At 43.1% G+C, this 72,089-nt stretch overlaps 1 protein-coding gene across 1 annotated transcript; it reads left to right on the top strand.

Annotated features, from left to right (window-relative positions):
• Window positions 1–39,894: 39,894 nt before the first annotated feature.
• On the top strand, window positions 39,895–63,478 carry LOC144716494 (MADS-box transcription factor 22-like). The gene is made up of 8 exons (XM_078591623.1): window positions 39,895–40,092; window positions 40,276–40,482; window positions 61,829–61,907; window positions 62,083–62,126; window positions 62,283–62,367; window positions 62,451–62,492; window positions 63,099–63,140; window positions 63,209–63,478. Exons 2-8 carry the CDS (start codon window positions 40,301–40,303, stop codon window positions 63,314–63,316), a joined length of 582 nt encoding a protein of 193 aa, XP_078447749.1. The 5' UTR covers window positions 39,895–40,092; window positions 40,276–40,300; the 3' UTR covers window positions 63,317–63,478.
• The last annotated feature ends 8,611 nt before the right edge of the window (window positions 63,479–72,089 follow it).

Below are 72,089 nucleotides of genomic sequence, written 5' to 3'. Positions count from 1 at the left end.
GGATCATTCCTGTCTGGACCATTCCTGTTCCACCCTCAGTGTCTATCATCAGGCGGATAGGGATCATTCTGAGGGGGATGATTCCTATCACGCTCTGGGATCCTCTCCTCCGGTAGATGGTAATCGTCTCGTGGCAGACGATTTCCATCGTGTACCGGGTCTCTATCCGCAGGAGGGTAGGGATTGTTCTGCGAGGGACGATTCCTATCTTGGCCTGGGGTTCTAGGATCAGGCGGATAGTAATTGTCTCAATGATTCCTATCACGGACTGGAGTTCAAACCTCTGGAGGAATTAGATCGTCTCGTTTGGGACGATTCTGAATTTGAGTCCCGGATCTATTCTCGGGTCGTATAGGATCATCAAAGTCATGATGATTCCTATCACGATCTCGAGGTCTGGGTTCAGGAGGGTAGTGGTCTTCGCGATCACGACGATTTTGATCACGACCTCGATTCTCGAGTTGATAAATTTGTTCACTAACCGCAATGATCGAACTGGTTAAATGGTTGTCCATGTTGGTAATTCATGTTTTCACATCACGAAAACCGTTCTGGACAGTGTCTAACCCGTGATTAATGCCCCCATGTGAGGAAGTTGGTGGGACAGATGAGGACAACTCGTGGACGGGGACGGACACCACACGACCATCTTGGGTTAGGTCAGTCCTTGGGGCGGAGACTCGTTTGCCTGAACACAGATGCATGCAATGGAAATGATGAATGAAGACGTCTACGATGGCGGAAGCGACTAGGCTGACACAGGTTAGGCTCTGATACCAACTTGACGTAGGACGACTACAGAAATGGACGACTGGGATAAGGGTATGACAACGACGGGAGGGATGCAGGATGGGTTTAGGGTAGAAGGATAAAATAAACCGCAAATCCACACGATCGAATTCGAAAACTCGAAGCCGATGAAATAATGGTGGTACAGCCCCGTTCCTTGTCGAGGGCGGGAGTAGTGTCTTCAACCACCGCGACAATGCCGAAGCACCAAATCCAATACTCCCCTTCACGTTTGCGGGGAAAACTCACGAGAGAAAGAATTTTAGGAAGTTCCAAAATCAAATCAAATCTGTCAGTGGTGGATGAGCTCCCGCAGAACACTGGACGATGAACACTTCAACACCAAAGAGTTCAGGCGCACCTCGGCACTGTAGTGCATGAAGAGGTTGCGGGAAACTCAGGTCGAGTTGTGACTGGATGATCCGAGCGTTGTATGGTCCACTAGATGAAATATATGGGCGTTCCGGGCATTGAGCGGCCCTAGCGAGGAGCGTGACGGATGAGTGCAGAAGGCAGATGGTGGGCGAACTGAGGCTGATGAGTGGGTGCGATCAAGCGCGGGCGCGGGTGGAGCCAGCGTGCGCGGGCGCGGGTGGAGCCAGCGTGCGCGGGCGCTGGCGCCTTAGCGCAGGGTGGCCTGGCGCCTGGGCATAGGGTTGCCTTGCGCCTAGGCATGGGGTGGCCTCGCGCACGGGCGCGGGGTGGCCTAGCACTTGGGCGTGGGGTTGCCTTGCGCCTTGGCGCAGGGTGTCCTCGCGCGCGGGCCCAGAGAGGCCTGGCGCTTGGGCGCAGGGTTATCTTGCACCGTGGCGCAGGGCGGCCTGGCGCCTGGGCGTGGGTTGCCTTGCGCCTTGGCACAGGGTGGCCTCGCATGCGGGTGCAGAGCGGCTTGACGCCCGAACGCTGAGCGGCCAGGCACCGGGGCGCTGAGCGGCCCGGCACCGGGGCGCTGGGCGGCCTGGTGATTTGGGCGTCGGGTAGTCTGGAAGAGAGAAGAGAAAGGGTGAGAAAGAGAGAGAGAAGGAGACGATGATGGTCAACGATGCGAGGCGGCGATGGCGGCAGCGGCGGCGATGATCAGAGGAAGAGAGAAGGAGGCTAGGGCAAGTCCTCCAAGAAGAGTTAAAGAAAACTCAATTCCTGAATGATGACTTCCCTAACTGTTTCTTGAAACATTTGCCTATACATATAGGCCTTGAAGGAAAGATAAATTACAGTTAAAAGAAATAAAAATAAAGACAAGCAATGTGACGAACAACGTGGTTTCGTGTCACGTCAGGGGGCAGTTCTGAATCTGCCTTTGGCGACATGTCAGGACGCGTGAAGGGGCGTGCGTGGATGAAGATGTGCCTAATGCTGGCGCGTTGACTTGATCCAGTTACGATGTCAGCATGTCTTCAGCGGTCGTGTTGACTTCAGATGACGGTGGTGACGCGTCCAGTGACGATGGCGGCATGTCTTCAATAATCGTGTTGACTTCAGATGATGGTGGTGACGCGTCTGGTGTCGATGCATTGACGTTGTCGCCACCAAATTGAATGTGGAGTTGTCTTGATCTATTAACTCAATGAAAGGTCAAATTTTTGAAGTCAATGGGAAGTTACTCAAGCCATATGTAGAAGCTAAGATGGTACATATTTGATATCATACAAATGTATAATTTTAGATAATGTGTGGTTGATTCTCAAATGGTAAGGGTATCTCATAGTGCTAGGCCCTTAACTAGACGACATTCCTTTTTAGAGGCCTGCGTGCTTATTGCGAAGACGTTTTCGCGTGTAGACTAACGATCTTTAATGATTGAGTCCTATCTAGTGTGATTCTAAAACGCAATAAGGGTGGTGATACCCAACCCTGATCTTTCATGCCACCACCCCCATGGTGGTAACACACTACGGTTGGTGCCCCTGCCTGTCGACCGTTAGATGCAACGGATCAGGGTAAGCCCATGTGTGCTGGGTGCATAGGCTGATGAGAGCGCGCGTGCGGGTGCCAAGCATCGTGCGCGAGTGTGAAACGGCAAGTTGGACAGTAGTGCCACAGTGCGGCATTGCGCACATGCCACGTGCATCACGTGTGTGGGTTGCCGGGCAGGAGACATTTCGCCAGGCGACTAAGGGATTGGCGCACAGTAAGTGCCGAGATGATTGGGGGCGTGTGGCACTCTCACGGATAGCACTGCGCGTTGCGCCCAGCTTAAGGCGCCAAATGCGATGGCGTCACACGGTCTGCACGCGATCAATGTTATTGTGGGTGTTTGCGTGTGATCGCAAAGGCTGGGTTGGCGTGTGTGATCGACACGCCCACAGGCGCGCGGCGTCCAGCCTGGGAGCACTCGTGTAGCGGCAGACCTAAAGGCGTATGAGTGACGCTACCAAGGTGCACAGCGCCTCGTCTCGTTACTTCACTATCATCCCTCATCTTCCCCCATGTAATGTTCACAACTACGATGTAACCTCTTGTTCAAGATATTAATGCAATGAGCCTATTCCCGACGGGGTTGCATCCCCACCATCTCCTCTAACCCCTTATAAGCAAACTTAAGCTACTGCGAAGACTTCCGCTGCAACATATTAAGGCTTCTCATTGTTCTGCTCTAGGCATTGAGGCTGGTGGTGCGTCAGATTCAAGCATTTTTCCTAGCTTGGGATTTTACTGCGTGACAATTGGTATCAAAGCCAGGTTAGGCTTCTTCAACCTGTGTTAATGAATCTGTTAAAGGAGATATGGAGGTCGGAAGGCAAAACTATAGAAGGAAGAACTCCGCTTGTTACAGAAAAACTTTTTGGGTCTGAAGACCTATGTGGACCACAACAGAGATGTGGTGAGTTTGATGTTTGAAGACTAGAGAATGAAATCCAAACAGAGACACGAACACCTGCAAGATACGATAAATCAATTGACGAACATGGTGATGTCCCTGAAACTTGAAAGAGCAGAGACGCAACAAGCTGAAAGCTCCAAGACCTAATCCAACAGCGGTGGGAAGGGAATCTCAATGGCACCCCCGAAGTTCAACGGTGCCCGCAAGGAGGAGGATGTGTCTAACTTCTTGTATGACTATGAGAGGTACATTGAGATCAACAACACTCCGTAGGAGAAGAAGGTCATACAGGATAGTTGTTTCCTCTCAGATGACGCCAAGCTATGGTGGCGCCAGCATACAAATGAGAAAAAGATTAGCCACCGGTGACATTTGAGGAATTTGTGAGGGAGGTAAAAGAGAACTTCATGCTGTACGACACCATGTGGAGGGTGAGACAAGAGCTCGATAACCTTCGGATATCCAGTACTCTAAGGAAGTATGTGAACCAGCGTTTTTCTATGATCAGGAAGATTACTAACATGTCTGGAAGGGACAAACTCTACCACTTCATTGAAGGACTCCCTCGTTGGGCCCAGACAAAGCTAGAGAGGTGACACTGTCAACACCTCAAACATGCTTACCAAGTTGTGGAAGGTCTAGTGGACCTCTGCGCCTACAAAGTGGCAAGACCAGAGAAGAAACTTAAGATGGGGAACAGACCCCGACTAGCACATACCGAAGCACCTTAAGCCCCAACCAACTAGGGCCTGAAGAGAAAGTTGAAATCAGGATACGGTAGAGGCCGCGACAAGGGCAAGAACCCAAGGTTGGGAAAGGTGACTCCAGGCAGTGGGGGCAACAAGTTTGCATGTTTTGTGTCTGGAGGCCCCTGCTACATGAAGGATTTCCCAAGGGGTATGGGTGTGGCCACCAACGTTAATGCGATGGTCGTGCCTCTTGCCCAGGCGGACATTCCTGGGGGTAGCAGCATCGTAACACTAAACCCGCTACAGTGCCTTGCGGCATTGCAAGGGCGCGCACCGGTCCAGTCTGAAGGCCTGGGCCTCTTACACGTACCATTGTTGATCAACGCTAAACCTGCCACGGCCATGGTTGACATGGGAGCGACGTACAATGTCCTCGCAGAAAAGGAGGCAATGCGCCTTGGCTTGAAGATCTCCCCAAGTACGAGGAAGATTAAGGTTGTGAACTTGGAGGCGCGTGACATCATTGGCCTAGCTAAGGGACTGCTGCTTCAAGTAGGATAATGGGAGGGTCGGACCAACTTCATGGTCTCCCCCATGGATTACTTCACAGTCATCCTAGGTATCGACCTCCTGATGGGAGCCCCGGCAGTGGTATTTCTTCAATACTGTGGCATATTGTTCCCTGATGGATCTCACCGTTGTTTTGTGAGGGACCAAGGGGTCTAGAAACCACGGAACACCGCTCTCTTGTCTGTGATGCAAATCAAGGATGGCTTAAGGAAGGGGGAAGAGACTTTCCTCATCACCATACAAGGGCTAGCACCTTGGAAAAAGGGTGGAAGGCAAGGGTGCACACCAGCCCGTTTTGTTGTGCTTAATTGAGGTGATGAGGACAATAACCCAGGTGCTGCTACTGGTGGACTACCAGGGCCGATAGTGGATGTGCTGCGGGAGTTTATCAGGGTGATTCCCGTGGAACTCCCAACAAGACTGCCGCCCAAGCGGGACGTGGACCATGAGATTGAACTACTCCATGGTACTCATCCGCCTATAGGGGCACTATATAAGATGCCGCCCACCTATCTGGAGGAACTGAAGAGACAGCTGCTAGAACTGCTAGAGAACAAACTGATAAGACTGTCCAAGGCACCTTTTGCTGCACCAGTTCTCTTCCAAAAGAAGAAGGATGGATCACTCCAACTGTGTGTGGACTACCGATCGCTGAACAAGGTAACAATTAAAAACAAGTACCGAATGCTGAAGAATTTGTTTGATAGGCTCGAGTATGCTCGCTTCTTCTTGCGGATGGACTTGAAGAGCCGGTATCACCAAATGCAGATCAAGGATGGGGAATGAGCGGAAGAATGCTTGCGTGACACCTATGGATCATTTGAATTCCGTGTTATGCCCTTCGGATTTACGAACGCTTCTGCGACACTTTGTTCCTTGATGAATTTTATTTTTCGGGACTATATCGATGATTTTGTGGTAGTGTACTTGGATGATATTCTCATTTACAGCCGAAGCTTGGATGACCATGTGCGACACTTGAGGAAGGTGATGACCAAGCTGAAGGAGCATGAGCTCTACCTAAACTCAAAGAAATGTGAATTTGCACTTGAGGAGATTGAATTCCTCGGGCACCTAGTTGGGTGGGGTGTGGTGCGCATGGACCCGTCCAAGGTGCAGGCTATTTGGGATAAGGTAGCGCCAAAAGGGGGTACCAGAGTTGAGGTCCTTCCTCGGGCTAGCTAACTATTATTGGAAGTTTATTAAATCTTTCTCCCAGCTAGGTGCACCGTTGACAGACTTGTTGAAGAAAGATGTGAGGTGGTAGTGGACAGACTGTTGCCAGAAAGCATTCGATGAGTTAAAGAAGGCAATCTAGAGTGAAACATTACTCCGACTACCAAAGTTTGACAAGCCATATGAGGTACATACAGATACTTCTGACTTTTCACTCGGGGGTGTCTTGATGCAGGATGGACACCTAGTTGCGTACGAGAGCCAGAAGCTAAACAACATGAAAAAAAGGTATTATGTGCACGAGAAGGACATGACGACCATGGTACATTGTTTAAGAGTATGGAGCCATTATCTCCTTGGGAGTAAATTTGTGGTCTACATGGATAATGTGGCATTGAGTTGTTTCGAGTCTTAGAAAAAGCTGACCCTGAACCAAGCAAGATGGCAAGACTTCTTGGCAAAGTTTGACTTAGACTTAAAGTATAAGCCGGGACGTGCAAATCAAGTAGTCGACGCCCTGAGCCGCAAAGAAATAGATATTTTTGTGGCGTCACTTTTAGCAGTCCATGGAAGCCTATTAGTTGATATCAAGCACGTGATGAAAGATGATCCAAAAGTTTTTCGCTTATGAAGTGCATTGGTGTGGGCGAGACGAGGCGACTTTCGATCAATGAGGACATTATTTATACAAATGGAAATTGGCCATATGTGCCGCATGCGGGTGAGATGTGCTATAAACTCCTCTATAAAACACACGACGCACCCCACGCCCGACACCCAGGGCAAGCAAGAATGCTTGCGCTCCTGTCCAGAAACTATCACTGGCCAGTAATGGAAAGAGATGTGGAAGCATATGTCGGCTCATGCCTGGTGTGTCAACAAGATAAAACTAAGAAGGCTAAAGTTGCAAGAACACTGGAACCTCTCCCAAAGGTGAGCACACCTTAGGAGTCCATCTCGATGGATTTCTTCACTTGTCTTTCATGCGTGGATGGGCACGATGCTATTTTGGTTGTCGTGGATCATTTTTCAAAAAATGCAACATTCATCCCTACCACATTGGAAGTCCACGTGGATTGCGTGGCTCATCTCTTCATGTCCAATGTGGTGAAGTACTGGGGTCAACCATTGGACATCATCAGTGATCGTGATACAAGATTCACGGGACGTTTCTAGGAGCCATTGTTTAAGTATATGGGCTCCAAGCTCAGGTTTTCAACAAGCTTCCATCCTCAGACATATGGGTAGACGGAGCATGTGAATGGTATGCTTGACGCGTATTTAGGACACTACATTTCAGCCAACCAAGAGAATTGGGTGGAGCTGCTAGATGCAACACAATTTGTACACAACGTCAATCGGAGCTCGGCTACGAGGCATTCGCCGCTCGAGATTGCAACACAAAGGCAGTCGCTAACCCCTCTGGAAGTGGTAAAGAGAAAAGGGAATAAGGATTTCCCCGCGGCATTCAGATTTGCACACGATTGTCATGCCCGCATTGAGGAAGCGCGAGGCACTTGAGCGTGCCGCCAAGAGAATGAAGAAAAGTGCTGATCAACACAGATGGGATCTGGTATTCCAAGTGGGCGATCTAGTTTTGTTGAAGACGAACGCCAGATGCTAAATATAAAATGGGCAAAGCAAAGGCATAAGGGGCTTGTTCATTGCTATGATGGTCCTTTCGATGTGGTAAAGTGGATCGGGTGGGTTGCCTACTGGCTGAACATACCCCAACGGCTGGCTGTCCATCTGGTTTTCCATGTATCGGTGCTGAAAAATTATATATATCAGACCTAGAAGACACGGAAAGCAACCAAGCGTGGCGTGCACTGCCAAATGTGTAGGCACATTTCGATCAGGAAGCAGAGGATGTCATGGCAAAAAGGGAGACTGACGGGGGAGGACGTCACAGGTGCTACCACAATATTGGGTATCTCATCAAATGGAAGAACAAGCTGGTGGAAAGTGCGACTTGGGAGCACAACTCGGATTTTATGGTGATTCGAGGACCTACTGCGACAAGATGAAGCTTCATAGTTGGCGCCGATGAGGGCATCGACAAGTTCAGGTGGTGGGGGCCTTTTAGTCCCCTAACTAGGCGATATTCATTTCCAGAGGCCTACGTGCTTAATGGGAAGATGTGGTCGCGTGTAGACTCATGATCTTTAATGACTAAGTCCTATCTAGTGCAATTCTGCAATGCACTAAGGCTGGTGACACCCAAGCCTGATCTTTTAGGCCATTGCCCCCGTGGTGGTAACACACCGCGGTTGGTGCGCCTGCCCGTTGGCCCTTAGGCGCGGCGGATCAGGGTAAGCCAATGCGTTCTAGGTGCACGGGCTGATGAGAGAGCACGTATGGACGCCAAGCATCGTGCGTGTGCGTGGGACGCGCAAGCTGGACGGCATTGCCACGGTGTGGTGTTCAGGGTTGTGCGGGTGAACCGTGCGGCTGCGCATGTGCCACGTGCATCACGTGTGTGGGGCGCAAGGCGGGCAACATTCCACTAGGAGACTAAGGAATTGGCGCATAGTGAGCGCCGAGACAATATGGGGCATGTGGCACTCCCGAGGGTAGCGATAGGCGCGCTGCGCCCAGCTTGAGGCGCCGAATACGGCGGTGTCACGTAGTCCACACGTGATCAATGTCATTGTGGGTGCTCGCGTGTGTGATTGCTAAGGCAGGCCTCAAGGCGTATGAGTGATGCTGCCAACCTCTTGTTCACGATAGTAATGCAATGACCCTATTCCCCGATGGGGCTGCATCCGCACCATCTCCTCTAACCCCTTCTATGCAAACTTAAGCTGTTGCGAAGACTTCTGATGCAAGAGATTAAGGCTGCTCAGTATTCTACTCCAAGCATTGAGGCCGATTGCGCAAATCAGATTCAAGCATTATTCCTAGCTTGGGATTTGAACACCTGACACATAGGGTGACAGAATATACATCCAAATTAACAATGTGCAACTTTAGGAGCAACGAACAAAAAGTCTATGACATGGGGCCAAAATGTAATATTAGGTCAGGAAAGAATGCCAAACTACAATAAGGTGACAAAGTCGCCGTTTTTTTAGTTACTCTACTTGTTCAAATTTAGGTCATGAATTTAAGAGATGCTACTTAAGTCTTCCCTTTCATTCATAGGTCTTATGCCTTAGAATTAAGCAAAACAAGTGATCTATACAAGAATGAAGAAGATATTTCCAATAATAAACTTCCAGTTTAAAAAGTATGTCAAAAAAAGGACCAAGGTCGCTAGGTTTTGAAATAATTGACTTCATAAATTTCATTCAGAAAACAAAAAATATCCCTGAACCTTCATTCAGTTAAAAACCAATGACTCTATCACTAAGATACTGAGGAACTACAGGTGATTTAATCTTATAAAATGGTACTCCCATTCTCGACCAATGAACAGAGTCCAAATGCATTTATTTCATAACCTTTTTAACTCTATACTTTCTTCATAGTGGCTTCATTCCATGCTTATGAGGTTTCACATAAATAGCTCTATTTAATTCTATCCAATCTATAACCCCCTTTATTTATGCAAACATAATATTTGCTATCATTGAAAATTAGTTTATGTTATTTTATTTATATATAATAGTAATGTTAAGAACGAATCATATTGTTAAAACTAAAAATGGGTTAATTCTATTTTTTAATCGTTGCTTAATATTATTTTGACATTTCTTTGTTTCAGAACACTCTTTTAGAATGTATTTTTTACATTCCTCCATCACTTCTGCTCATTCCCACATTCCTAAGCACCTGATCATAAACACTCCTAAGTTTGTGCATGAATCTTCATCGTAACCTCAGTGTGCAGTTTAATAAAAAGTGAAATATGAAATTTCCTAAGGAATGATGATGCAGTGCTAACCATTACTACAAGGAATCCTTATTTAAATCTGAACTGGCAGTATGCAAGGACGTTGTATTTATAGGATTAGGTGAAGAATTCAGGGATTACAACATAACATAACTATTTCATCTGGTCTTTGTTGCCCAGTTAGGAGGAATCAATAGAGAGAGATTTGGATTGAATGGAATCTCATCTCAAGAGGATGTATCTATATCTATTTTTGTGTACTCCATGCGAATAAATTTGGCTCTGAAATCACTTTTTATTTCTTTCCACAGTTAAATTCACCAAAACTTGTACCTAAGCTATAAAAATGTCTCTGTTTTGTCGGTATCAATATGACATGTATAACGGTGATAATAAATTGATTGTATCAATATCACTCATTCTCTAAAAATATTCCTTCATCCTAGAATGGTTTTTTCTCAATTCAAGAGTAGTCAATTCATGTATTTAAACTCTAACACAGTTTATAAATACCATAATATTTAAAGTAGTAATGACTTAATCTTAACTGGGATAAAAGAAAAAGTCGTAAATATAAAATGAATTCAAAGCAGTGATGACTTAAGAGGTGAATCCCTCCTTTAGTTGTTGTTCTTGACCCAGAAAAATTTGAGAAATAAGTCATCAAAATAATACAATACTTTTCCTCATTATCACCTCCTTCAATGGAACAACGATAGTCAATAGACCCAAGTTTAAGTACAATATGTCATTTAAGAAACTGATTTGTGAAACAATAGAAATAAAAGTTTCCTTAATGTATAGAATGAAGAATCCAAAGTAATGACAGAGTACATTTCAGTTTAAAATATACTTTAAAATATTAATAGGGATCCTTTTAATCTTTTTTCAGATTTTAAATATATTTTAATGAAATGCAATAAGATTACCAAAAAATTATTTAAATGAAATGATAAAAAATTTTGAATCAGGTGGTTGAGAAGAAAAAGAATTATAGTAAATAAAAATACCCTTCCTTGATGCTATAGTATCACCAAGAAGCAGTTGTGTGTTGCATGAACTGAGATATGGTTAGGGGACATGCATAAACTATTGAGGGCATGCTTCTCTGGTCCATAGTTGTCTCTCTCAACAGAATAATGGGGGTGATAACTGGTTGTTCTAATTTATGGGATTTGACTCCTCATCAGCTGAATTGTCCTGGATAGATTTGACACTATGCAGATTGGGGCTGGTGGAAATGGCCAGAAACTAAGTCCATAAGCACTAGTGAGCTTCACGGGAAATGAAAAATAGGTAGGAAATGGTCAGCAGTAGAGTTGTGCAGCCTGTTAGAATGGACTAGAAATGAAGTTTTTGGAGATGAATGATAGCATTGGAAACTGTGTTACAAGGAATATTCTCTATATTCTTTACACGAGAAAAATGTGAGAAAATTCAAAGAAAAAATATTAGATATCACAAAAACTTGTCCTCACTCCTTGAGGAGGAGGACGGCCTTTTATTGCAACATTGATCAAAGTTTAACTCACTTTTACACACTCATGTAGAAAAAATATTGAATCAAGTTAATATGATTCAATAGGCCAGCTACAACCTTTTGGGAGCATTAAAAATATAAGATACAAAGAGAGGGGGAAATAGTTGAAATACAAGTGTCCTATTTTTTCTCCCTCTTCGATTTAACTTTGAGGGTTTGACGGGATGGGAATTTCTTTATTTACAGCCTTGATCCTTTTTCTTGATGTTAAAAATAAAATATATAAAAACGTTATGGTGTAGTTCTGAAGTTAAAACCTTTATTTGACCATGTGCATAAAAGGGCCTATATGGGCCTAAAGAATGAACTTATTGTGTATCAAGTATCTTCTTCCGATACAGGTCATATATTTGATTTCATTTTATAATGCAGGAATTTTTGAAGGATTTTATTTTTAAAGTCCACGAAGATATGATGAAAATCAAGTTCACTCTAAAGATCAAGTTGCTAAGCTTGATAAATTTATAAAATAAATAAAATTTAAATTAATAAATATCTTAGAATTTTATATGTAAAATATCAACTGGTTGTGTAAAAACCTCAAAATAAGCTTCAAACGTATAATATAAAAACATGTTTTCATTTTGTTGGTTTGATGTTATCAATTTCAACATTTTGGTCAAATTGGAGTCTTGTGTCGATGGGACTAAAAATAAAAACCAATTAATTAATCATTTAATCTAGGACTACCATAATGAATAGTGAAACCCTAACTATACTATTTCCCCCTTTTTTGCAAGATGTTTTTTTGCCTCATGTATATCGGTGTGTTAGGACTGTGGTGGCATTGAAGTCTACATAAATATTTACCTTTTTTCATCGGCCCACATGTATGATTATGGGGCTATGGCTTTCATGCATGAATTCAAAACTGATCTCTAAAGTTATTTGTGATGGATATTATGTGGCCGTCAAGCAAAATTGCACCACATGTTTTATATTAGGTTCATTATTATTCCATTGTGAAGTTTTAATTAAGTAGATGAATGTGTAATGACCTAGTAAAATATGATGAGATCATAACATAGTGATCACTAGTCTCTAAACATGTATTCTAAATATTCTTATTCTTTAGATATTCAAGATGGCATCGATTTATTCAGATAGAATAACACTAACTGATCCTATGGCTCTTCATGCGGCGACACTATGGACAGATAATGGGTGATCTTTGGAGAAATAGTTCACTGAATTGATCAGAAAAATCCTTGAATGGTATTATATCTAAATGACAATCAGGTTGATTCATGTCACAGCTGTATAAATGATCCATTGACATGAGACACAAAGAACATCTTGTGTATGGATGTCTACATTTTGACTATGACTTACGAGCCTCTAATCATGGGATTCAAACAAGTCATTGATCGGATGTAGTGTTCGCCCATCCCGATACCGGTACCAGATGACGGTATCAGGACGGATGTTGTATCAGATAGCGGAAAGGGAATTTCTGGTATCCATTTTTTCCGATATCCAGATATCAGATATCGGTATGCTATATCGGTTGCTACTGTGCCGATATCCGATATCGATATCCGTCTCGATGTCATCATCCGCCTCCGTCTCAGGGGGGAGGATAACGATATTGGATATCGGTGTTGGATATCGAATTCCGATATCCAACAAAGAGGGGTTTTATAAAAATATATTTTATTCATTAGTAATGAGCGATTGACGAATCAACTTGCGGAAGCGGGTATTTAGAGCTTTTTAATTTAATTAGTGGCACATTTAACATATACAATTCGAACTTCCTTTTTCCTTCCATATTGGATAACAGCACGATCCTGAGTTTAACAAACTCCAAATACTTTATCCCATATGGAAGAAAAAATAAATTTCGGGCTGTATTTATTAAATGAAGTACTAATATAATAAATATTATATAAATAACCGGCTTACAATATAATAAATATTTATTATAATATTGTTTTTTCATTTAATAAATATTATACCTTGTTTAATACAACGCACGATTTCGAACATCTTCCATATGGAATAACAGGATTCAAATTTTAATGTGAACTGTGAATCCTGTTATCCCATACGGAAGAAAATAAAAATATTACACTGTATATGTTATCTAAGGTTGATAACATATTAAAATGTAAGTTGTTGGATGTAAATAAATCATTGAATGAGATGGATTGCATAATTTTTTTCAGCCGATACCGGATATCGGCATCAAGATACCGGTTTTGATATCCGGATATCAAAATCCGATATCCGGTATCTGATATCCAGATCATCCTTACCCCTCTGATATCCATCATTGATATCCGTCTACACCTAACGGATGGACATCATCCGATATCCGATATCCGATATCAGACACCATCCCAGTTTTTTCCGGATATCCGATATCGGTTGTCCGATACCCGATATCGAATGGATATCGGTTTGGACAAACACTACTCGGATGTAGTAAGAAGCTCACGGATGTAATTGAGTGGTCAAGATGAGACCAACCGCCCTCGGTATAAGAGGAGATTGACTTAAAAATGAAAACAGGGTAAATTTCTGTCCATGGTAGGGGAGTATATGATAACACCATAAACTGACTCTTTATTTCAAGCAATTGGCATACTGTTATGCATTCAAAGAGTTTAAATGGGGTTGTTATCATATGTTACATGTTAATTAACTTTTCCAAGGAATTCTGATCTGTTAATTTATGAATTATAGAAAATTTATTTAAGCTTGTAAAATTTCAGTTTAAATGAAAATGTCGGATTGAAAAACTAATTTTATTTTTAATTAATGTGGGGACAAATTACTGAATTATCTAGATTTTTCTCGAATTTTATTGGATTTTTGGGAATTTATTAGAGGAAGAAATAAATTTTTAAATGAAAACAAATATTTATAAGGAAAATAAGAGTTTTTTAAGCAATTTCTAAAGTCAAAGGGGTTTTCCTTAAATTTTCATTACAATTATGCCCTTACAATTGCTCTCGGTCGCCGCCCAGAGTGCCCCAGGTCGCCGGTCATCGTCGACGCCGTCCGACGCTTCAAGCCGCACACGCTACACGCGCTCCGGGTGCGCTGCGCGCCCTCCGCGCACACCACGCACTCAGCGCCCGCGCGCGCTGCTCCATGCACTCCGCGCACCCTACGCGCGCTTCGCAAGTGCGGGTAGTCGCCTACGCCTGACTCTGCGACAATGACATCTACTCACAACCAGTGCCGTTCAACGCCCGGAATGCCCAGAATCTTCCTCGTCCGGTGGGCCACTCAACACCCGGATTTGCCTAGCCTCGTCACGATCTGAATTCCCCACAACCTCTTCACGCACTATGGTGCCAAGGTACGCCTGAACTCTTTTGGTGTCAAAAGTGTTCTCCGTCTAGTGTTTTCTCGAGAAGTTTCCACTGCCGTCAGAATTAGATTTGGTTTGGATTCTGATCGTGACGGAGCTGGGCGAATCCGGGCGTTGAGCGGCCCACTAGACGAGGACGATGCTGGGCGTTCCAGACGTTGAACGGCCCTGGTTGAGTGCAGATGTCGTGGTCGCAGAGTCAAGCGTGGGCGGAGTGTGCGGAGCGCGTGGAGCACGCAGAGCGCCGGCGCGCACACGGCCCGAAACGTCGGACAGCATTGACGACGACCGTCGGCCTGGGACGCTCTGGGCGACGGCTTAGGACGTGGATTGGGCGGCCCTGGTAGGGGCGGCCCTGGCAGGGGCGGCCCTAGGCGGACCTGATCGGCCTGGCTGGGGCGGCCTTGGCGGGGCGGGCCTGGCGGTCTGGCTAGGGCAGCCCCTGGGCGGTCTGTGAGAGCGGCCAAGGGGGCGGCCTAGGGCGCCCTTGGGTGGCCTGAGAAGGCGGCCCTTAGGCGACCTGGATGGGCGACCCCTGGTCGGCCTGGGAGTGCGGCCAAGGGGTGGTCACGGAGGCGGCCTTGAGCGGCCAAGGACGGCGGCCTGGTAGGGCGACCACAGGGGAGGTCTGGGGCGACCCTTGAGGGCAAGAACGAGAGAGAGAGGGAAATGGAAGAGAGGGAAGAGGGAGAAAGAAATGGAAGAGAGGGAAGAGGCGGTGACCGGCGACGCGACGGCGGCGGCGGCGATGGTGGCGGCGGCGGCGGCGACGACGGCGGAGGATGGGGTTTGAAGGTAGAGGATAAGGAAGGCTGGGCAATCCTCCAAGAAGAGTTAAACAAAAACTCGATTCTTGAATTATGATTGCCTAAGAGTTTCTTGAAAACAATGGCCTTTATATAGGCCTTGGAGGAAAGAGAAATTGACGAGAAAGTAAAGACGTGCGTCGTGTCACGCCAAAGGGCAGTTGTGGATCTGCCTTTGGCGTCGTGTCATGACGCGCGTAGAGACGTGCGCGGGTGTAGAAGTGCTAGTTGGCAGTTGTGGCATGTCAGCTACAGTGTTGACTCCGGTTGACCGTGGCGGGTTGACTTTGGTTGACTCCGGTTGACCGTGGTCCATAGCAGGCGTGTTGACTCCAGTTGACCATGGTGACGCGTTCGTCGATGATATGTTGGCATCCTCGCCATCAGCATCTCTACAATTGTGAGACCTAGAATGCCTCACACTAGTCAGTGTTTACCATGTGCAACCTTAGAATTGAGATAGTGGAGCTTTTGTCTTAGTTATCTTCTTGATATTTCGTCATATGACTTCAGTATTCTCATGAAATTTCTCTATCACAGAGTTACACTATTGACAAATATGATGGTATCATCAGAAAAAAACTAAAAAATCCTTGCACTGCTGCTTTAGATCTATTCCTTCTTAAGACATTGTGAGCAAGAATGAATAACCATGCTGATATGGGATCACCCTGCCTTAGTCCCCTTGATTAGTTCAAAAAAATGTTAGCTTTACCATCTTTAATAATAGAGAAATTGTTTATGTGACACACATGTTAATCATTGTTATCCATGTCGTACATAACTCATAACCCATAAGTTGATACCATTTTGAATCACAATTACCAGTTGAGGTGGTCATAGGCTTTTCTATACCTAACTTTAGTATCGAATTATTTCATCTTGTCTTTATATTCGTGCATTGAATTAACTACTTCCCCAGTGCAACAGTACAATGGATAGATCTTCCTATAACAAAACAATACTGTTCATTTTAGATTAATTTGGGAAGTAACGAGCTCGGATTTTGAGAAAGGACCTTGGCAGTAATTTTGTTAGTATTGTGTAAGCTTATCTGTGTCACATCACAAAAGGACTAATGGTTTTGTATTTTTGGAATAGTGGAAACGAAATTCAAATTTTCTTCCATAATAGCGAATTGCATTTGGGTTCATGTTCCATTTTGTGCAAACCAGACCCAACTTATTCCCTTGAAAAGGAGGTGATCCTTGGTTTGAATTTTTGGATCTCTAAAACTGCAAACACATTTTGGTGTGAGTGATCTTGAAAAGGAGGTGATCCTTGGTTTGAATTTTTGGATCTCTAAAACAGCAAACACATTTTGGTGTGAGTGATATCCAACTTGATGTCCATAGAGATTAGCAGGGTTAATTCATCAGTAGTTCCACATGAACAATTAGATTTTGGTTGACATTCTGATTTCCATATCGCTCTAGCTCTTGTATGTGGAGCATTACATCTGCTCCATTCCCAAGACATCTTCGTAGATAAATTTACATCTTTAATCAGTCTCAAAATCATTGTCTGACATTTGTCCTTTTTCCTTAAAGGCTAATACTAGTCCAATTTGTGTACATATGAGAGGAGACCTTTGGAACATTAGCTACAATATTTAATTTAAAAATCTCACTCTATGGAGACGTCACCATAATAAAGTTTTGGTGTGAAAAGACCATGCATTTTTCATTTGAAGCAGTTCCATTACTTCCCCTTGTTTCTGAATTCCCAATCCAAGTTCTACCATAGAGTAACAAGCTTTTTTAAAATATATCCAATGATGAATCATCCTGAACTATTGTTTCCCAATATGAAAAGTGTCATCACTGATTTCATAAAAGCTAAAGTGATATCTGGTATAACATAAATAGCGAGTATGTGTATTGAATATTATTTATTACATTATTTATCAAAAAGATGCGGCCTGCGGAAATAAACCTTTTCCTTTTAATGCTTCTAGTTACTTCTAATTTTATCCAGGAATTTTCAAAGTATCTTACCTTTTTTGGCCTAAAAAAATAACACAACTGAAGTGTATAAAATGAATCTTTCTTGCATTATACGCAATAAAATGTTTTAGTTGATTCTTCAAGGCGAAAGAGATTATGTTAGAAACATACAATAAACTTTGGCTTTGTTAATCCTATGCCTGAATAAGTGCTCATATTTTTCTAGCAACCATGTATGCACAGTTCCTCATCTTCTTGTTGCTCCTAGGATGCCTTAGGTATTGTCCGCTGTCCAGCCCCATCCATTCATCTAAGTTAATGCTGGCACATTCAAAATCTTCAGACAACCCTTCTCCAATTTTACACTATATGTTGAGTTCTAGGACCTTGATCTAGATGAAATATTGTCCATTCCTGGAATAGAATACTTATAACAGAATCAAAAATCCAGGCATCGATTGCATCTGTGATTTCTTGGATCCTTGAGTGAGACGTGTTGACCTTCTCAAATGTGAAGCCTCTAAACATATCCACACAGTGGCTCGCATGTCAATGTTTCTCCTTCCTCTCAAAAAACTTTGTTCATCCTCCATCATTATCATTACGTCATCTCGATTACAACGAAAATGAAGAGGAACTATGGGGTGGCGGGAGAAGAAGGATAAGATCCTTGAAAAAATCAGGCATATGTGAATTTCATTTTGGGCCTTCCCCTATTTATACTTATAGGGTGTTTTACATAAAATATCCCAAAATATTGAGTATATCTTCTAATGCCCAAAACCTTATATGTGTGTGACCCTCTAGACCCATGTATCAGTCTAGTTAACGACTCCAATGGTCCATTGACCTTTATTATCCTTCAAAATTAATTAACTAAATCATCACATGAAATTAATTAATGACATATCAGTTTAAACTAATCGACAGGTCGAGTCTCTAGGTCGTGGGGTGCCAAGCTACACCTCGTGCTCTAGAACATACAAAGGAGTGTGTAATGACTCACTCATGGAACCTGTCTGTTATTGATTACCATGTACCTAAAGCCCCTTATCCACTTAACACTCCTAAGATGACTTAGGGTATGTTCAACACCAAACCTTAACCCTAATTAAGCATGTGTTGGAAAATCATTGGAGAACCCTTCTCCCATATTCGAATGCCTTGGCCAAGGACTTGATTGCATCATCTTCCTTGAGTTTTTTCCTCTTATATAAATGGCAAACAGTCCCATCATGGCCATTGAACCATCTTCGTGAACACCGTAATTCACCCAAACTAAGAGTAGTTGAAATTCCATCACAAGGAACTCATAGATCATAATCAAAGTACAACAATAAATCCAAAAAATGTCTTTGGTATCTTAGGTATAAGGGCCACATATACAATTATGATGTCAATCAACCTGATTGACATTTTGGGTATGACCATTTAGGGGTTCTTATGGATCACTTCAGTGAACTATTTCTGCTAAAGAGCAACCACTATCTATCCCTAGTTACTCCACAATAACGGCTATGGGACAGGCCATATCATATGATTGAGACTCGATAGTGCAATTCTATCTGGATAGTTGTATGTCCTCAAGAATCCTTCAAATAAAAAATAGATCACATCCTTAAAGACTAGTAATCTTTGGATTATGTTCTTTTTACAATTCACTAAGCATCACACACACTATAATGAATACATTGTCTCAATGACATGGAACAAAATACAGAATGTGTGATTAACTTACTGTTCATATATATTTACATCATTACCTTCGCCAAGGACTTCATTACAACTCATTCCTTTAGATGTTCCCTCTTACACCGAATGTAGACAATCGGATCTTAACGACTCAATCATTTTCACAAACTTCTTGTTTCACCAAAACTAAAAATATTTGGAATTCCATGATTAGGAACTTGTAGGTTAAATCAAAAAATAACTTCCCACTCACCTCAGGTCTTTGGTGATCTCTATATTATAATAGCATCATACTTCACTAAGTTAAATCATGTATACATAGACTTCATTAGAAGCATCACATGTGCATTATAATGGACACATTGTACTAATGAACAGTGAAAATTTTGAATGTGTGATTGGCTTACCAGGCCTCAATATTTCCATGACCTTCTTTTCAGATGATCAGACGACCAGGGGTAAAGCAATCCATATTTACCCACAAGTGTGTTCCCATTAGCCAATTAGTGGATTCTAGAGAGCAAAAGTTGTTGGAAGATCAAACGACCTTCTAGAGACAATCCTGGGTTGTTCCATGAAATCCATAGTGGAAAGTGTCCTCTCCTTGACTCTTAAAGTTCATCATCACCCTACTTTCATCATCTTTTAATGTATAAAAATATAATTGTGCAAGACCCTTGTTAAGGCGAAGAGAAGCACCCTCGGGGTGGTGACAGCAAGATAAAATTTCAATAATACGAGGGTTTCGGAGGAGCCTCAAGAAAGTATGGATTTGCACAAGAATAGAAGGGTAAGAGGGCATGCCCAAGGGAGGGGGAAATGATCTGTCCACATACCATTTTCTCATCAGAATTAGGCAATCTCTGCTTATGTTCTGATTTTTTTTGGTACATCCTAACCTTTAAAAGGAATATTGGTGCATATATTTCAAATACATTTAAGTTTCAGATATGATTTTGATTTGAGCTTTTCAAATATCATAAATAACATCCACATTATATTTTTAAAACATCCACATGATATTTTTTCTCTTTTTTCCGTGAGATTCTTTTATACAAATATCATAAATAACTCCTTAAATATATTAATATCTATATATTTATGATTTATCCAACTCCTCTCATCTTCCATTCATATATAGTTACCTATTAATACTTTATCATTACTCCTTTTATCACCAACATCTTCCTCTGTATCCAATTTCTCTTACATCCTCATAAAAATTGAAATATAATTGTCCATTTATCTCTCCCTATATTTTTATTCGTATAAATTAATCTAATGAATGGAATTCATCCTTATCTACAACTTAAAATAAATAATATTTCTAATGAATCCTCTTCTGTAACAATTAGTTATTTTGAAATCTCCTCTACTTTATGAGTAAATAATAATAGTAATATATCCGTAACGAAAGTATTAGGTATATCGAAATCTCCATCAATAATCCTTTTCTGTTATATATATTAGAAACTATACATATCATTCTACAATGTACCAAAATTCCTATCCATATTAAATAACCCAAAAATCTTTTTTTTCTTCTTAAATATCTACTACCTCTTATCTAATGACAATGATTCATAATATAATAACATAAAATATCTCATAGCCTGTATTACTATTATTTTCTCTTAGTTCTATATTTTTCATTCTTAATCATTAAATCACCTTAAACCTTACCTAGACCCAGCCGCTTTTAGGGTAATCCTCACCATCTCCTTATTACCCTCTTAATAGCACATTATCATATCAACATCTAACTACCTATTCCTAACTCAATCATTGCATCTAACTCTATATAACAGTACTTATAGATATGACCTCACCCACCACTACAAATTCTAAGTAATTTAGATCAGTGTAAAATTTATTTGATCAAAGAAAATAAAATTACAACGACAACATAAACCTGATTTGCTTCCATCATATTTGCTTTATTTGTTGGGGATAACGTGCTATCATGCCATGGATTAATGCCATTAACAACCAATTTAACCTCCTAATTCATACCAATTCGATGAATGTTATCATATATTTAGATCCTTTCAGCATTCATCGTGTTTCATCACTTTTTGGCTCTTTTTGATGAATTTAGTTTTACTATGAAGTTGAAGGCACAATTTTGAGACCACAGTGCCTATTTAATGCTCTAACCTCTCTTATTTGAACTTCAGGATGAATGAATTCAAAGCCCTCTGAAGATATAAGACTTGAGTGAAGATTTCATCCAGTTCAGAGAAGCTGATAGGGAGATATGCCCATGCGAAGCGACATGGCTGCATCATGGATGTCCATTGCATAAAGTGAGGAAAATTGTCGGACCGGGTCCACTGATCACAGAAGTTGGGTGGGGGGGGGGGGGTGATGTGTCGAGAGGGGATGGCATTTTGGCGCTTGATCGGGGTAGCGGCCAGCGTGCGAGGATCATGTTTGTTACACCCGTCTCTTCCTCTCTCTGTCTTTACAAGAGATCTTGATCATTGCTGCAGTGTACTGCCACTATATGGCTGATCCCATGGGCCATATATTCTCTCTTCTCTCCCTTTCACACATGGCAACATAGCCCCACCCTGACCAATTGCCCCGGTTAAGGGAAACCGGACAGCTAGGAGGGGCCCCGATGCCCTTAAATTGTTCTTCAGAAGAACAGAAAGGGACCGGCCTGTTTTTTTGAATGAAATCATGTTTTAAGTGCATTTTGTTGGAGATTTCTTGAGCGTGGGTTGATTTCTGGTGTGATCTAGTTCTCTTGGGAATGAAAAACCTCCCCATGAAGGCTTCATCCACACCAAGAGCAAGGATTCTGACTACGAGAGAGAAACTTCAACCAGGAAGGAGGAAGGATGAAGACCACTGATTCAAGACCCTTGTGTTAGTCAGTCTTTTATTTTTCTTCTTTTCTTTTCCTTTGTTTTCCTTTAAATTTTCTTCTTCATGTACTAATGGACCACATGAATAAGTGGCCCATTTCATTTAAGTGACATGGGGCCCACCCTCTCACTCTGTATGACCCTTTTAAAGGCCAATCCTGTTCAACAGAATTAAGTGTGTTTCTTGGCCAAAACCCTGGCCAACAGAACTTCAGGGCCGAGAGCAGCTGGATAGGAGAGAGGGCCGACGTAAGTTTGACACCTTGAATCCTCGAAATCACTACCTCAGCTTCGTTTTAACTCCTTGAATCAAAGACATTGCATAATTAGGTTTAATTTCCTGATTTCAATCAAACTTTGGGTCCAAATCCACATATTCCTCCAATTTCATAAATCCAAATTTTGAATTCATGATTTCTCCACTAATTCGGATCTGATTCACATAATTTTCAAGCTATTGGATTCACATAACTGTCGAGTCTTTCTTCCAGTTTTGACCATCAATTGGCACTTCTCAACCCAATTCATCATTCAATTTCCCAAAATTATTGCTTGTACATGCGGATTTAACCCACAAATTGATATTTCTCCGTAAATTTGGCCTTGACTCGCTGCTTAATATGTTTTGATTTTTAATTCAAATGAGTCTTTTTTTTATTGACGTATGATTTTTTGCTAAAACAACTGCAATTCCGCACCAGTGAGCTGGGGTCTGGTGCCATTTGATTAGGTATCATGTTAGAGTTGCTTTTATAATACTTTTGGGAGTTAAATTGAACACAAAAGGCCATCCAGATTGAACTGAATCTCGTTCATGTTATGATTAACAATGAACTATCAACCCGAGTCATGAAGCAATTGAATGACAAGGTTAATGTTAATCTAAAAGGAGAAACACTCTTAGAAAAATGCCGAATCTTATCCATGAATTCATCTCCAGCATATTATCGAGCATAGAAGATTACTCAATCATGTGAGCCTTGCATAAAATTTTTTGATATTCGACATCTGTAATTCCTATTTCACTCATCCAATGAATCTATCATATACTTTTTAATATCCCTAGGTTTTATCTGCACACTGCCTCGATAGAATGTAGCTCATTCAGGATTTATAAAATTAAACCATATCAAAATAAATTATTCCCTCTAAACTCTACCTATGTATTTATATCCCTTCATTCCAAAGGACATACCAACTACACATACTTGAAGATTATCATCAAATTACTGAGCATGTAATAAAGTCTGGACTTCCTGAAGAAGTTGCATGATGTATGCCATATAGTGGGTTTACTTGACAACATGTATTTTTTGGGACATTAGGTCCTTTAAGGCCAAGGAAGTTTTAGTAGAGGTTTATGTATATAGAAGGGCTCCAACTAAAATTAGCTATTTGAGACAACCCTCATGTGCATTGGATTTAATAAAATGACACTTTCTTAGTGTAGATCAGATTCTCAAAAACTATATTATAATATTGATGAACACCCATCTCATGAGACCTGCATATGGATATTGTGTGATATTCAAGCCAATCACTCTTGAATATCATATTTAAGTCAAATGAATCAATGTTTTTTCATTATTATACACGTCTGATGCTTATAATGAATTGCTTGAAAATATGCAATGACTTCAGGGTTGTGATGAGATCATGTGCATTGGATTTAAATATATATCATAAATATATCAATTCAAATCATACAAGAGGCAGACATCAAACTATCTAGAAAGAACAACGCTCTGTGATCTTATTAATAAATGATAAGTATGGTTGAGCTTGTTGCCATTAGGGTAGAGTCACTAAGGATAGATAATGGGTGATCTTTAGAGACATATTTCACTAAGGGCAGATAGTGGATTCCTATGACTCCCATAATAGTATTATACCTAACTGTCAATCATGCTGATTTACGTCACTTAAAAGGTTGTATGTATAATATAAATGATAAAGGTAAAGGTTCCATGAGATAGTTCATTTACTAGAATCTATGTTCTGTGGCAGCATGTATAGTTTGATATTCCACAAGATAGGAATTGAAACTTTTGCTTTTATTAAATCAATCGTTGATTATAAAAATTGGCAAATGAATTTCGTTGCGCATTAAAATTCTTAACTAAACTAAAAAAGAGTCCTAGAGGCTTAGGCATAATATAAATGATGGATATAAATCAATTTTAATCAAATGTCCAGAATATTTAAATTACACATCCGTTATAGCTGCCATGCCACCCAAGTATGGGAGCCGTCTAGTCTTATCTCTGATAACACACATTTTTAGCAACTTAATCTGACCATATTTACATTTTTATGTGAATTACAATGATTATTCATCTGTGTAACAAAGCATAAAATGTATTATTTTATTTTAGAATAATATTCTAAAATTTAATTTTTTTACATTTTTTAGGTATTTGTTTATATCAAATTATGAAAGAACAAAATTTTGGAATTAGAGTATAATTTTTTAGTACTTTTTCAACACAAGTTGTAAAGATGTAATTTTTCTAAATAGAAATATATTATTTACAGTTTTTGGGCCATTATCTATTTCACTTTTAATTTTAGAATATTTTTGAACTAGTTCATTATCATGATGCCAGGTGTCATTGTTTAATTTGTAAAATGGCCACCAACCATAGTTAGGGTTAATAGTTGACCACAACCAGTCATTAAACCTGGTAAATGATTGGCATCAGCCAATCATTTATCTAACCCATTATGGCAGCACGATTAGAAATGCCATAATGGCATTTATAGCTAAACTGTTTTACTTTTACTTTTACTTTTACTAGCGCAGGGTGACGTGTCCCAATAAGAATAAGGGACACTCTTTGGCAGTAAATGCTGCACAGAGATCGAAGAGTGAGGATTTAAAATATAATTTTTATGTTCTTTTCTTTCCGCCCGATCAAAAGTTGTGGGCGACCACATCTCATGGAACATATGATGCCACATGTAACCGTGGCCCACATGTGTACACATGGCAAAAATGTGTCATATTTTAAATGGCTGCTTAAGAAAGTGTGCGGACGTGGGGTGCTGTGATGCGCCGCCATGTCACACCCAGTTTTAGTTATTGATTTACTGTGTTCCTTTTGTCTTTTCCTTTCAGAGCCATGTGGCACAACGATGACCATGAATAGAGAGGACATGGAATGATCTGGGCCACCCATCATCTTCATCTGTTATCATTGAATGCCAACAACCCTAGATGCGGTGTGGCAGCGACGACGAGGATGAGGATAGAGAATATCTAGTGTAAATAAATGGGTGGTAATCATCCAACTTCCACGATTGATATCTGAAAATCCAGAACTACGAGGGAGCTGAAAATTTAATGGTAGCTTCATCTTTATGTCTTCTATCCATCTATATAGTTGGATGTATAATTCGAGGTCCAGATCTTTGTAAAAAAAATTCTTTAGGCTTAGTTCAACTTAGATAGGTTGAAAGAAACTCAAGTTTTGAAGGTCCATAAAGGTTGCTTTTGGTGTCTCTAGTGCTTGGAGAGGGTCAACAGAAAAGTGGGGAGGTTGATCTGCCTTAGGAAGATGCCTTGCTCCTGGTGGAATGTAGGGATCTAAGGTTAGGCTCTTTCCGTCCATTGATTACTCTTCAACATATTTAGGTAGCTCATCCATCATCAAGATTCATTACCTCCATCCTTTATGATCACTCATCTTCATTCATTATCATCCCCGTCCATCATCTCCTATCATCTGTTTTACGTGTTACCCACGCTGATCCGATCCCATAATGTGTCTCCTCCCTATTTGTTCAAGAGAACCTCACTCACTATCTTCCCTTTTTATGCCTAAAAAATCCCCAAAAATATGTGAAAATGCATAAATTTCAGAATATTATTCTAAAAATAAAATAAATTTATGCCTTATAATACCTAATAAATAATAAGTTTAATGCACAACCAATAATATATGCCAGAAATAAATTTATGCTGAATTTAAGAAATGACAGAAAGATATATGCCAACCAATAATAATAAGTTAGATTTTATTCCAAAGATATGTGTGATGAGCATAGCTGATTTTGCAATGTCTCAGTGTCATAAAATGAGCCATTTGAATGATTGAAACTTCTAATGTTTATAAATATAAACTTAAGATAATATTCATTTTTGAAAACATAAGATTCATTTAAATAGATTATTTGGTAATTAATTTAATTAAGATTATATGAATATATATATGTGGTAATTAAGTACAGTTAGAATGCATTCCTCAATAAATATAAATAAAGTGTATTCATTTTTTCACTTACCAGGCAAACCTTCTGAAAACCATTTAAGATTATCTACACCTTTGTTTAGGGTTGCATAAATGAGTTTCTATACTTTCATCATAAAAATTATTTATTTCCTTACTTTTTGGTTCACACTTCTGGAAGGTTTCCTGAGTTTCCATATTGTCCTTTCATGACATTTTTATAATGATTTGGATTAAATTATTATTGTGATAAAAGGAGGAATTTGAGGTTTTGGTATACATGAGTGTTGATATTTTCTAGTTGGGCAAAATCCATCTCTACTTCTATTCTGAGATCTTCCATACTAAAATTTGCTAAATTAAAATCCCAACTACTAACCTAAATGGTGATTATATAATTCACAGATTTTAATTCTCAATAAAAGTCAGTATATACGAGATATGTTTGCATTTTTGTTTCTGATATAAAAAATCATAGCATTTGACCATTTGAAGTTACTAAAAGTACCTGTGTTAAACTTGATGCAGATTATAAAAAGAACCATGAAAAATAGAAGAAAATGTCAATTTATATTGATTTAAGACTTCGTATTATACATGACCTGCCCGGAGTTGGTGCACACTAATATTCCTCATTTTGTGCACCTGATAAAGGATGAGAAGATGAGTATTGAAGGAGCAAAGGTTAAAAGTAGAATCCATAAGTTAATACGCTTAATGTTACATTATCTCAGAATTCCAGGAAATTATTCCAAAAAAGTGGCCGATGAAGTCGTAAACGACTGCGAGACGAAATGATGGATACCCATTCCTCGTGTTGATTCGTCAGACACGTCACTGAATAACTTGTTTACATACATACGCTCCATATATCGAACACCTCTAGTGAATATGAGCGCGAGATTTTGAAAGCCTGCGAAGTATTGTCCTCTGCCATCAGGAATACAACCGCTAAGGATATGTAACAGTCGGGCAGAAATTTTGCTAACATCAGTCACCCATATCCAAAATATTGAGATTTTATATTATCATGAATGGGTCGTTGGTTGAATATGCATAACATCAGGGAAATTCCGTCTGATCTGAGCAAAAAATAGGGTTTCCTGCATTTCTGACTTGCATAATCCTAGTCCTCGGATTATTCTCTTTCTGAAAGCCCGTATGAAAAGTATTCAGCGTGCTGTCTTAGCATTGCACTCCCCGCCTATGTACACGAAAACAACAGGTCAGTCTCCAAAGGAATAAGAGGAAATAAAATTGCGATTCCAACCAATTAAAAATAAATATTAAGGACACAAGAAAGATTTAGTCTAAAGAAAAGAGACTACAACACAAAGTAGATCACGAGTGATACCTTCCGATGATAGTCCCAAATGTTTTTTCATTTGTTTCGAAAAACTGATGGGAGAAAAGAAAATACAATCATCTGGGTAAATTGCCACAAAATATGTCTCACAAGATTCGCGCTTTTGAACCAATCATTGAACAACACTACACAAATTTCTCACCTTTTGCAACAATAAAACGATTTTCCTCTGATTTTCTTACCATGTCACGAATCAAAATTTTATTTTATTTATTCCTTTTCGAAGACACGCATTTAAAATCTCCCATAAGTGTCTTAATCTTTTAAGTGTGTTAACCTTTGTTTCCCATCGGTCACATGAGGCACATGACGCGTTCATCTCCCAGGCACATTCGCTAGTCGTCGGATCCCCCCATTTAGTGTAGCTTCTTTAACTTACTATGGTTCTCGTCGCCCGAAGACTCTAAATAATGGTGCTGAAACAAAGGTGTGTTTCAGGAACATCCTATGCGTGGATAGTTGGAGGATGTACATACGTTAACGGTAGCAAGGCCGAAACATCAGCACAAGACTTCACGGAATAGCTGTAAATCTTCCTTGAGCTCTCAAGAGACACCTCAAGAACAAGAACAAGAACAAGAACGGAGAGAGAAGAGAGGGAAGAGAGGAAGAGAGAGAAACAAGAGAGATAGATGAAGCTGTGATTAGATCATTGGAAATCCTCAATACATTTAGTTGAACATTGGTTATTATTTATATTACCATATTGTAGTTGTGAAGATATGTTTGTTACAAACGTTTAAATCCTGACAGTTATAATTGTTATAACGGCTAGAATTGTTTAAATCTTAACCGTTAGTTAGTTCTCCTAACTAGATGAAATCCTAACCGTCTACGTGTAATCCTATTCTAGATTGAATCCTACACGTCTATGTTTGAGCTTACATTTAATCCTATCCGTCTATTTCTCTGCACCAGTATATGGTACCTGGTTGATTTTTACTAGTCTAATCTTATTTAAAGTCCTATTGGAGGAACTGCTGTTGACGTGAAACCCTTTGCTGACGTGGTCATGCCCAGTTTTTCACTCCGATCTGCTGTTGAGGTGGAACCCTTTGCTGACGTGGTCATGACGAGTTGTTCTCTCCCGTCTTCGACTTCTTCATCTTTATCCTTGATAATAGCAATGAATGTAAAGTTAAAGAAGAGGGGATGCCTTTGTAAATCTCAAACTACATATCCTTCTTTTAAAGAAATGTGATATTGTAAGTACGTTCACTATTTTGAATGCCTTTCAGCTTTCCTTCCTTCATTGGACTGTTCTTTCAAAACCTTTGCAAAATATAAATTTCAATTCATCGTCGTAGTAGAATGATTCGGGATTTTAAACATTAACGTTACACGGATGTCAAAAGGAATTCTAAAAAGCACGAATGAGTATTAAAGATGTATCTATTACGGAAGTACCAGATTAAATAACAGTTAAGTAATGAACTGCATATTCATTACCTCAGTGGAATGATTTGAGAATCTAACGTAAAATCCCAAGAAAATCATTTGGGATGTCAAAGAATGTAAAATTCAGAATCATAACCTTAGTACACCAACATAAGATATGTTGATTCATGTACATTCATGTCACTTGTAGATTAAATATGATATGGGAAACAACAAATAATATTCTGTATATCAGAACCAAATACCGAAATTTACTTTGAAATAAAATAACAGAACACAAGTTTGTACTTGTTTGGATAGAATATCTGTATAAGGATGTGATGGAAAATACTGTAATTACAAAAATATAAATATTAAAAATGAACTGCAGGGGAATTCGACTTAAGAGAGTGATGTTTTTCATTATGTAGAGATAGCTAGTGTGTTTAAAATTTGTAGAACTCCATCATCTAGTACATTACATAAATTGGTAATCTAAATTTTCATTTTAACCCATTTAGTGCACATTGGTTTCTTATCTTATCTTAATAATAAAATGTTAGGCATTATTCCATGTCGTCAATCTTCTCCCAAATGCGGTATTATTACATTTTATTTGGCTTCAAGTAAATAAATCAATGCTTTAAATTTTAAAGATTCAAAACAATAATTTAATATTGGAGACGCATAAAGCAGGTTTAAGATAAATTTTACGATATCAATGGTTGTGTACGAAAGCATCAGGCAGCGAATCACTCTGAACCAAGTTCTGAAACGAGCTCTAGATTTGATGGCGAGGACGCCAATGCATCAGCCTGGGACACGTCACCGCAGGCAGTCGGGGTCAACACAGACGTTACGGATCCAAAGATGAAGTCAACAGAAGTCAACCCACCTCGGTCAACAGGAGTCAACGAAGAAGTCAACACGCCACAACCGTCGTCCGCCACGTCACCACCGCGACGTCTCCACGCGGCGTCATGACACGCACGCCAAAGGCAGATCCACAACTGCCCTTTGGCGTGACGTGATGCACGTTTTCCTTGCGTGTCTTATTTTCTAGTTATTTTCTCTTTCCTCCACGGCCTATATACGGTCATTTGTTTCAAGAACTCATTAGGCAATCATAATTCAAGAATTGAGTTTTCTTTCTAACTCTCATTGGAGGATTGCCCTACCCCTCATCTTGCCCTAACCTTCCCCGTGTCGCCGCTGCCGTCGCTATCACCGCCGCCGCCGCCGCCGCTGCCGCCATCACCGCCCGCCGCCAGCCGCTGCCGTCATCACCGCCAGCAGCCGCGCTGATCGCCGCGACGCCACCGTGCGCATCTCGCGCCGCGCCTCAGACGCCGCGGCGCGCGCGCCGGGCGGCGCCTCAGCTGGCCGCGCTCAAGACTCGGTGCGCTCGCCAGACTCGCGCGCTCGCACTCAGCGCGCGCTGCCAGACGCTCGCGCGCCCGCGCGCGCTGGAGTTCGTCGCGCCCGACCCGCGCCCCGCTTCATAACGTCAACCAAGGCCGGACAACGCCCGAGCGCCTGTTCGATATCACGCCGCCGTCGCCACGAGCAGAATTACAGCCTCTACATGCACTACGGTGCTGAGGTATACCTGAACCCTGTGGTGTCGACGTGTTCTCCGCTCAGTATTTTCTCTGGAAGTTTCCACCACCGTCAGAATTAGACTTGGATCTCCTCTTCTTCTCTCCTTTTCTCGAGTGTTTCTTCGCGACGTGAATTCGAGGTATTGATTTCGGTGCTTAGGCATCGTCGCGGTGGGGGATGACAGTACTCCCGCCCTCGATAAGGGTCGGAGCTGCACCACCAGATTTCATCGGTTTTAAGTCCGAGAATCGACCGTGAATTATGTGGATTGTTTTATCCCTTACCCATTCCTACCCATAGCCTCGTCATCCGCCCTAAATCGTCCATCCCATAGTCGTCCTACGTCAAATTGGTATCAGAGCCTAACCTGTCGCCCAGCCATTTCCGCCAACGTAGACGTCTTCATTCATCATTTGTCAGTCCCCTTGCATGCATTTGCGTTCAGGCAAACGAGTTCCCGCTCCGATGACAGACCAACCCCAAGACGGTCGTGAGGTGTCAGCCCCTATCCATGAGTTGGCGTCACCCACTCCACCGTCCTCTTCTCGCCTGGACGTTGATCGTATACTAGACGCTTTCCATGATGGTTTTCGTGATATGAATACACGAATGACCAACATGGACAACTGTCTAAGTAGTTCGATCGACGCGTGAGCGACGAACTCAACAACTCGAAAATAGAGGCCCGGATCGCTTTGCGTGATCGTGAGAACCACTACCCACCTGATCCTAGAGCTCGAGATCGTGATAGGAATCATCGTTACGTTGATGATCCTATACGTCCGATGATAGATCCGAAGTCGAAACCAGAACCGTCTCGAACATGACGATATGATTCCTCCGGATACCCGTACTCTAGTTCGTGATAGGAATCGTCGCGACGATTACTATCCACCGGAGTTTAGACCCCAAGCCAGGATAAGAATCATCCTGCGAATGATCCCTACCCTCCCTTGGAGAGAGCTCGGTGCACGATGGAAATCGCCCACTACGAGACGATTACCATCCACCGGAGGAGGATCCCAGGCGAGATAGGAATCATCCCCTCGAATGATCCTTATCCGCCTGATGATAGACATCGCGGGTGGAACGGGAGTTGTCCGACAGGAACGATCCTTTTCCACCCGGTGGTGGTTCCTCCTCGCGATCACCGTCGTGCGGATCACGACAACCACTGGCAGCAGATTCAACGTAGCGTCAAAGTCGATGTCCCATACTACGAGGATCTAGAGACCCTAAAGACTATCTCGATTGGGAGTCAAAATTGAATAGCTATTTCAAGTGGTACAATATGTTAGAGTGGCAGAAAGTCCAGTACGAGATGAGATTAGGAGGACAAGCCAAAATCTTTTGGGAAAACCTTGAATTTTCGATTTATAACGCCGTGAGCGCCCATCGATACTTGGCCTCAAATGAAGGACAAACTCAGAGAAAAATATGTACCACTAGCTTACTGAGACAACCTCTTAGACCAGTGGCATAAACTACAACAGGGTAGACGTCCGGTTTCCGAGTACATCACCCAATTTGAGGAGTTTTACATGAGGTGTCGTGTTGAGGAGAACCGCGTTGTTATTTCTCGCTGGACAGGTCTCAACCTGCACCTTGAGACGGAACTTCTAGTCCGTAAAGCCACTACGTTAGAGCAGGCCTACCAGATCGTAGAAGACCTAGAGCTGTGTCAGAACTTACATCATTCTCCTGTGTATCATCGCCTGCTCTCACCGATCGGCCCCTTTATCTACTCCTTATGCCAACCGTGCAATCCAGCGTCAACCTCCCTTAGCTCTTCCAGCACCACCACTACCACCTCTCTCAGCTCCGCCACTTCCAGCTCCCCGGGCTCCTACCCCTACCCGCACTCCATCCGAACACCGTCCCGCCGCTCCGACTCAATCATTTCCTACCCCGACAACTCGTAGCTCACCGTCCCTCGAGTCCACAAGGGCCCCTCCTCAATCCAACTCTTCACAACTCGGTCCTTCTGGCTTGACTTGTTTTAAATGCCAAGGTCGAGGTCATAGAGCTTCCCAATGCCCCTCTCGAGCCTTGCACATTGGACAGGAACCCTTCGAAAGCGAGCCTACCTTAGATGAGCCATCCCTAGAGGAAGAGGAATATAGAGTAGAGAGCCATGTTGTTGATGATTTTGTGCTTGATGATGGATTAGTGAGATTTATTGGCATCACAGATTGCCCCCCATCTCTTCCTCGTCATGACCCATCTACATCAGTTAGAGGAATTGTCCGTTGCAATCTTACTCAACCTACTACTGACAACCCTGCATTGAGGACGTCCATATTTTACACGTATTTCAAAATTGGTGATAAGATGTGTAAGACGATTGTAGATAGTGGTAGCTGTATTAACGTCGTCTCCGACGTTATGACTTCGCGTTTGGGACTACCGTTGATTGATCACCCTCACCCCTACTATGTTTCGTGGATTGATGCTACCTCTATCCCTGTGAAAAACCAATGCCGTCTCCCCTTGAAGGTCCAATCCTATGAAGATGAGATTTTATGCGATGTTCTACCCATGAAGGTGGGCAGCATTATCCTCGGCCGCCCTTGGCTGTATGATAACGATGTACACCTCTATGGTCGGAGTAATACTTGTTCTTTCATCCTTCAGGGCAAGAAATTCACATGGCATCCCTACACTCATAACCCGCAAAGGGTCGTCTCGAAATCTACTTCCATAGGCTTGTGTGTTATTAGTGGATCCCAATTTCAAAAAGAGCTTGATAGTGAAATGACTATGTGTTTAGCCATGATTCCTGATCACTCCCCCGAGGACTCCTCTACTCCACCCCATGAGGTCTCTCAGCTTCTTGAGGAGTTCGCTAGTGTTTTCCCCAATGATTTACCCAATGACTTACCTCCAATGCGTGATATTCAGCACGCTATTGACTTTGTTCCGGGGTCATCGTTACCCAACCTTCCCCACTACCGTATGGATCCCACGCAGTACAAGGAACTCCAACGTCAAGTCCAAGACCTCTTGGACAAGGGATTCATTCAAGAGAGCCTCAGTCCTTGTGCCGTCCCTGCACTACTAGCTCCCAAAAAGGACGGGAGTTGGCGCATGTGCATCGATAGTAGAGCCATCAACAAGATTACTGTCAAGTATAGATTTCCCATTCCTCGCATCGATTTATATGTTTGATATGATGGCTGGTTCGACAGTTTTCTCCAAAATTGATCTTAAGAGCGGTTATCACCAAGTTCGTATCCGACCGGGAGACGAATGGAAAACAGCCTTTAAGATCAAAGATGGACTTTATGAGTGGAAGGTTATGCCCTTTGGGCTGTCCAATGCACCTAGCACTTTTCAGCGATTGATGAACCACATACTCAGACCGTTCATAGGAAATTTTGTGGTTGTTTATTTTGATGATATCCTTATCTATAGCAGATCCACACCAGATCATCTCCAACACATTCGTTTAGTTTGTGAAGTCTTAAAAACCGAGCAGTTGTACGCTCACCCAAAAAAATGTTCTTTCCTTGTTAGTCATGTTTCTTTCTTAGGTTTCATCCTCTCTGGTCAAGGTGTATCCGTCGATCCGGCCAAAATTGATGCCATCACCCAGTGGCCAACACCTAGAAGTGTGCATGATGTTCGTAGTTTTCATGGTCTAGCAACATTCTATCGTCGCTTCATATCCAACTTTAGCACCATCATGGCACCCCTGACTGAATGTCTTAAGGGAACTCATTTTAAATGGACTATAGAAGCTCAAAGATCCTTTGAGGAGATCAAACGTAGAATGACTCAAGCCCCAATTCTTCGACTACCTGATTTTGATAAAGTATTTGAGGTTGCTTGTGATGCTTCGGGATTAGGAATTGGTGGGGTCCTGAGTCAGGAGAATCATCCCATCGCCTTCTTTAGTGAAAAGTTAAATGATGCTAAGCTCAAATATTCTACCTATGACAAAGAATTTTATGCGATCGTCCAATCTTTACGTTATTGGCGTCATTACCTACTCTCCAAAGAATTTGTCCTCTACTCTGATCACGAAGCCCTTAAGTATCTCCATTCCCAGCAGAAGTTAAATTCGGCACATTAAATGGGTTGAGTTTATTCAATCATATACCTTTGTCCTCAAACACAAGAGGGGTGTAGAGAACCGAGTCGCGGATGCTTTGAGTCGAAGGGTCCATTTGCTGAATGTTATGAAGGTTGAGGTTATTGGATTTGATCACATGAAGGACCTGTACCCTGATTGCCCTGATTTTGCTCCCATTTTGCTGACTTTAGGCAAGAACCCGAATTCTGCTAACCAAGACTATCTCTTAGAAAACGGATTCTTATTTTATGATCGACGCCTTTGCATCCCACGCTCCTCTCTTAGGGACTTTCTCGTATGGGAAACACATGCTGGAGGCCTTAGTGGTCATTTTGGGAGAGACAAAACCATCGCAATGGTTGAGCATCGATTCTACTGGCCCTCCCTTAAGCGAGACGTAGCTAATATAGTGTCCCAGTGTCGTGTGTGTGCTCTCGCCAAACAGGTCAAGCAGAATACTGGGCTCTACACTCCATTACCAGTTCCTCAAAAACCGTGGGAGGATGTGAGCATCGACTTTGTGCTAGGGCTTCCAAGGACGAACAAGCGCCATGATTCCATCATGGTGGTTGTGGATCGTTTCTCAAAAATGGCTCATTTTATTCCTTGTTTTAAAACGTCTGATGCTTCTCATGTTGCTCAATTGTTTTTCAATGAAGTAGTTCGTCTCCATGGACTTCCAAAGAGCATAGTGTCAGACAGAGATGTCCGATTCACTAGCTACTTTTGGAAGACTCTTTGGCATCTTTTGGGAACAAAGCTTAAATTCTCTACAGCTTTCCACCCCAAACTGATGGACAGACCGAGGTCGTTAATAGGAGCCTCGGCAACCTATTACAATCATTGGTAGGAGACAACCTCAAGTCTTGGGATTCTGTCATTCCGCGTGCCGAATTTGCTTATAACGCATCAGTCAACCGCACTACCGGTATGAGTCCATTTGAAATAGTGCATGGTCACCTTCCACGTACTCCACCGACCTCATACCGATGTTACCGCATGCTAGGGTGTCAGATGACGGTCATGAATTTGCGCATCATATTAGAAGTCTGCATGAGGAAATCCGCACACGCATCACCCATAGTAATGCCTCATATAAACAATCCGCAGATTTGCACCGTCGTTTCGTGAATTTAAAGAAGGTGATATGGTGATGGTGCGGATTAGGCCGAGAGATTTTCTTCAAGCGGCTACTAAGCTTCATGCTCGTAGTGCCGGGCCGTTTCCGATCCTCAAACGAGTTGGGGAAAATGCCTATGCCGTTGACATACCCTCTTCGTGGGAATAAGCACTACTTTCAATATCTCAGATTTAGTTGCCTTTAAAGCCCCACCTCCTTCGCCTGATAGCCATGTTCTACCCGCGGACTTTCTGGTGAGCGAGTTTGACTTGTCCACCCCGTCTCTACCTTCTGACTGGCATGAAATCATCGAGGAAATACTGGGCGTAATCACCGTCACCAAAGGTGGAATGGTGCAGAAGTTTCTTGTTCGTTGGCAGGGCAAAGCGTCGATGGAGGACACGTGGATCACGGAGGGCGACTTGGCTCGCGCCCAGACTTGGTCAGGCCCCTGGAGCTCAGCTTACTCGGCAGTCGAGTTCTTCGCACCGGGAATTGATGGCGAGGACGCCAATGCATCAGCCTGGGACACGTCACCGCAGGCAGTCGGGGTCAACACAGGCGCACGGATCCAAAGATGAAGTCAACAGAAGTCAACCCACCTCGGTCAACAGGAGTCAACGAAGAAGTCAACACGCCACAACCGTCGTCCGCCACGTCACCACCCGCGCACGTCTCCACGCCGCGTCATGACACGACGCCAAAGGCAGATCCACAACTGCCCTTTGGCGTGACGTGATGCACGCTTGCGTGTCTTATTTTCTAGTTATTTTCTCTTTCCTCCAAGGCCTATATAAGGTCATTTGTTTCAAGAACTCATTAGGCAATCATAATTCAAGAATTGAGTTTTCTTTCTAACTCTCATTGGAGGATTGCCCTACCCTCATCTTGCCCTAACCTTCCCGTCGCCACCGCTGCCGCGTCGCATGCCACGCGCTGCCATCCGCGCGCGCCAGACGCGTCGCGCGGCGCTGCGCGCGCGCTCGCGCCGGCGCCTCAAGCGCTGCTAAGGCTGGTGCGCTCCGCCGCACTCGCGCCTCCGCACTCGGCGCTGCGCGCTCACGCGCTCCGCGCGCTCCGCGCGCTTCGCGCCAAGACTCGCGCGCTCGCGCTGCGCGCTCCGCACTCGGCGCTGCGCGCTCGCGCTCGCGCTCGCACGCGCTCAAGACGCGCGCGGCGCTCACAGACTTCGCGCCGCGCGCTGGAGTTCGCCGCGCCACCCGCGCCCCCGCTTCATAACGCTAACCAGGGCCGGACAACGCCCGGAGCGCCCGTTCCAGTATCACGCCGCCTTCGTCGCCACGAGCAGAATTACCTACAGCCTCTACACGCACTACGGTGCTGAGGTATACCTGAACCCTGTGGTGTCGACGTGTTCTCCGCTCAGAATTTTCTCGGGAAGTTTCCACCGCCGTCAGAATTAGACTTGGATCTCCTCTTCTTCTCTCCTTTTCTCGAGTGTTTCTTCGCGACGTGAATTCGAGGTATTGATTTCGGTGCTTAGGCATCGTCGCGGTGGGGGATGACAGTACTCCCGCCCTCGATAAGGGTCGGAGCTGCACCACCAGATTTCATCGGTTTTAAGTCCGAGAATCGACCGTGAATTCTGTGGATTGTTTTATCCCTTACCCATTCCTACCCATAGCCTCGTCATCCGCCCTAAATCGTCCATCCCATAATCGTCCTACGTCAAGATTTCGGTGCACCATTCCAGTAAGAGTGGTCGTTCATGAAGTGAACCATAGACACATAACGAGGTAAATGGCATATTACGAACATATCGAGAAATATAATGTTGAGATAGAGTTAAAGATACAGATAAAGGGATGATAGCGACTTGGACAATGATAACCAGATATCTACATTCCAAATATAAATAGTGTTGAAGATATACGACTGAATCTTTGAGAGAGAAAGGGGGTGGGAGAAATTTATTCCATCTTTGTACCTGCGGCCTCGAGGCGAAGGTTATGGTGGATGAATGGCAGGAAAGAATTGTGAAAATAAAGACAAAGACAGAAGTGCAAAGAGAAATAAATACATGGGGGTTTATAGAACTACAAGTGCGAAGAGAGTTTTTCGCCTTGTCTGTTATCTAAGGGTTCTGGCAATGAGAGAGGAGGAAAGAAAGATAATGAAGAGAGAGAGAGAGACACACAGGGGGAGAGAAAAGTAACGAAGAGAGAGACGCAGGGAGAGAAAAATATATAAACAGAGAAAGAGAGAAAGATAGAGAGACGAAGAGATAAAGAGACGTGGAGAGAAAGACACGGAGAGAGCTATAGATTAACATGAAGAGAAAGAGAGAGACGCGGAGATAGATATAGAAAAATAGGGACAAGGAGATATAAGTACATAAACAGAGAGAGGGAGAGGGGGAAAGAGATAGAGCTAGAGTTAGATAAAGATAGAGAAAGAGGAGAGGGAGACGAAAATAGAGATAGAGATAGAGAGAGAGAGATGGAGATAGTAGAAAGAAAGATACGGAGAGAGATATTTTTATATCGAGGGAGAGGGAGGGAAACGCAGGTAGAGATACAGAAAGAGAGACACGGAGATAGAGATACATAAAAGGAGAGAGCGAAATATTAAGAGAAAAGAGAGAGAACGAGATAGACACTTAGACAGAGAGGTAGAAAAAGACGGAAAGAGATATGGAGAAAGAGATAGAGGATGAGAGAGACATGGAGAAAGAAAGAATGAGAAAGAGAGAAGCTGAAGCTTTGTACGGTGCTCATAGAGGATTGAACCTGTACTGAAGAAGTAAAGGACCGTATGAAAAGGTCTATTAAACAGACGATAACAAAGATAGGATGAACCTGGATAGGAGAGGTCTTAAGCCTGGCCAGCGGACGAGAAGATGAACCCGACGTCTATGTTGGAGATAATGGTGAGCTCCTCAGTCTTGTTCAAGGCTAGCCGGCCTCGCCTTTGTGATTTTTGTTTTCTTTATATTGATATCCTCTCATTTCATTTACTCTCTTCACCCCACTCCTGCTCTCTTGATCACTCCCTCCGGTAACCAAACCAAAACTAAAGCTTCTAGTAAGAAAGAGAAAAAACCGAGAGGACATACGAGGCTGAAGTTCATGCTACGACATTTACGGGAAGGAAATCGAGTCTCCCGGAGGTAATGGGTGGGCAACAAAGAACTCTCATTTGGTTCTCCTGTTAGCGAGCAGAGAGTTGCCAAAGACCATAAAGAGTAAAAGACTAAGAGAAAGAGAGAAATCTTGCGGCTTGACAGCGAGAGACCTACAGCTTTTCATGACTGGCAGACAGGACTCCCGGCCAATGTTGAAAGCGATTAGGATTTGGGCGGGCTGATAAGACTTAATTTGCACGTTGGAAATTACTATTAATGCGTACAGGATGAATTTCCTCGTTTGGCTCAATCATTTACCCGCATGCGTCGCTTTCTTTGCACATATATTGAATATTTTGCAGATGGGAGTGGACAGACTACGGATTGCCGATTCTGTCGCCGTCTTTTCCTCTTCCCCGGACTCAGCCGTCTCACCATCTCTCCTTTCCATTACTCTCTCGATAAAGATTCATGTGTCTCTCTCTCATCCTACCCAGGAGATCCTAAAACTCGACATGGCGTGAGATAACGGTCATTCCATTGGAAAGAAAGCCGCTCCCATTTCCTCGCTGTTGCCCTAGACGCCATACTCTTCAAACTAGACCTGATCCTATGTCTTAGCTGGTCGTGCCTGACCTAAGCTGCAGAAGGGCTATTGAAAGCGTCAACGTGGGAACGAGTTTAGTTAATGCGACTCGCGCACCAATCCAGAACACTCGTTAGAGAGTCGGTCAGATAAAATGAGAACGTGGGACCTTGAAATGTAAGTCACGGTGATTGGTGGCCGCCCCGAAGTTGCCAATCAAGTCTTGCTTTGGTGCACGCAGAGGCAGATCTCAAGCCTTATCACAGCCCGGTTCCAACTAGTTTTGTAGTAGTTTTAAACATCGTGCGGTCATACTCATGAACAATCCGGCGGGGCGGCAAAGTCCGGAAAACTTGGCTTAACTTGTTTCCGGTTTTACCATGACAGCAAGGATAAGTCTCGGGCCGAAGAAAGTGCCAAGCTTGGGGATTTCCGCCACGCGTCAGTGGCAGAAGACTTGAACCCTGTGGTTGCTGTCTTGCTATTCGCTTGGCCTGTGTGAATTGGAGACGGCCGGTTCTCTTGCCGTGTTGTACAGATCTCTTGGTCGTTTTCCTCTCTCGCGGGAGACCGCCCGGGGTATCGGCTGGGTAAGTCCGCCCCACCATTGTCACTTCTTCTCCCTCTCGCTATCTCTCTAGTATCCTCTTCACAAATTATATTTGTTCTTTTCCTCCTTTAGAGGGTAATTGAATAAGATTTTTTGTTTTCTTCTTCTTTTTGGCAACGCCCATCTCATTTACGTCTTGATTCGCCCACCCTACGATGGTCAGATCAACAGCCAATGCGAGTGAGACGATGGCCGGGGAGAAACATAAGATCAAAAGAATTGAGAACCCCACATCGCGGCAGGTAACGTTCTCGAAACGACGAAGGAGCCTTTTCAAGAAGGCTCAGGAGCTGGCTGTTCTATGTGATGTCTCGGTCGGGCTCGTAGTATTTTCCGAGTCCCGCAAGCTCTACGAATTTTCGAGCACTAGGTATCCCTTCTTTCTCTGTCTCTCCCTTACATATTTTCCTTTTTGATACTTGATTATTTGTTCTGTTTCGAAAATTAGAGTGTTTATTCTCTGAGATGTTCGACAGCCTACCCAACGTCGCGCCTCTTTCGCGTGGCTTACCTTTCATAAAATCATATATGGTGATCATTCATTAGTAGGATACAATAAGATAATCTTCATTTCAAATTTAGTTTCGCCCGTTGAGAATTTCTCGACTCTCTTATTACATGACTTTGGATTATGTTTAATGTTTAACTTTCACAAATAGTTGTCATCGATCAAGATTTGGTTGGTTCATCATGAGACTGTTATGATGTAAAAAATATCCTTATTATACTGAAGATCAGTTTCTTGAGATTGAAGTTGTCATATCTTCTTCTCCAAGTGGTAGTCGACATGGAAGCTGTTGGTTGCACGTGCTAGTGTTTGCATATTAAGAATAGCAAATGGCACTAATAGGTCAGCCCATATTTAAGAGGTTACAAAGTGGGCCCAGTACAATAGGCCAAGTGCACAAACAGAGAAGGGATAAAAAAACGTAGTACAATATGATAAAACGGTAGATTATAATACAAAGAGAAGATTCATAGGAGGATATCTGACTGGCAACTGCCCCCCTCCCCCTCCTAAGCTGGTGAACAGCTACTTCTGATTCCCAGCTTGCTCAGTAGCTGGTTAAAGAATATCCTTGCCAGCCCCTTGGTGAAAATATTAGCAATCTGATTAGCTGGTTTGGTCTGTGTGATCATGACACCTTGTTCAACCTTCTCCCTGATTCAGTGCTTGTTCAGCTAAATATCCTTTATTCTGTCGTGCATAACAGTCTATGGAAAAGGACATGAGTTTTGTCAAGCAGCTGAATATCAATCACTGCTTTACTATCACAGTATGTAAGTATCGCTTGTTCTGTCATGCAGCTAAATATCAATCACCACTTACTATCGCATTATATTAATGCATCCTTGTGCTGTTCCAGTCCAAGTACTATGATGATACCTCTGTGATATTAATGCAGATAATTATCAGTCACTGCTTTACTATCACAATATATTAATGTGGCCTTGTTCTGTTCCAGTCCAAGTCCTATGATAGTATCTCTACTTCACAACAGCTCACTAATCCGCTAACCAATACGATTTATTCTGGCTCAGCACTAGGTAATAAATTTACCCCCCATCATGGGCAGTAGTTCGATGCAGATCTGTCTATCTATCAGTGATTCTGCCCAATCAGCGGATGTACATACTTTGACATCTACTCCTCTTTCATGACTATACATCATCCCCCATGACTTGAAAAACCCTCTAAATATGACAATACCTTGTAAGCTGCATTCGAATGAGGCTTCCTAGGACTTTCCATGAATCTGCCTGACATCCCAACTACACATGTGATTTCAATTCTTGTATGATTCAGAAAGGTAAGTTTCCCAAGTAACTTATTGGTATTTTTCTACGAGAGACTCTTCTTCACAAAACCCTAATTTCATATATGGGCCTATAGGCACAGGAGAGACTTTGCACCTACTCATTTTTGTCTCATTTAGGAGATCAAGGATATACTTGTGTTGTGATGTGAATATGCCTTGTGAGAAAAAGGCCACCTCCATTCCCAGAAAATCAGTAAGTCTCCCACTTGCTTTGATTTCAAAAAGTTTTGACATTCCATCACTCAAGGCTTACTTATCGGTATCATCATTACATGTAATGATAATGTCATCAACAACCATTGGTATAATTTAAACTTCTCATCAATCAGAGTGTTTCAGAAATAAGGCTTGATTGCCATTATTTAGCGTATACCTCATATACATTGTGTTGCATGATAATTTTCCAAACCAATCTCTTGGAGACTGTTTAAGTCCATATAGGGCTTTTTTTTAACTTAAAACATTGATGGCCCAACTCCCTTTATAATATCCAAGAGGTAGCTGCATATAGATCTCTTCATTCAAATCACTGTGGAATATGTAATTTTGACATTACATTGTAAAAGAGTCCAGCCTTAACTTCTTTCTGAAGCAATGAGAATTTGCAATGTGTTGCGTTTAGCTACAATTGCAAATATTTCCCCATAATCCCATAGGATTGTGTGTATTGTTTGGCCTTCAATTTAGCTTTGTATCTTTCTAAAGTACCATCTGCTTGGGAATCAATGTTTGCACAATGTCCAAAGTGTTTTTTGTTATTCATGCTTCCATCTTAATGACAATATTTTTCTTCTAGTTCACCTCCCTAATTGCTTTTTTGTTTATTCTTGGAATAGACAGAATTGGTAATAGAATACACCATTTTATGGTAGCTCACCACATTAGAGAGGGGACACTTTATCTTTCACGTACGAGGTCTTTTTTTTGTTTCTTAGGGAAACCTGTCACAAGTAGAGTGGCCCTTACGCATGATACATTAAGATGAAAATTTTAGTCTTTGAATAAATGAAAATGCCTAGTGAATTATACTTCTTTCAAATAGCAAATTTTCTTAAAATCTTAGGAACAACATCTGAGACTAACCTAAGTTCTCAGGACTTCACTCTTTTCCACTCTGGAAAGATTGTAACATATTAAAGGGATAGGTATTCTAGAGATAATGTCACAAATATTAATTTATCATGATCTTCGTACAATTGATTAGAATTATCATATATAACATCTGGGTACTAAAATTGCTGGCGATGTTGGGACAGTCTCTTGGTTAAGTGCTCCAAATAGTTTTGTTGCATACATTTAAGGAGAAATAGCTCTATAACGTAAAAGTTTATGGACAATCATATCAGATAGATCATGATTTATCTATATTCCCTAAATATGTGTAACTTGTATATTTTTACCTATCTAATAGGGTTCCTCACTTTATAATTTTACATTAATACCTTTGCACTTTTTAGCATCAATCCCAAGTACCATTTCTAGTCAATGAATCTATTTTAATCTTATATTTATGAATAATCCATTGGGAAAAAAATGTTTCTGGATTTATCTTCAACCTTTATAAAGTGCCAACCTTGGATTCTTTATGGCCAATTCTTCATCATTTCTAATATTTATGTAGTCTAGTCTATATTAGTTTCTTTCTCAAATGGTGTATCACTATACGTGCATTGGGAAACAGTAGACGCAATAGTTCTCTAATCTTATCAGATTAGTCCGCTTGTCAACGGAAATATATGTCTTCTGAATATTTTTTGCTAATTTTTTTTTTGAGGAAAATAGAGAGAGTCCCCCAGAATAGGGACCCCCCGTTGCCATTGATATAATGACATAGAAAATCAAGTCATGCATTACAAGGGGGACGAAATCAGGGGGCCACAGCCACCTCTCTTCCAAAAATTTGCGAATCCCCTAGCGTCGTGCAGAATAGCATCGACGGAGGGAGGCCTCCCCTTGAAGATGACTTCATTTCGGTGTAGCCATATCGCCCAAAGGTGGGCGAAGATCCGTTGCCACTCCGGCTCCCGGCGGAACAGCCCACCACTGATGGAGTTCCAAAAGTCCTCTTCAGTAGCGGGGTCAACGCTGCCCACCCCGGCTGCCTGCCACACAGCCTGGGCCGTCGGGCATCGGAAGAACAGGTGGCCACAGTCTTCCACCGCCCCGGAGCATAGGACACATTCGGCAGAATTCCCCGGGTACCAGCGTTGACGGAACTGTCGCGTCACCAGTCTACGCCGCAAGAGAAGCCAGCCGAAGATTTTCACCTTCAGTGGGATTCGCCGCCTCCACAGTATTCGACTTCGGGGTATGAGGGAGCAGTCTGCTGGACTCCCCTGTCCCCGCAGAATGCGGTATGCAGTTTTGGCCGAAAAACTGGCTCCTCGCCACTCCCAGGTGTCCCGCGCCCCTTCTTTCGGCTGCAAAGAGGCAATCAATCGTTGTAACTGGAGGAAGTCTTCCATTCGTTGCTCGGAAAGATGGGCAGGTAATGTTGGGCACCACGCATTGTCCCACATCCCCCGAACCGGGGCACTGGGGGCGGGCAAGAGACCATATAATCTGGGGAATAGGTCTCGTAGGGGCCCAAGACCGGTCCAATCGTCCAACCAGAACCGAAGGCCGGTTCCATCCCCTAGCTTCGGCCGTAAGAGAGGCTGAGCCTTGGCGAAGACCCCCCTCAGCCCCCTGATGAAAGCAGAGTCCCCTCGGAGGGGTGTAGCCCATTGCTCCCAGTCCATTCCCCTTCCGTAGCTGTCGTGCAGGACCGCCGTGACCTGATCTGATGGAGGCTGCATCAGTCGACGTACCCATTTGATCAGCAGAGCCATGTTGGTGTGCTGAATGTGCCTGACACCGAGGCCTCCCTGTGACGTGGGGAGACATACAGTGTCCCAGCTGACGAGGGCCACGCCCCTCGATTCCCCTTGACCGCCCGCTCCTAAAAATCGCCGCATGCAGCTTTCAAGCCTTCTCTGACGCTCACCGGCATCCTGAAGACTGACATGAAGTGTAGAGGAATCGCGGCTAGCACAGCCTTCACCAAGACCAGTCGCCCTCCTCGAGACAAGAGACGACCTCGCCAGCCTCCCAGCCGCTGTTCAACCCTCTCCACCACCGGTTGCCATTCCCGTGCTCGAACTCGGCCATCAGTGAGAGGCAGGCCCAAATACCGAATGGGCAGGGAGCCAATCGGCGTATATAGAAGTTGGGAGCACTGACACAAATCTTCTAGAGATAGCCCGATACCGACGAGTGTAGACTTGGCCCTATTCAGCTTGAGTCCAGAGAAATCGGAGAAGATGTCCAGCAAGATCGAGAGGTTCTCAGCCTCCTCCACCGATCCCTCGATGAAAAAAGTAGTGTCGTCTGCATACTGAAGGAGTGGGATCCCGCTAGGCCAGCCAGGGGTGTGAAATCCTCTGAGCAGCCCCCTTGCACACAACCGTTCCGAGCACCGCGTCAAGGTATCTGCCGCCAATATAAATAAAAGCGGGCCAGTGGACATCCTTGCGGATACCCTTTGGGGTGGATCCAGCCCCTTGAGGTCGGCCATTGACTAGGACTGCAAAAGTGCTGGTCGCTACGCAGAGCTTCATCCATCGCACCCAAACCTCCGAAACCACGCTGCGCAATACATTCCAGAGATATCGCCAGTCAAGCGTATCATATGCCTTGGCAAAGTCCACCTTCCACATAAATCCGAGGTGCCTGTTCGCCTCAGGCCGCAAGAATTTCCTCTGCCACAACCACACTCTCCACCATGTGTCTACCCAGGACAAAAGCAGATTGAAGAGGGCTCACTAAGTAGCCGATTACCTCGCGGAATCTGTTGGCAAGTACCTTGGCGATGATCAGGTATATCAAATTGGAGAGAACGATGGGCCTGAACTCTCCCACTTGTTCAGCTCCCGGACATTTTGGGATAAGCACGATATAAGCTTTGTTCAGCCGGTCCATCTCGCAGGTACCATTCCGGAATTCCTCCAAAGTCGCCATGACCTCCGGACCCACCATATCCCAGCACTCCTTGTAGAAGAAAATTGGCATGCCGTCCGGTCCCGAGCCCTTCAGCATTCAACCCACGAATGGCCAGTTGAGCCTCTTCGTTGAGAAAGGCTCGATTAGCTTAGTTCGTTGCTCTTCCGAGATCACGGGTGCGTCGGCTCAGACTACTTCCATTTGTTACGCGGTCCCCGACGGTAGCAAGCCCGAAAGTGGTTAGCTAGGGCACGGCCAACCTCCGTCTGGCCGCTGAACACTGTCCCCTCCACCCGTGTAGGGTTGATCTTGTTGGTTCTTCGTCTCCCACTTGCTGCTTGATGGAAGAAGCGGGTATTTGCATCCCCTGCCACCAGCCAAAGCTGCCGTGATCGCTGTCGCCCGTCCATTTCAGTCTTTAAAGCCGCCTCAGCCACTACGTCCCGATGGGCTTGACGCGTCGCCACCTCCTCCGCTGATAAAGGCCGGCTATCCTCCTCTGTGTCCCATCGTTGTATCTCTGCAAGAGCAGCGTCCCTGGTTTGGTTCCGGTCCTCGCGAATCTTCCGGCGGAAGTCGATGAGGTGTCGGCGGAGCCCTGTCAGCTTAGTAGCCAGCCGTGCCGACGCTGATCCGATAGCAGGAACGGTACCCCACCACTCGGCAACTCGCCTCTTGAAGCCCTCCTCTCGTAACCAGGAACGATCTAGCTTGAAATAGGGGGGCTTTGCAGTTCCTGTTTGTGCCTGCCAGAAATAGGAGTATGATCAGAAATAGGGCGGGTCGGGACGTGACCTCTGCGAGCGGAAACATCTCCAGCAGCGCGATGGAGCATAGGAATCGTCGAGCCGAGAGCGCCAGAGGGCCTGCTGCGCCGCCAGGTGAATCGTCGGTCCGAGGGCCCCATTTCTTGAAATCCAGTTGGCGGTAGGTTCCTGAACTCCGCGAACATGGGTCCATCCCCCCAAGCCATTCAGCCTGTCCTCGGCCGCCACGGTCACATTGAAATCACCACCAATGAGAATCGGGAGCTCCTGGAATTTGTGGGCAAAGGCGTAAATATCTTCCCACAGTTCCCCTCTTCGCGAGGCCGGTGGTCCGTAGGCCGAGGCCACCACCCATGTCCGCCCGTCCTCATGGTTGGACAAGCGGGCCGCAACCACATGCCGCCTTTCCACTCCTCCAGCTTATCAAAGTCCTCCGCCTCCAAGCCACCGCAATACCCCTGATCGGCCAATTGCATCACCGGTTCGTGTGCTCCCTCACCCCCCCGGCCGAGGGCGCCCCACACTTGGGGTAGATCCTGCTCTAACATAGTCTCTTGGATGCACACCACCTTTGCCCCCCATTCACTGATATATCTTCCCACTACTCGTCGCCTTCGCTCGTCACGGAGGCCTCGTGACGCCCATGAGAGGCAATTCATGGGGAGGCTACCGTGGCGCCCTCTACCGTCGGCCATCATAGCTCCTGCTGCCTCCGCAATCATTCTCGTCTTGGGATGTTCAACACGTTCTGGCGCTGTCCCCTCGAGCTGGGCTCACCGCGATAGGGGCAGCTGGGAGGTGGCCTTCGTCTGCCATGACACCTTCCCTTGTTGCTTGAGTCCATGCTTCTCTCCTCCGATGTGTCATTCTTGGCTGCTTGCTCAGGAGTTGCATCGCGCGTTGTCGGAGGATTGCGCCTCAAATTTTGAATGAGCGAAGAAACGCCTCGGAGCCAATCGTGGAAAGCGCCAGAGACTTTTGCCTCCACTCTGTTCGCCTGCCTGAGGCCCCGAGGTTCCCCTGGTGGACCGTCCGTCCCCTTCGATGCCTGCAGGGGTTCCCGACCATCACAAAGTTGGCCGATCGAGGAAGAGGAGGCGGTGGGACCACCAAGAGCTGGACAACCGGGCCCTGGGGCCGCCTCGCATAAAACTGATCGAGGAGCATGCCGACGCCAGGGGTTCCACTTCAAGCAATGTGATTAGAGGGTCTCCGCTCTCCAGCCCGGTGGATATAATCCGGCGAAGGCGAGCAAATTTTCGCACCATATGGGCTGCGTGTTCCACTGAGCGATATCCGAACGGAATGCCATGAGCCTCCACCAAGATCGTACCGTTCTTTATCTTGCATCCCCCGTCTGTCTTTTTGACTCCCCGCCATTTGACTGTTCCTTGCGCCGGCATCTGCTGGTGCCATCCACAGATGTTTTCTCTTGCTGCCCGAGGCAATCTTCTAAGTAGGAATTGTTTCTCGTCCACCATTTGGAGTACCGCCTGAAAAAGCGGGGCATAGTGTTCCGCCAAACCTGCTTGAACTGCCTCCAATGTCGGAGCGCCTCCTTGAACCTCCCCGATGAGAGGTGACTCTGAACTCCGCGAAACTTCTCGAGTCAGCACGGCCTCCCAGCTTTAGGTTCATTGGGCACTCGGATCGGCGGTGACCTGTGCGTCGGCATCGGCGGCAGATTACTGGATCTCTGCAGTCTTTTGCGACATGTCCACGTCCCAGGCAACGGAAGCAACAGTTCTCGTTGATTCGTTCAAGCCGTCGCTTCTGTTGTGTGGAATGCTCTTCTCGCTGGGCAAATCGGGCTGTCAAAGGGTGCGCACCAGAGCCAGCCCCACACGGAGCTTCTCGGAGTATGTCTGCAAAAGTACTCCGTTTGCCAGCGTCGGCCTCCGACCCCGCACGGCCTGGACTTCGCCGTTTGCCCGCCCGGTCATTCGGTCCGTGGCGCGGGGGGGGCCGCCAGGCCCTACGGCCATAGCTTTGGCTTCTTCGTCACCTGGGGCTAGGACTCGGGCGTCTTCCACTTCCCATCCCTCTGGAGCCGATGCTAAGTCGGCACACTCTGGCAATATGCCCCGGCTCGCCACACTCATAACACTTCATAGCCGACCCCACATGTCGCTCCCGAGTATGGCTACCTCCCCCATGAGACATCTCAACCCTCCATCCATTTTTGCCATCAAGCTCACGGATAGCATCAAGAGCATCCCTTCTGTCAGCAAATTCAACAAAAGCATAACCTGGAGGTTTACGGGCCACCCATACACTTCTCAAAGCGCCGTAGGCCCGAAACTTGTCTTCAAGCTCCCTTTTAGTAAAACTGGCGTCCAGGTTTCCAACGTATATCCGTGCCATGTATTTTGCACAATCGCGCCAAAGGAAACCCTCAGCAGATCCTTCACGTCGGCGAGAGGGCCGCCCTGAGCCGACCGGCAGCGTCGCCCCCAGTCCTTTCTTTCTTCTTCCTCGGGCGCTAGGGTTTCCGGTTCTCGCTCGAGCTCCCTTCCATGGCAGAAATCTTCATCACCCTGGATGTGGAAGCTGGGTTGGGAGCCGACGGAGAGGCTGGAGGAGGCGAGAGTTTTTGCAGCAGACGGCGGAGGGGGGGCCGTCGGCGTCGGCGACGAGGCAAGTGCCGACAACGAGTGGGCCACCGTCGGGGCTGACGACGGAGATCGTGCCTGACGGCGGAGATCGTCAAGCTCCGGTGCCGACCGAGATGACTTCTAGGAGAAGACGAGGGCCGCGGCGGCGCCGAGGAATCCGAAGAACGGAGCCGTTTCATCGCCGCTGAAGGTGCTCATCTCTCCAACGGGAAGTGGAAATTCCAGAAACCCTAGATCTCGAGGCTCTCTCTCCTATTTTTTGCTAATGAATTCAGACTATGATGAATCATAACTTAATCGATGGGCTATGAGATCAAAATCATGTGTCAGCGATAGATGACTTCTAGATGGAAGCTCAGATTGTGGAGAAGGAACAAGAAACCAGAGGCAAATAAGAAAAACAAAGGCATGCTCTTTCACATTTGGCTTTAGGCTTATATTCATATTTTACTGGGCCAAATCATAGATGGTCCAGTATGAGAACATAATGGCTTGGCTAATGGCTAGTTTCTTTAACAACTTCCCTCAAGCTGAAGAATGAATGCCTTATATTCCCGGCTTGAAACCCAAATTTCATGTTGGTTTCCTAATATACCATTTGTAATGAGATACGGAGGTTGTTGTTTGGTAAAATACATGTTTGATCTCAATAGTCTTGGACTCTAATTTTTCTTTGATTAAGTGGTGTTCGATCTCCACATGTTTGGTCAGTTCATGTTGAACCGGGTTGTGGGCCAGACTGTTAGGGGATTTGTTGTCACTTAACAAGGTTTCTGGTTGAGCCATTGGAAAACCCAATTAGTTGAGAATGCCTTGAATCCACATAGCAATTTTGTTGGTTGAGCCATTGGAAAAACCCAATTTGCTGAGAATTCAATGAATCCACAAGCCTTCGCAAATGCCCATAGTCAGAGCATGAAATTCCTCTTTGGCGATGTACAGCGAAATGACTTGATGCTTTTTACTATGCCAAGTGATCAAGTTCCCACCAAGGACGGAACAATACCGGGAGGTAGACAATGTTCCTCCATGCGGATTTTTTGTACAGTCTACTCAAAGTTGAGCTTATGTTCATGGTTGAACAATTGTACGTGAATGGATTCAAATTAAGACCTACGCCACTTTGGTGCCGATAAACCATATTGCATAACACAGGTTGATGATCTACAGAAGTATTTTTAGGCAGGCGATAAAAATTGATTTCCTTTCCTTTGGCTTGAAGTTTGTTATCATATTCTAAAGCCATCTGATTTTTCTGAAATAGTGTCATAGAGTGATCTACAGGTTCTGTTATGTGTGAATCGCCATCTCTCATAGAACTTCATTGTTGAGTGAGATCCTAGATTTACTTGTTGTTATTGTAGTCTATATAGGAGTCACTGACCCCAGGCACCATGGAATCTAAAATCTAGGGGAAGGGAATGTCCTCCTCACACAGCCAAATTAGATATCATGGATGAGTTTCCTGAGGAGACTCATCGGTCAAGTGGTGTAGTTGAGCTCTTGGTTGCAGTGTACAATTGATGGATTTCATCCACTAGTACAGTTTCAGTTATGTGACAATTATGCTTATCCACCCCATTGATTTAAACTCTTCTGAGATCTAGGGTTATTTGAGATGTCTTATAAAAATTTTAAAAGTACTACTATCTCATGGAAAAGAAATGAATAGAAGATTAGTATGAGCAGGATAAATTTTTCTCTCTTTTCATTGACAGTGGATTTTTAAGAGGTCCCAACCATCGTGCTCCATTGTTCACTCATTTTTACATGAGTGACCGATACAAACTATGAAGGGCAACTGCTTGAAATAACACATTCGTTTATCCAAGTTGAACTTTAAGATGTAATCTAAGGTTTTATCTCTTGTTTTTTCCTGGAGTGTTCGATATCTTGTGTGGCTCCATTAAACTTTTATTTTTTATTATTATCTCAAAACCTAGAGATGTACTTTTATCTAATCATCTGATTTATGCCTTCTTGTCACTGTCCTTTAGATAACCGTTATATAATTATGTCCTTATGTGGTTATCATCTAGATGAAATATATTAGATTTGTCAGGACCCATATAAGCTCTCACCAAACCATCTGGCCAAGCCCAATTGATGAGTAAAGTAGGGATGATGGCGAGGATGGAAAACAAGTATTTTCTGCACTTAGAAGACCTGATATTAGATCTCGAGAGGACATGTTAATGAACAATAAAGTGGGATGGCCTGATAGGTTATAATTGCACGACGATGTTCTCAATGCAATCGCAAGAGGCTAGAAGAGAGAGAAGGGTGGATGAAGAGAGAGGGAGTGAGAGAAGGCCGACGGACTAGATGATGTTGTCGAGCATGCAGAATGGATAACGTCGTTCACTCAAGGTAGATTCATGTTTCAGTCACATGATGGACGTCTGCAATAGAGATTGGGGTAGGAGAGGACAAGAGCCAGGAAGCTGCGCAAGAGCAGTCAAACTAGTCGAAAGCTGCTTTCTAGTCTCTGATAGCCGGCTTAAGTAAGCCCGGGCTTTTGGACCTATCTGGGCTGGCGTGTTGTCTCTTGGCTCGGGCCAAGGATGACATTCGTACATGCGATTGTTCATACCATCAGGACTCCCTCCTAATGTGATCAGCTTGTCTTCAAGCTGCAAAGATGGACGAAAGGATGCTTCTGTCGTACTATCGTAGATGTACGACAGTTTTTCACATTGCTTCAAAGTTAGGAAGTCATTCCTAGGGAGTGAGGACCTAGAGTCCCTATGTAGACAGCCTGAAAGCTTTAATCTGTGCTGGAGTGACCTGCCATTCATTTGTCATAGAGAGTCCCAATAGAATGGGATGCAGCTGGTCTGCTGGTCCCACCACGCACTTCAGCTATGAAACATGCAAATCTTTGTAAAAATGTGTGTCAAGACAGTAAGCCATTGGTCTAATGCGTTGGGTGATATGGTATGATCCAAAATATTTGGTCGCCACTAGAGTCATCTCGCTTCACATTTTTGCCATCACTGCAAAGGTGGACCAGAAGATGTTTGTCTTCAGCCACTGTTTAGCCCAGTAGAGTTGTCTCACTTCACATTTTTGGGACAAAGCCAGACGTACCACAAAGAATCTAGGTAGCTAGATATCATAGTGTACCCCAATGAGAGTTCATTAGGGACTTTATACCCACGTAAGTCAATTCCCTGAAAGGCTGTGTCATAACTTAAAAGGATTTTGCATGATATGTGGAACTATTTAGTGTCATTATACATTTATTAAATAACTACCTTGTAATTGAGAGGAAGAGTGTAGCCACATGTTTTCCCTCCCAGAACTAAATTAGTTGAATGATATTGGGTCGTGTGGATGGAGACCCATCACAGAGAGAACATGTGAGAATTTACCTTGAACATTCTCTTCCAGGTTAGGATCCAAAGTACCCATACTAGAAGCAGCACTCAAAACAGAAATCTGCATGTCAAGAAGCTTGTGCGCTGAAGGTAAATTGACATCCCCGTGTAATTATGGTAACTCTTCCAGACAGAAGTTTGGATTGCAATTACAGAGTAGAGACGGATCCATCTATTAGGAATTTCATCACCAAAAATCAAACTATATCTGATACAAGCCCCAAAAAATGACAGGGGATTTCTGTCTTTTTTGTTGAATAGTTTCCCTTTTTATTGACATAGCTCTCTAAGGAAGGCAAGCAACAAGTTGTAGGGACAATGAGATGATTCAGCATGGAGAGAAGAGGGCATAGATTAATTTTGGAGAAGTTACCTGGGGAGGAGCAATCCCAAATGGCTATAATCCTCCCATTTTTTTGCTGTATTGTACTACTGTTTCATCTCTTCTCCTGAAATTTCTTCCTATTTTGAGTCTTCCACCAAGGTTCCTATTGTCATCAGAGCTTTTTTTTATCCATCACCACTGCACCTCTACAGTCACCATGCTGAATCACAGTGTCACTTCCTTTACGCCACAATTTCCTTTACGTCATTTTGAAAGTTCATTCCTAAATATAGACCCACATAGAGGTTCCTATTTGTATTAGAAGCTGCTTTATCCATCATCACCACGCCTATACTTCCATCAGCCAGGCATCATATTGCCACTACCTACACGCCCATACCTTTGACATGCTGCCATTTTCAAACTGTAGAGAAAAAACCCTGCCAATACAGGCACCAAGAACAAGGTTCCAATCAATATCAGTACCGTTTGATTCATCATGACTAAGATTATACTTTCTCCAAGGCAGCATCACAGTTTCTCTGCCTTCACCACATCTTCGACAAGCCTCTACCACAGCCACGGTGTCGTTGTCATGTCACAGTCAGCATCGCACCACTGCCACACCATGGGTCTTACGCCATTGTCTACAAAGCATGAGAGCTTCAATATAATCCCCAATCCCCTCTACCTAGGGTGGTTTCCCTCCATACTAATGAAGCTCCATACTAAGGAGCACGTTCAGATTCGTCATCAACCTCGCCAAAGCGAAGAGCCCGTATTTCTGGTATCAAGCCTGACATCGGACTCCTCCCGACGGTTCCATTTTACATGTTCCTTTATTTTGTTACTGTATCTGTGTTGTATTTCTTTCTACCTTTCGAGAGGCTCTCCTGTACGTGTTCGAGCCTCCCCATGAATGATGTCTAAGTGTATGTCTTTTAATTCACTTTGTACGTTTTGGGGGCGAGTCCATTTGAATTCTTAACCCCCCTAAAGGACCCTTTTAGGGGAAAGCCCAATAAGATTTCTTCTTAAAAGGGCCCACTAGAACCTCCATAACCGTGCTCCCCTCTTCTATAAAAGAAAAGGGAGGATGAACCTGGAGGAGGGATGCACATTGTTGAAAATTTCAGGCTTGTTGTTTTTGAGATCCAGATATGTTTCATTTATAGCAGTTATTTTGTTCTTTGCGGAGAACAGAAGTAGTGTTCCTCTGTTTTGTTCCTCCTTGTTCTTTATTCTTAGTATCTCCCAGCCCACGTCAAAGGCTAAATCGAAGAAGGACAAAACGGTCTCAAATTTCCTCGACTATTGCTGTGGATTTCGACGACATTGAGGTGAATTTTGATTACAATTTGAAGCATCAAAGTATTTTGAGTTCTGCAGCCCAGAATTTCAGTTGGAAGTCCGCTCAGCTATGCACTGTTCAAGAACATTGGCAGTTGTAGTTTTTTTCTACATTGTTTTGTGTTGTGCTTCTCCCAATGGACCCCTCTTCGACTACCTGTTAAATTGGCATCGCTCTATCTTCGTTGGACCTGGAGAAATCTGCTTGTATCTGCCATTGTCTCGCTGATTCAGAGTCCACAGCCTTCTCTATTTCTTTTCTCCATCGCTTGCTGTTTATTTTTCCTATGGATTGTTCACTGTTCATGACGGACATTCCGTGCTATCATCGGCGAGTTTCAGAAGTCCAAATCGGATCAAAAGACCTCATGCGATCTTTGCATGCCGGAATCAATCCTCGGCGGATTTGAAATTTTGGAAAACTGGCAGACCAGATCTGCCCTTGTTTTAATTTTCCAGATCTCCATTGCCCCAGAAAAGGCACTTCTTTCGCCGAATCGCTGGAATAACATCCGGCACCGAGGATTCGTTGCGTCAATATTTCAAAGGGATCATGATCCCGGCTGGTTCAAAAATCTATCAAGTATTGTTGGTGCCGAAGGTCTTTTCATCTTGATATATCATCTAGAGCTGTTCGGTCGACGCCCAATACTTCATCGATTACACTGCTGATTATTCAATTCCACTATTTTATCTACTGCGGTTGACGAAGTATCAACGACAAATTCCACCGGGTCGATATACCTTCAGTCTTCCTTTCTGTTTGGTATTCTGTTAATGAAACCACGATATTCAAGACCCGAGTGTCTGTTTTTTTTGGATCCAGCAATCCCGCTTGATTATAGTCACCGTCAACCATGGCAAGTCAAGACTGATGCAATGAAATTTGTAAAAGGCTTCTTGACCAGTCAATCTCCGAAGGAGGCCAAACTAAATTCAGGACGCATCTACTTGGTTACTGAGAGTTTGAACAAGAAGAAAAACAAATGTATATTTTTCACCCATGCGAACTACCAAATCATACACAATGTTCCCCTCTTTTAGAGAGGTTGACGATCGCCCGTTGGAAGGATATGACCGTTGGAATCAACGGTCATATTTCACTATGAGCGGGCCCATTTATAGAACATGGGCCCGGTAATACACGAGTACAGGGTTATTGGGCCGTATGATCTAACACCCCCCCTCAAGTTGGGTATAGATGTTGATCATGCCCAACTTGGACACCAATGCTTGAAACTGTGGACCAGGAATCCCTTTGGTGAAAATATCCGCGATCTGCTCCAGAGAAGGAATGTAGTGAGGTATAATGAACCCCTCGTCGATGCTTTGTTTGATGTAGTGTCAAGCCACCCTTGCATGCTTCGTTCTTTCATGTTGAACTGGGTTTTTTGTCATAGCAATTGCTGATTTGCTATCGGAGTACAGAGTCATTCCTCTATCTGGAAAAACTTTCAAATCCTGCAAGATACCCTTAAGCCACATTCCTTCACATACTCCCTTCTTCAGTGCTCGGAGTTCAGCTTCTGCGCTGGATAAAGAGACCTCCTTCTGTTTCTTACTACGCCATGTAACAAGATTCCCTCCTATGAAACTGCAATAACCAGATGTAGACCGGCTGTCCTCAAATGATCCTGCATAGTCAGAATCCGTGTAGAGAACTACACTTGGCTCGCTTCCTCTGTTAAATAATAGGCCAAGTCCAATTGACCCCTTCAGGTAGGCTAGGATGCGATCTGCTGCACGTTGATGTGATTCCCGGGGATCATTCATGAATTGACTGAGAGAGTTGACTGCGAAAGCAATATCCGCCCGAGTGTGGTTGAGATAAAGTAGCTTACCAATGAGACGTTGAAATGAAGTCTTGTTTACTGGTGTGTCTTTCTCGCTTTGTTCGGCTTTTAACGTAACATTACTATCCACTGGTGTAGCTGCTGGTCGACAATCCAGCTTCCCTGTTTCCTTTAACAAATCAAGGATATACTTATGCTGAGAAAGTACGATCCCTGCCCGAGAGTAGGCCACTTCAATTCCCAGGAAATATGTCATTAAACCGAGTGCCTTTATGTCAAAGGATAGTGAAAGGTGTTTCTCCAAATTCTGAATTTCAGTGTAGTCATCTCCAGTAATGATGATGTCGTCAACATACACAATTAAAATTGCAATCTTCCCATCCTTGCCATGCTTTATAAACAATGTATGGTCGCCCTCACTTTGGAAGAATCCCACTGCTAACATTACTGCTGAAAATCTTCCGAACCATGCTTTCGGCGATTGTTTCAGTCCATATAAGGACCTCTTGAGGTGACACACATCCCCTGAATTTTGGCTCAAACAATATCCAGGAGGAGGTGCCATATACACTTCTTCTTTCAATTCTCCATGTAAGAAGGCATTTTTCACATCGTATTGATAGAGCTTCCAATTAAATATTGCTGCGAGTGCTATTAATACCCGAACCGTGTTTAGTTTTGCAACTGTGTCAACGGTTTCGTTGTAGTCAATGCCATAAGATTGAGTATATCCTTGTGCCACCAAACGAGCTTTGTGTCTGGCCACTGACCCATCTGAGTGATATTTTAAAGTGAATACCCATCAACTTCCTACTAGTTTCTTTCCGGGTGGGAGTGGGCCCATCTCCCAAGTACCATTTCTCTTCAATGCTGCCATTTCTTCTTCCATAGCTGTCTTCCATTCTGCAGATGACATTGCTTCGGTCACATTCTTCGGAATAGATATTGTCATCAGGGCTTGAATCACTTGAGTATACTCTGGAGAGAGCCGGGAGTAAGATAAATAATTTCTGACTGGATAGAGTTTTGTCTTCGTGCAGTTTCGAACTCCCTTGCTTATGGCAATGGACCAACCAGCGTTTCCTGAATCTTCTTCTTCTGCCGGCAGTATTGTTGTAATTGAGTCATCACGTGGTCTATAAGGCTCCTCCTCCTCAGGGGGACTTGGAGAAGTACTTATAGCCATGTCCTTATCATAAGTTTCTGATGCTGAGGAGAGGCTTCGCTGCATACTATCATTTTCTGGCTCCAAAGATTCTAAATACGCCTCTGACCGTTCCGAATGAACATGAAACATTTGGGCTTCGTCAAACTTCACGTCTGCGGTAATGAAGATCTTCCTGGAACCTGGATGATAACATTTATAACCTTTCTGGGTTGACGAATATCCCAGAAACACACATCTTAGGGCTCGATGGTCCAACTTCCCTGCATGATGAACTTGAACATATACAACACAGCCAAACACCTTGGCTGGGAGGTTAGTTCTTAAAGATAAATGTGGAAATTCAGCAGATAAAAGATCAATAGGAGCATGATAATTTAATATCTGTGAGGCCGTCCTATTGATAAGATGAGTAGCTGTTGCGACTGCTTCAGCCCAATAGTTCTTGGGGCAATTCCCATGAAATAACAGAGCCCTGGCTGAAGACATTATATGACCAATCTTTCGTTCAGCAAGTCCATTTTGCTGAGGGGTATTCACGCATAAGGATTGGTGAATTATCCCCTCTTCTTCCATGTAATTAGTCACTTTTCCACAAAAGAATTCCGTTGCATTGTCTGATCTAAATATCCGTACTTTCTTTCCGAATTCTGTATGAATCATTGCACAAAATTTGAAGATAATAGATGGAATTTCAGTTTTAGATTTCAGTAGATATACCCATGTATATCTAGAGAAATCATCTACAAATAAGATGAACCACTTGTGATGAGATAATCCAAGAATGGAGCAAGGTTCCCATACATCACTATGGATACAATCAAATGCTGATTGAGTTCTGTGATCTGAAACTGGAAAAGATGATCGTTTGTGTTTCGCAAATTGGCAACTTTCACAGTTCAAGTTATCAACGATAATCCCTTTAAACAAGTTGGGATGAGAATGTTCAAAATATGAAATGAGGGGTGTCCTAATCTCCTATGCAGGAGGTTGATCCACTCTTCACTCTGGGCAAAATAGGTGGCTCTCTGCTTTTCATCCTCCTCTAGTCCATCTAGCAAGAGAAGACCTCCCTTCCTCTTAACAGATGAAATCTTCTGTCCGGTTTCCTTAAGACATAGGAAACAAGAATCTGAGTCCAAAATAAATCGCCATCCAGTATCATTTACTAACTGAATTAAGGACAATAAATTGGCTTTTAATTCAGGTACATGTAAAACATCTTTCAGTAATTTCCCTTTGATCTCAATTGACCCTCTTCCTGCCACTTCTAATATTCCACCATTAGCAGTAAACACTCTGAGATTATTAGTTTCTAGTTCATAATTTTTAAATAGCATTTTGTGGGGTGACATATGGTCTGTCGCCCCAGAATCTAAAATCCAAGAAACAGTAGTGGGTGTATTATTAGTAACTGTAGTAAAAATAAATTTCTTACCGGACTGTACGAGTGAAGTAGAGCCAAATTTTTGAAGAATCTTGTTCACTCTGACTGAATAAGCTTCTGAATTTCGCCTCCGTCCTCCCCTTTCTTTGCAGCAGATAATTCCTCTCCTTCACTTGCCACATAGGCTTTCTTGTGCTGCCCTGGATTCCACGTCCCTTTCCTGATCTGCTCTTCCTTCCAGGCTAATTTTCTGCAGTCCCTTTTTAGGTGGCCTGGTTTCCTGCAATAGCCACAAGTAAGTTCTGTGGAGTTACCTTCCTGTGGAGTGGTCTTCTGGTGCTGAGTTGACGATGTGGCTGCATTATGAATGTTGGGCCTTGGTTCCCCTTTCTTGGCCAAGTGGGCTACTGAGACAGGGGTAGACGCCTCGCCATCCTTAGAGTTAAGTTTCTTCCACCGCTCTGCCCGTTGCAATTCAGAGATAGCTTCTGCTAAAGTGGGGAACCTCTCTCTGTACAGCAATTGACTTCTAAGATTCTCATACTCTGAGTTCAACCCCATCAAAAAAGGTGAGGGTTCTGAATTTGGTTTCTCTGAGATAGGATGGAGAGTTCTTGTCGCCGGTGGGCCAGAGAAGGTCAAGTTCCCTCCATATAGCTTTTAATTTTGCAGAATAAGAAGAAATTGATAGATTTCCCTGCTTCAATGCTTTTTCTTGTTCACGAAGGTCATAGACACGATAATCACTGTGAGTTTCTGCGCATGACCTCTGAATTTCTTGCCATAAGTCTCGTACGCAGTCGATAAGTAGATAGTCGTCTGCCTGATCCGGTTCCATATTTTTGATCATCCAGTTTGTGATAAAGGCTTCTTCAGATTCCCAAATTACTCTTTCGAGTTTGGGAGCGTCTTCTGAAGGAGCATCTTCCGTTAGGTGATTCCCCAGGTAGATAGCCTTAAGGGATCTCTGGACCAGCGTTATCCATTTCTGTCCGTTGATTCCATTGTATTTGATATCCAAGTCCGGTAAAAACAACCTTGGCTGAGCAGGTGTCTCAACTGTTTTAACGACAGTTGAGGAGGTGACCTCGGATTCCTTCTCAGCTATCCTGGACTTTCCCATCTAGAGGCAAATAGAAGGAGCACAAAAATAGACAAAGCTTGAGTTTCGACGGAGCAAGTCTTCACTGGAGAAAGGACTTCCCCTAAAAATAAGCACAAAGCCTGATTGGGTAATTTCGCCGTATGAAGCTTCAAGAGGAAAAAATAGGGCCAAATTCCTCTCTTCGTCTTCACAGGGCGTAGCTTGCCCCAAATCAGAGTGAATAAATACTTCCGGAGGCGGGAGCTCGCGAAATCGTGAAATCGCAAGGCCGCACAGTCTCTGAGATCGCCAAGCTCGCCGAGTTCGCCAAGGGTGGCTGAGCTCGCCGGGTTCGCCGGTAGAGAAATATAGGGGTGGTTGATGCCGAAATCGCCGAGGAAGGAATCACCGCCGAACTCGCAAGGACTTGCCGAGAGCGTTGAGGAAGAAATCGCCGCCGTACTCACAAGAACTTGTCGCCGAGGTCGCCGAAGCCGAAAAAATCGTTGCCGAAATCGTCGCCGGGTAAGAGAAAATAGAAATTATACGAAGAAGAAAGTTGTCACCTTCGGTGTGCCCACGATCGTTGCTCTGATACCATGAGAGTTTGAACAAGAAGAAAAACAAATGTATATTTTTCACCCACGCGAACTACCAAATCATACACAATGTTCCCCTCTTTTAGAGAGGTTGACGATCGACCGTTGGAGGGATATGACCGTTGGAATCAACGGTCATATTTCACTATGAGCGGGCCCATTTATAGAACATGGGCCCGGTAATACACGAGTACAGGGTTATTGGGCCGTATGATCTAACAGTTACATGTATCTCTGTGATAGTCATTCTGGCCCCCAACTCAATCTAGAGTGCCCAGATTGAACCATCAGGCCTTTAACTCTCCCCAACGACACCAAATTACTTTCTGTTCAAAGCTGTGAACGTACTCAAGTTTTCTTGTGGATCCTCGCCAGCTGCGCCTAGTTCCGACGGATAGGTTCATTGATCTTCGACCGCCCTCGAACCCAGGTTCTACCCTCTCCTCTCTTCTCAGCATTATTATCTCCCTCAGTGCCGTCCTCGCGTACTCCGCTGTCTCAAGTGAATTCAAAAATTAATATAGGCCTTAGACACCGCCATTATTGTTAAGAAATTCTCTTTGACGGTATTGGATCCGCTCGTTCCCGTCAACTGCGTGGAACCTTGTGGACAAAGAACGCCCCCCAACACGTCAACCCTTCGAGCCGATTATGCGGGTCATTGGGAGCTTGATCGTGACAAAACCCGTCACGTGTCGTCCAATTGAGCTATGTCTCGGGTCATCCAACGACTGATGTACTTCTCGTTATTATTTTCTTAAATCATATACTTATTCCCATCATTAACATCGTATCTAGAGTCTACTCTCTGGACGAAACACAAAGTGTTAATTCCAATCGTCGTGTTACATCAATTTGGTTCTACAAGGAAAACAGTTAAAATTTCTAGTTGCAGATATCTTAATCTAAGAGATGAACGCAACAGAACAGGGTACCTCTCTCCCTCTCGTTTCTTTATTATTGGGTTTTAATACACTTTTTGGCTCTAATAAATGGTTACTCACGTTTCGTGTCTACTGGGCGGCAGGCGTTCTAGCTTTCCATCTTAGTATTCATGCATACGTTTTCAGAGGATCCTATCATGAACAAGATTCCCTTCAAAAGGATGCAACTCTCAATTTCTGGCTAAAAAGGTTAAACGATTGCAGCAGTTATAAGCCTTCAGAATCTATGAATAATCAATTTATTCTATCAATTCACAAGACATAATTACGCCGATGGTTATCACAGAAGTAAAATGCCTCAAAAAGCTTTTGATAAAATAAAGTGAAATTCCATAAAATAAAAATAATGAAAGTGAAATGTTGGGTTCCTTCGCTTTATTGATTTAAGCTTATTGCCGTTGCAATTGGATTCATGTCATGACACTATCTTGAAAAATCTAATATTGAACGTGAACATGTGAACTACGTCCGATAACAATTTTTAATGTGATATTTCCTCAATGCAGCAGCATGAAAGATATAATTGACAAATATTATCAACATCCAAAGAATGTGGAAAAACATTCTGAAGCAGCTATTGACGTGGTAAGGCAATCTGTTTCGTTGATTATGGTATCGGAGCTGTTGATTTAGTGCCCCGAGTTTCATTAAGATTTTGATAGAGTCTGACATCTCAATGTCATGATGAGATACATTCATATGCGTTTTTTTTTTTTTTGATAAATTCGGACTTAAAAGCCTAGACATGCTATTCTTACAGGCAAGGCTCAAATCAACGATCGTTGACGAGAGATATCTGATAAGGTTTGTTGATCTCCCTGCCTACCTCAAAATCTATAAACCTCAATTACTTGTCGCTTTCCCTCAATTTATATCCACCTTTAAAAAATCAATCCAAATGTCAACCTCTGTTTCAATCTCGTTAGTCTGATTCTATTACTAATCTATGTGCGAGGCCAGCAACTTAAGAGGTGAGAGCCCGGACGAGCTGACATCGACAGATCTGGCACGCAGAGAAGGGATACTTCAATTGAGACTCCGCAGGGTAATAGAAAGAAAGATGTCGACCTGATTGGTCAGTATGATTTTTTTCATCCCGCTCCCCTGACTTTTTTCCTCTTTGCATAGGAGCAAAATCTCATGGAACAGATTTCGAAGCTCCAGACAAAGGTCTCAAAATCCGACAAACTTTAAGTAATACCAAAACAGATTTAAGAACCTTCGTCAATTTCCCCGACATTTCATTTATTTCAATTTGAAAAACTTGACTTCCAGTTTGTCGACCATCATCAATTTCCACTTCATCAAATGCCACGACATTTTCCGACGATAGATACAAGAACCATCATCAATTTCGTCGACCTTTTATTTATTTCAGTTCGATAGACCTGAACTTTAGCCAAAAACTTTTTCCGTCGACGGATAAGTATATTCTTCAATTTCTCAACATTTCAGATTTTTCAATTTGATAAACTTGAAGTATTACCAAAACATTTTCCGACGACAGATTTAAGAACCTTCATCAAATTGAAAAATTGAAGAATATACTTATCCGTCGAGAAATTGAAGAATATACTTATCGGAAAATGTTTTGGTAATACTCCCAGTTCATCAAATTGAAAAATCTGAAATGTTGAGAAATTGAAGAATATAATTATCCGTCGAAGTTGAAGAACATCAAATTCCTCGAAATTTCATTAAGTTCAATTCGAAAAACTTGAACAAATGCCAAAGAAGATAGAGATCACGGACTAATGATTTCGCTTACACTTGTAGGCGAAGAGCCTGATGGAGGAAAACAATAAGCTGAAGGAGGAGGTGAGGGCGAGTCTTGTCTTCTCTTCTTCAGATTGCAAAGAAAAATCTCACAGCAGCCTCTGTGGCAGATGGCGGAGATGTTGATCGGCAGATCGGGCGGCCAGACAGACGCCGAGCTGAACGCTCTAGAAGATGAGGAAAGCTTCGATGTCTCACTCAGGCTCGGGTATTTATAGAAGTTTCGGGAGGCTGTTGGCAAAAAGCCCCCGTCTCCATGCAACAAACCCCAATCCCGAAAACCTGACGTGGCATGAACAAAATTCGAAAATAAGAAAAGGGTTTGTGGAAGTATAAAGTATTTATTTTTCTAATCATTGTAGAAAACACCATTTTGAAGGCTTGCTGAACCCATTCTTGGCCGTCCATCTGGAGCGATGATGTCTAAGCGAATTTAATTCAGTCATCCGGCGCAGATGACGGATGCTGATGACTAAAATGACGGAACGGATGACGAGGATGACTGACGGCGTTGATGATGACACAAAGGAGCGCAAATTCCAAAAATTAATAATAAAAAATTGAGAAGACAGGGTCCAGGACTGTCAATGATGCGGACATAGGGATCGGCAATCGTCATCTGTCACGTCACTCGTCACCGTGACAGTCACGTGATGGATGACGTGACGGTGACGGTGACGAATCAGAGGGCCCGTGACGGTGACGGATCGCCCGTGACGGTGACGTGACCGGGTGATCCGGACGAGTGACGTGACGAATAATCCGTCACGGATGACGTCCGTGACGGAACTTTAATAAGTCTCTCTCTCTCTCTCTTTCGTTCTCTCCCTCTCTCGTTCTCTCTCTCTCTCTCGCTCTTTCTCTCTCTCTCTCTCTCTCTCTCTCTCTCTCTCTTTCGTTCTCTCCCTCTCTCTCTCTCTCTCTCTCTCTCTCTCTCTCTCTCTCTCTCTCTCTCTCTCTCTCTCTCTCTCTCTCTCTCTCTCTCTCTCTCTCTCTCTCTCTCTCTCTCTCTCTCTCTCTCTCTCTCTCTCTCTCTCTCTCTCTCTCTCTCTCTCTCTCTCTCTCTCTCTCTCTCTCTCTCTCTCTCTCTCTCTCTCTCTCTCTCTCTCTCTCTCTCTCTCTCTCTCTCTCTCTCTCTCTCTCTCTCTCTCTCTCTCTCTCTCTCTCTCTCTCTCTCTCTCTCTCTCTCTCTCTCTCTCTCTCTCTCTCTCTCTCTCTCTCTCTCTCTCTCTCTCTCTCTCTCTCTCTCTCTCTCTCTCTCTCTCTCTCTCTCTCTCTCTCTCTCTCTCTCTCTCTCTCTCTCTCTCTCTCCCTCTCTCTCTCTCTCTCTCTCTCTCTCTCTCTCTCTCTCTCTCTCTCTCTCTCTCTCTCTCTCTCTCTCTCTCTCCCCTCTCTCTCTCTCTCTCTCTCTCTCTCTCTCTCTCTCTCTCTCTCTCTCTCTCCCTCTCTCGCTCTCTCTCTCTCTCTCTCTCTCTCTCTCTCTCTCTCTCTCTCTCTCTCTCTCTCTCTCTCTCTCTCTCTCTCTCTCTCTCTCTCTCTCTCTCTCTCTCTCTCTCTCTCTCTCTCTCTCTCTCTCTCTCTCTCTCTCTCTCTCTCTCTCTCTCTCTCTCTCTCTCTCTCTCTCTCTCTCTCTCTCTCTCTCTCTCTCTCTTTCCCGATCTCTCTCCCTCTCTCCCGATCTCTCTCTCTCCAGATCTCTCTCTCTCTCCCGATCTCTCTCTCTCAGTCCCTCTCTCTCAATCCCCTCTCTCTATCTCTATTACGGGAATTTTCCATCACTAGTGACGCTGACGTGACGAAATGAGAAGGGGAGGACGAGTGACGTGACGGTGATGGATTTTTTGAAAATCCTCAGACGAGAGACGTGATGGTGACGTGACGAACATTTCTTCATGTCACTGTTCGTCACAACCCGTCACCGTCCCGTCACGTACGGGACGTCACGTCCCAGACGTGCCATTCCCTATGCTGACAATGGCTTTTGGACAATGGGGATGACGACCATACACGATGTGGATGACAACCACTAACAAGAGTAAGACAACTAACAATATGGGGACAATGATGGCTGGCAGCATGGACAACCACTATACAATGGGGGCAACCATTTACACTTATATGATGACTACCGTCGACGATCATGGCTTAGCGTGGATAATGGGGACTATGACCACCAACACTGAGAAAATTATCATTGATGATGGGGACATGGCCACTATGGATGCAGACTACGTGGACAATTGTGGACAACAGGTGTGACAATTACCCATGACAGGACAGAGTTGTGACAACGAGGGGGATGATGACCGGCGACAATGGGGATGACAACCATCGATGACAGGGAAGACAATTGAAGAGGTGACGGATGATGTCCAATGACAGATGTTGATTGACAATGACAAGAGCAACAAACAACAATGACAGACAATTGATGAAGACTAATTGTGGTGTTAATATTAATATCATCATAAATTAATTTTCCTAAATCAAATAAAATTTATAATTTTAGAAAACTCACTCAATTATGTATAGTATGCATGAGGCGTCTTTAGAGAGACTGGCCTTTAGAGGTAAATCAAATTATTGATAATAAAGACAAAAAAAAGAATTAGTTATAAGTTGACTAAGTGAAGGAAATAATAATGGTAAAGATTGTGAAAGGTAGGAAGATAAGTAACTAGTAAGTGGGGTTAAGTTGTAAGAATTAGATAGAACTAAAGAAGGTAGATGTAAGATGTTTATAAGATAAGATATTAATTATATTTTTTTTAGAAATACTAGTTGTACAGATATTAAAGATAATAAGTACGTAGATAATCAATTTATTTATGTTCTAATGAAGGAAGTAAGATAGGTTATGGGAGAATTATGTTTAGGGTTTTGATTAAGATGTAGGTTATATTTAAGATAGGAGATAGGTATAGTAGTGATGAATATTAAGTTCTAGGTAGGTAATTTTAGCAAGATATAAGAAGAAGAATAATGAAGAAGAAAACGGATGAGAATATTAATGATAATAAGAGGGGTGAGGTGATCACAGATACAGAGAGAAGTGTAAGAATTAAGGAGATAAGATGAGAATAGTTTTATTGAATTTTAAAAAACTTCAATTATTAGATACATAAGCAGAGAGTAATAGAAGATGATAGGAATGGATAAGAGTAATTAAGAGGTGCATATTTATAAAATTATTTGATGAATCGATAGATTATAATAATAAAATGTGGCTCTAAAATCTAGATAAATTTGGATAAATTTTTTGGTGCCTAGTAGATGTTTGATATAATACCTCAAAGAGGCCAAACTATGAAATGAACTTCAAGAATCTGATTTTTGCTTGGATCTAGATTAAAACTAAGATTAAAAAGAATATTTAAAGGGGATTTTCTACCCAAGTGATTTCAGAATATCACCGTAACTATAGTGCTGGGATGTGGACGCGACGGTTTTTTCATCCCTGGACGAAAAAAATCGTCCCGTCCGGGGGCAAGGACGAATTCTGGGACGAAAATTCGTCCTGGGGACCGCCGGACGGGACGGGTTTCGTCCTCTGGACGAAAAAACCGTCCTACCGGAGGTCCCCGGACGACGGACGGACGAATCTGGACAGGAAACTGTCGGATTCACATCCGGCGGTTGAGATATTGACATGTGGCCTCGCGAGGACAATTTATAATATATTATATTATTTTATAAATATATAATGTATTTTTTGTCAGGGACGAATTTTGGGACGAAAATTCATTCCAGGAGGACTGGACGGGACGAATTTTCGTCCCGGGATTGTTGGACAAGACGGTTTTTTTGACCGCAGACGAAAAACCGTGCCGTCCTTCGTCCACACTCTACCATGGGACGTAGGACGGGACGAATTTCGTCCCGAAACGTCCACGTCCCGTCCCGTCTGCGTCCCTGCACTATAACCGTAACACTGATTCTGGCGGTTGTGGAAGGGGACCCATTCGCGGCGCTTTGACTTCAGCATGAGTCTGAGCAGTCCTTGTTGGCACAGAGTTGGTGGGTCCTTGAGCTCCTATGGAACTGTACTCAGCATTGAGAACAATCAAAGGGGTGACATGGCCCTCCTCTTGCTTGCGTCAGCATCAAAAGGGTCTCCTGTCGCCATTTTGGAGATCGAATGGAAGATGGCAAATTGGGGGGCCTTTGGATGGCCTTTGGTGACTGTAGATGGAAAGGTCCAGTCATGAGGGTCCTCCATGGGCTCTTAGATTTCCCCAGAACCGTTATCTGTTCGATGAAGGCGACAGCTAGAGAGGGAGGATGGATTGATCTGCCCATGGTTGTGTGATCTCCTTGATAAATGGTCGAATGACTGAAATTAAATCGCACCCATGGACCTCACAAAAGCCTGGTGCACCAGTATTCCTACGTCAATCATCTCTGTGAGCCGCTCTATCAGACATTTTCTACATTTTGATTCACCCACCAAGGAGTTCTGCCGTCCTCGTCAGCCGTTGCAGCCAGTCAACAGCCTATCAAATAAAAGAAAGCGAGAATTAATAATGATAATAAGATATTGTCGTCCGATCGTCCTTAAGAAGCTACACTTTAAAGAAGTCCGTCATGATGGGGGCTTCAGACTGGCCATGATTTCTCTAAATTTAAATTAAGATCATGGCCCGTTGGGCTGCGATTCATCTTACCGCTTTCAGGCCGCTAAAAAGAGTAGCTATTTTCCCATATCAGAAACCTTAAAAACTAGAGCTGCTATATAAATGTTGAGTGGGCATCAATATTGGATGAACAGAAACTTCCCCCTCCACGTGCATGTGTGGTTTACCCTGTCTTGCATCTTAGGTTTGATGTGGGATTTTTGTGGGTCATGCTTTGGACTTGACCTTGTGTGTGTGATGCCATGTGCGTGCTGCTTCTTGGGTGCTGGCGTTTGCCATCTACGGGGAGCTTGAGTGCCTTGAACTCGTCTACCTGAAGCTAGCTTAAGCGCTGTTGTGCCTCACTTAGCTGTAGGTGCCTCACCTAAAAAACATTTTTTATGTTTTTTTCTTCTTCCATCTCTTTATTTTTATTTCTTTCTTTAACTTTTATTTTCTTTCTCAAACATTGAATTCATCCCTGCAAAATATAAACTATCATGACAGACAGAATAATTAAACTCATTAAATTTTATAATTTTTAAACAGCTTTTCAATGAGATTAATTGGCCTGTGAATTATGTAATTTACTGGCCCATTCAATGTACGAAACGAGAATTCATATAACAATGAAGATAATATCTGTAAAATGATGCCAAATGCTCTTAAGATGTGTATATTTTTATGACTCATTTTGGTATCACCAACGACAACTGGAATGACAATTGACTACGACAATGATGACCGATGGTGAGACAACCACTACCATCATTGAGGGGGCAATGATCATCGACGACAGTGATGACTACCATCGACAATGGATAGAATGACCATCGACAACAGGGATTTGGACCATTGATCACAAAACAACAATTGTCGCTGATGATAGAGACAATAATTGTCTTCGACGACGGAATGATAATTGTCATGAATGGGGAAGAGATTTTTGTGGATGGTGACAATTCTGTGTTAGACCTAGACAAGGACCATCGTGGAATCGAGTGATGATCATCGTCATCTGGGACAATGACCATTGTCAACAAGGGTGATGACAAAAATGACAATTGTCGTTGACAGAGACTGCCACTATCAATGAATTGTCGGGCTCTCTCTCTCTTTTTCACTTTCTCTCTCTCACTCTTTCTCACTTTCTCTCTTTCTCACTCTTTCTCACTTTCTCTTTCTCACTCTTTCTCACTTTCTCTCTTTCTCTCTTTCTCACTCTTTCTCACTCTCTCTCTCACTCTCTCTTTCTCTTTCATTTTCTCTCTTGTGCTCTCTCTATTGCTATTTTGTTTTCTCTCTTGTGCTCTCTCTATTGCTATTTTGTTCTCTCTTGTGCTCTCTCTACTGCTCGTTTGTTTTCTCTCTTGTGCTCTCTCTATTTCTCTTTCATTTTCTCTCTTGCGCTCTCTTTCTCTCAGTTATCTCTTTGTCTCTCAATGTATTTCTTGATCTCTCTCTCTCTCCCACACTCTCTTTCTCTCAATATCTCTCTTTTTCTCCCTATGCATTTCTTGCTCTCTCTCTCCCCCTTGATCGCTTGCTCTAGCCTCTTTGCATATTTAGACTATTTTCACGATCATTTGTTTGTCATTCGTACCATTTTTCATCATAAAAATGACATAACATGGAGGACAAAGGTTTCAGTAAAATAGCAGCACATGATAACATGTAAGAGCAATTGCATGATGCAGTCTATCACCCATCGAGCATGAAACTGTTGAAGCAAAAAAGAACCATTTTCTGATTTATACCAGCATCAATTGAGATTCTTGTGATTTATAAATGATTTATACCAGCGTCAACTACCTCACCATGGACACCATAAAATGCAGATTCAGTGATATGATTTGTCTTTGGTCGCTTTTTCACTCTCATAGTTTGTCTTCTCTAGCTGATATGCTTCTTCTATTTCTCTCTTCATGGTAATACTTATGTCTCTGAGGTGAGTATATTGAACAGAATTCAAAGATCGAATGCCCAAGGGGGAGGATAATTTTAATTGGCAATTTCCATTCATGTGGTTTCCTATATTTAAGAAACCTGAAATGAAGGTCCATGATTGCACAATTTCCTTCCCAGGTCCACATACTTTGATCCTCCAATTTGAACAGCAGCTGCCAAATCTTAATTTGAAACATCTAGTTATGAATGGGGCCTCATCTTGGCTCCTTGGGCTTTCACATCATCTTCTGATTTTTGATTTAGTCTATGACCTTAACATGATATTTATTGGCTCTATCCTCTCTCATTCCGTCCAGAGTTAAGTATTTGAATATCTAAGTCTTGGATTTTAATAAACTCCAAGGTGATACATAGTTCACCTGACTCAAGGATTCATGTGGGGTTAGTCTCAAATATCATCAAATACTGATAATTTTTAACGAGATGTTATCAATCGTATCATGGGCCCCCTTCTTGGGTATGATTATGCCATAAACATTCTTTCATCTCCACACAACCCCCCCCCCCTGTTTTTTGTTCATGAAATTGATTATTCACTAATGTCCCAAAAAATATGAAATGTATATCGCATGCGTTCAAGGATTTCAAATAGGGAGCTGAAATAACCAAAATAACTCATATATAATGTAAATTGAAAGCGTTGGTATATATTATTTACAATGCATATGTTTGCAATAACTTGTGTATTAATACATTAATAGTGGCATAAATGTGCATTGATACATTCATCATGTAAGAATTATGCCAGGACATATGTTATTCTCAAACTCAATGATATGTTATGCACCCAGCATAGACTCTAGAATATATTAGGTTGGGATAGTCATGTGATCACCAAGAAATTATAAATTTACTGACATCATGGATGCACATTAGGCTCTTACATCATCTTTGGGTGCAAGTAGTTGCTAACGTGCAAGAAATGAGGTAAGTGGATGTAGATAACATGCACAGGAATATTTCTCATTATGTTATGAATGTAATAAATTTAAATGATGCATTTTAACTTTTTATTTGACAACTAAACATAACATTGACATAAAAACATTGTTTCTTATTTAATTTTATTATTTCCTAAATAAACAGAAATCATTCTTTATTTTCTCCTTTATTTATGAGATTTTAAGAAAAAATATTTGGAGTTTTTGATCATTTATTTTTTTTAAAATGATTTATTTAAATTAGAATTTTTGTTGGATTGTATAACCTTGACTTGGATGAAAGGAAAGCAATCCACATAGCAGAAGACTCAGACGTAATAAAAAAATCCCTACAAAATGATGAGCATATCATTTGGGCACGGACTGGATCCATGATTCCTATGATGGTCAAGTGAGATGTGTTGAGCTGCTAAAGTGTGCAAGCTTTACTTTATCTTGAGGATCCCAATTCATGCTCCATAATCGTCACTACCCTGTCTCCATCGCATAGAGAATGGAGGGATCCAAAGGGAGAAGGGAAAATAAGGGGATGGGCTTATGATTCTAGCATGTCTGATTTTTTTATCAGAAGCTTCTCCTATTTATACTTAGTGGGTATTTTTCATAAAAGAACCGAAAAGACCTTCTAGGCTCATGTATCAGTCTAGCTAATGATTATAGTGTCCCAATAACTATTATTGGCCTTCCAAATTAATTAACTATATCATCATATATATTATTTAATGAGAATAAATTTTAACCCTATCGATAGCTCAAGTCTCTAGCCCATGGGGTGCTAAGTACACCATGTGCTCTAGAATATACAGCGGAGTGTATTGACTCACTTATGGTAATGTCTGTCATCGGTTTTCATGTATGTATAGTCCCTCATCTACTTGATGCTCTTAGGATGACTTAGGGTATGGTCAATTATCACACCCTAAACAGTCGTCTGACTTAGTAATAATGTCTTTGGAAATCATCGAAGAAAACTTCTCTAATATTCAACTGCCTTCGACAAGGACTTGATTGTGTCATCTTCATGTAGTTGTCTCCTCTTAAACCAAGGGTAGACGATTCCATCTTGACCATTCAATGATCTTTGTGAACTTCTAGCTGTACTCAAACTAACACTGTTTAAAATTCCATGATTAAGAACTCTCAGGTCAAAGTCAAAGTACAACAATTTGTCCACAAGATGTCTTTGGTGTCTCAAGTATAACATCCTTATACAACTATGTAAATAAAAATTATTAACCTCTTTGTAAAACATCCTTCAGGGATTTTTATGAATCAACATAGTGAACTCTTTCTACTACATACAAACCATTATCTATTCTTAGCATCTCCACACTAATGGCTACACAACAAAGCCATACGCATCATATGACTTAGACTAGATAGTGCTATTATGTCTGGATATTTTGATGTCCTTCTCGAGTATCCTTCCAATATGAATATTTGGAATGTGTGCATGGCTTATGGGAGTA

Source organism: Wolffia australiana, chromosome 1 (assembly GCF_029677425.1).
Source record: "Wolffia australiana isolate 7733 chromosome 1, ASM2967742v1".
Classification (NCBI taxonomy): Eukaryota; Viridiplantae; Streptophyta; class Magnoliopsida; order Alismatales; family Araceae; genus Wolffia; species Wolffia australiana.
This window is presented reverse-complemented; position numbering and strand designations above follow the sequence as displayed.

Coding starts and splice junctions, on each gene's coding strand:
- LOC144716494 (XM_078591623.1), top strand. CDS start 40,301: ATGGCCGGGGAGAAACATAAGATCAAAAGAATTGAGAACCCCACATCG. Junction 62,127..62,282: donor GACGAGAGATATCTGATAAG/GTTTGTTGATCT, acceptor GTGCGAGGCCAG/CAACTTAAGAGGTGAGAGCC. Junction 63,141..63,208: donor ACAATAAGCTGAAGGAGGAG/GTGAGGGCGAGT, acceptor CCTCTGTGGCAG/ATGGCGGAGATGTTGATCGG.